At 42.8% G+C, this 51,764-nt stretch overlaps 1 protein-coding gene across 4 annotated transcripts; it reads left to right on the top strand.

Annotated features, from left to right (window-relative positions):
• The first annotated feature begins 1,065 nt into the window (after window positions 1-1,065).
• LRRC63 (leucine rich repeat containing 63) lies at window positions 1,066-33,995 on the top strand. Of its 4 annotated transcripts, none has more exons than XM_066593292.1 (11): window positions 1,066-1,134; window positions 2,453-2,520; window positions 7,206-7,331; window positions 10,997-11,482; window positions 14,014-14,067; window positions 14,800-14,951; window positions 16,088-16,186; window positions 20,103-20,239; window positions 22,545-22,628; window positions 30,404-30,643; window positions 33,258-33,995. In XM_066593292.1, the coding sequence occupies exons 3-11, from the start codon at window positions 7,208-7,210 to the stop codon at window positions 33,439-33,441; spliced, it is 1,560 nt and encodes a 519-aa protein (XP_066449389.1). In that variant the 5' UTR covers window positions 1,066-1,134; window positions 2,453-2,520; window positions 7,206-7,207; the 3' UTR covers window positions 33,442-33,995. The 4 variants fall into 4 exon arrangements, with proteins under 4 accessions (XP_066449389.1, XP_066449411.1, XP_066449400.1 ...); XM_066593314.1 differs by having other exon boundaries at window positions 14,803-14,951; XM_066593303.1 differs by having other exon boundaries at window positions 2,453-2,516.
• Window positions 33,996-51,764: the final 17,769 nt, after the last annotated feature.

Below are 51,764 nucleotides of genomic sequence, written 5' to 3' on the forward strand. Positions count from 1 at the left end.
ATGCACACATGCGTGTAGGCACTGCGTGTAGATACGCATGAGAAATAGATCGCAGTATGTTGTATTTCTCGGCTATGTTGTCCATATGCTATACATTACGTATGGGTGGCGACTCATACGCAACCCCGCTAAGAAGAAAAATTACAGTCACACTGCGCATGTCTGTGTGCATGAGGTACGCGAGCATGCGCTGTACACTTGCTGCCCATATACGGCCTCTGACATCTCTATGATGGCAGAACCGGGATCACAAACACCGGTAAAATGCAATATTTTACCGATACGCCCCGGGTCACGAGGCCTCAGTAAATCTGCAGTCAATGCAGCTGTAATACACTTATCGGAAATCGAAAAGTTTGACTTGGAACAGAACTGCAAATCAAAGAGGAGGGTCACGCTGGCTTCTCCCCGCCCACAGCATGCTGACTGACAGCTTTCTCCCTATACACAAGCAGGGCAAGGGCTGTCAGTCTTTATGCTGCGGGTGGGGAGAAGCCACATTCAAAGTCAAACTTTAAAGTGTGTTTATTGTGAAATGACACGGGAGCAATGTGCATATGTGTCCTGGGCTCATGCCGCCCGCGGTTTGGCCAGCGGTGACAGCTTCTCTTCAAGAATTGTGACTTTTTTTTTTTTACATTGCAAAATTTGTGGAATGTCACTCCAGTAGCTGAGAGGCAAACTAATGATATTAATATTTAACGATACAACCGTGTGAACTCTGATACATTTGTCATTATTTCAATTGAAAAGGGTTAAAACTTAAAAAGCATGAAAACTGGAATCAAAAACCACCAAGGCCAAAATTGGTTTGGGTATTATGAAGTGGTCTTCTCATGTTGTACCACAATATGTACTAGAGTATTGGAAGCAGCATCTTGTTATTCAGTGTATGAAAGTGTCCCTACGCCGACTGTAACGTTACAGGCTGTGAGACGCCCCTGACTGTACAGGGCGCTACTCGTTCCTCCTGCCACTGACTCAATCAGCGAGGACCTTGTTGCGCATGCGTGCTGGGGAGTCACCGAGTTCGTTGTCAGGGCTGGTTGCTATGGACACAGCGGAGCCGCTCTGAATCTATGGAACGTCGGGACTGCAGGTCTACGGAGCGGTCATGTGACCCCAGCGCTGCGGGTGAGATATAAACTATTAGTACATAGCGACGGCCCCGATATAGTAGTAGTACGTACTTAGTTATAGGCTGCATTTTCTGTATATTGTCACACAATGGAGCAGAAGTGGCTTACACTTTAATAGAACTTCTGCCTTCAGCAGTTAGTATGGAGTCCAGGTGTCCTTTATGTGTCACTATAAACCACTATTTCATAGTTGTAGATATTTCTGGGAAAGTTTGATTAAAATAAATATGATTCTAATTACGGCTGCAGCGAACTTTGTTCTAAGGGAGAATTTACGCATAACATCAAAATACGCCACTAAATCCTCAACAATTTCGCAACCAAAAACGCAAGTGGAAATATGTTACGTGAAATTCTGTACGGAAATCCTCAGCATAATTCTACAGCTAATACACCACAAAATCTGCAACAATTAGGGCCCCTTCACACAAGCGTACGTGTATTTGCAGAATGAATGATGCTTTTTTGCGTGCATATGGCGTATTTTACTGTACTCGTTGCTCCCGCAAAGCATGTCCGTGCAAAGACGCACTGATTGAGAGGGCTAATTAGTCTTAATGAGTTCAAGATGAGTTCTTTTTCCAGCGGAATTATGCATTGTTTCAGGCATCTCCCTGTGTATAGCGCACACATTTGTGCAGTCCCCATTGACTTTTATGGGGACCTTTCGTGTGCAAATACACAGAAAAGTAGAGAATACTGTTTGCGTTTTTTTTGCACGCGACCAAAATACAAGCACAACATATGGAAATTGAAATAAATAGGTTCTATTCTCTGCATATTGCGTGCGCAAATTTTGCACATGCAAATACACCCGTGTGAAGCCAATTGTTGTTCAATTGTATCCGCAAGATAGTTAATCAATAGTAGATTAGTGAGGATCATCTGTTCTCCGGGCCAGCGCATTTGTGCACTGAGCTGATTTTTGCAGGAAGCACACAGCCCTGTTCCTACTACAGTGGCCTGGCTTGGTATTACAGACAAAGTTCCCATTGAAGTGAATGAGAACTTTGCCTGTAGTACCAAGCCTGGCCACTGCAATGAGAATGGAGCTGTCTGCTTCTTGCAAAAATTGTCTCAGTGTGTGAGCTCAATGGCCCAAGGAACAGCTGATCAGATTGGGTCCTATGTGGTGGAATCTCTCGAATATACTATTGGTGGCCTACCCTAGGGATAGACCATCAGTAGTTTACAACTGGACAACCCCTTTAAGCCTCATTTTTAGGGAAATCTGAACCTATAGAAACATTTCTAATATTTTGTTGGAAATCCTGCGCTGAGATATAACGTAACTCAGTATTTCTGTATTGTAGGAAAATCTATCAGATGACGTGACAAGTGCCAAGCTGTGAACAGAGAAGCCAAGTGACTATTTCAGTAGGTAATGCAGTTTATTATGCATTAGATACAGAGGACATAATATACATGAAATATATAATCGGCACCCCTGCATTCTTTTTCAAGGAAGGGCTTTACATATAAACTCTTCCCTGAAAAAGAAACATTTTTGTGTAAAAAAAAACAAGAAAAAAACAACTTACCTCTCCGCCGCTGCCGTGACCCCCACGGGCATGAAGAACACATCTGCCGCATGCGGCAGATGTTTCCTTCACGCCCGCTAGTTAAAAGAATTCCCTGCTGCTACATCTGCCACACCTGTGGCAGATGCAGAAGAGGAATTCTTCAATTCTCAACCGCGGCTGTCACACATGACAGCTGCAGTAGAGAATCCTGCTCCCCCCCCCCCTCCCTCATTGGATATCAGGGAAGGGCTTTAAACATAAGCCCTTCCCTGAAAATCCAAAAAATGTTGAGTAAAAAAGAAAAAGCATACTCACCTCCCCTCAGCTGCCGGGGCTCTGCCGCGACTTCTGGAGCTGTCCCTGGCTCAGTAGTTCTGAGGTATCAGCAGGCGGTGAGTATTTTTTTTTGTCTTGTACACTATTTTAAATGGCTTTTCAGGGAAGGGCTTTATTAGCCCCCCCCCCCCCCCCCCCCCCCCCGAAAAGCCATTGATGGCTGCCGGGGCTCAGCGGTGACTTCTGCCTCTGTAGCGCTGCGAGACCCGCACAGAAATAGAGCATGCCGCGCTTTGTTTTCTGCATGTGATTTCACGCGGACAAATCACGGCCGTCTGCATAGGATTGCGTATTGTAATGCAATCCTATGCAGGCGTGCACGGGCGGAAATTCTGCGGGAAATCCCACCGCAGAATTTCTGCCCGTGTGCAGGGGGCCTTAAACACATGAATGCTCACTGAAGTGAGGTATTTACATATGCAGATCGATGTGGATATAAGTAGACAGATACTTTGCTACTAAATACTGTTTGTCCATATATTCTTGCTGAACATTCTACACCTCCTACCTCCCCACACCCACATCCCCCTTCAGGCCTGAATTAAACTGCAGATCAGCAACTGTTCATTTCCTTTCCAGCTATTATTAGTGCATTATGAAATGTAATGTATGCATACCACAATAGGAAAACATTTAGCAGCTTGAAGACCCTCCCCTTCCCAACACAACCCAATCTATTCACCTGCTCAGTGGCTGAAATGTCTTCTGGTTTAGGAAAGAGATTGCTTTTGTTACTTGGTTGTTAAGAATTGCATTTCAGTTGATCGTGGGGTATAAAGCTCCATTGACACGAAACAATGTTTAGCATTCATTTTCCATCAGTACAACTGTCAAGGAGTAGCTTCCCTATACCGGTAGGTAACAATATCATTGCCTTGTGGTGGCCTTCTTAGGTGCAAACCCCCAGGCACTGCAAATGTGTTGCTACTACCCTGTTTCCCTGAAAATAAGACATAGCATGATTTTCCAGAATTTTTGAGGATGCAAAATGATTTTTCAGGCTTTTGGAGGATGCTTGAAAAATAAGCCCTACTCCAAAATTAAGCCCTACTAACAGTTAAAGGGGTTGTCCCGCGCCGAAACGGGTTTTTTTTTTTTTCAACCCCCCCCCCCCGTTCGGCGCGAGACAACCCCGATGCAGGGGCGTAAAAAAAAAAACCGCTCGGCGCTTACCTTAATCCCCGCGCTCCGGTGACTTCTATACTTATCGGTGAAGATGGCCGCCGGGATCCTCTTCCTCCGTGGACCGCAGCTCTTCTGTGCGGTCCATTGCCGATTCCAGCCTCCTGATTGGCTGGAATCGGCACGTGACGGGGCGGAGCTACACGGAGCCGGCATTCTGCATGAGCGGCCCCATTGAAGACAGGAGAAGACCCGGACTGCGCAAGCGCGGCTAATTTGGCCATCGGAGGCCGAAAATTAGTCGGCACCATGGAGACGAGGACGCCAGCAACAGAGCAGGTAAGTATAAAACTTTTGATAACTTCTGTATGGCTCATAATTAATGCACAATGTACATTACAAAGTGCATTATTATGGCCATACAGAAGTGTATAGACCCACTTGCTGCCGCGGGACAACCCCTTTAATTTAAAAAGTCAAAATAGTGTCCAGGCAGCTATACATGTAAGGGTGCATTCCCACGAACGGATATCGGCTCGGTTTTCACGCCGAGCCAATATACGTCGTCCTCATCTGCAGGGGGGGGGGGGGGGGATGGAAGAGCCAGGAGCAGGAACTGAGCTCCCGTCCCCTCTCTGCCTCCTCTCCACCCTTCTGCACTATTTGCAATGGGGAGAGGAGGAAGGGGCGGGGCTAATTCTTGGAACTTATCCCCACCCCCGTCCCACCTCCTTTCATTGCAAACAGTGCAGAGGGGCGGAGAGGAGGCAGAGAGGGGGCCGGAGCTCAGTTCCTGCTCCTGGCTCTTCCATCCTCCCCCCCCCCTGCAGATGAGGACGACGTATATCGGCTCGGCGTGAAAACCAAGCCGACATACGTTCGTGGGAATGCAGCCTAAAAAAGTTAAACCTTTTTGAACAAAAATTAATATAAGACACTGTCTTATTTTCGGGGAAACACGGTAGCAGCGTTTACATATACTGATGGGGCAGCTAACAAATATGTTCTTTATGTCGGCATTTATGTTTGGTCTTTCGTGTGCATCTACACTGGACAATTGTTGTTACAATTATCCAAAACATGACAAATTGGAACGGCATGTAGATGAACAGGAAAGAGGTGATCTTGAAAGTTAAACAAATCCTGCAAGGAAAACTAGTTAAGTTGAATTCGTGATTAATAATAAGGCTGGGTTCACATGGGGCGTATTCCCGCCGGAAATCCCACGGTTTGCCGGCAGCAAAAACTGCGAGATTTCCGCCGGGAGAACCGCTGCGGAAAAACCCGCGGCGGCTTTGAAGCGGCCCGGCCACTCGCTCTTCCGCTGCGGCCGGCGCTCCCATAGAGGAGAGCGCGGCCGCGGTGGAAAGAAAAGATAAATAGACATGCTGCATCTTCTGAAGCCGCGGCTGCGGTTGCCGCAGCCGCTGTTCCAGCCTGACTTACCGCAGCGGATTGGCCATCCCGTGTGGACGAGATTTCTGAGAAATCTCGACCACATGGCTGGCTAATCCCGAGATTAGCGGCCGCAGGCGGATTTGCCGCGGCAAAATTCCGCGCGGAATTTCCGCAGCAAATCCGCCCTGTGTGAACCCAGCCTAAACTTTAACATATGTGTTAACTTTTTTCTTGTTTATCTAGGTAAACATGTTAAATCACATTTTAGAATGTAGGATATGCCTTTCTGAGTATGCACCTCTTTTTTAATGAAATGACTTGTCACAGTTCCATCCTGTTCCACTTCCCTAGATTAAAAACCACGAATAGAGGAGTTTTCAAAAGAAATTGAATAAATGGAGGAAATGGCATAAAATAATAAAAGAACAAATACTTACCTGATAAATCTGCTGCTGAGATTGTTGTTTTTTGTTGTTATCTTGCTCTAGCTGATCACATGCAATAAGGCCACACTACTGCTGCAGCCAATCACTGGCCTCAGCAGCCTTGTGCCGAACACTATTGAGGTGTGCGATTGGCTGCAGCAGTTACGTGGTCATACGGGCAGGTCATCACTGCAAAAGGTAAACAAGGACCATCAGGAACCACTGGAGTGGAGGCACTGGAGCTGCAGTAGATTTATCCGTGTATAGGTGCTGTTAGGTCTCCCTCACACAGGCACCTTTTTCAGCGATTAATGCGGTGTTTTTAGTGCTGTGCTAATCGCGGTATAATGCTCCTGTTTTGTTTTTTTATGGAGCCTCTTAGACAGCAGCTCATTTTCGGCTCTTTCTAGCGTCGCGATTTTCGAGCGGAGTCTCTTCTATTTTTTAATTTTAGCGCACCTCATCCATTATGAGGTTTGCTAAACTCCGCTGTAAAAGTAAAGTCACGCAAAGTGCCATGATTGTGTGAGGGTGGTCTTATTTTATGTCATTTAACCTATTAAGTCAATTTTCTTGCAATCTGAGAAGATCCTTTTGAGGAGGATCTATCATGTCCTCATCCCTGAGGACGCGGCTGTATAGCCTTGCAGCTGTGACCCTGCTGACCCAACAATGTGTTTTCTGCATTCATACTCACCTCCCATACCCCCATACAGCCTCCTCTTAGATTCTGCTCCTGTTGTTGTGAATGTGTCAAGTGGGTGGTCCCCATCACTTACTTTCAATGGGTGACATCAGTCTTGATTAACACAGTGGTGTTGGTCATCTACTTAATACATTCCAAGTGGCAGAAGTATTAACAAAAGACATCACTAGAGTCAGCATGGCCAGGGCTGCAAGGCTGTGCAGCCAGCTGCTGACTGAGGACATCATGACAAGTCCTCTAGAAGTAGCTGCTCATTGCCATTAATACAGAGATGGGATTTTGACAAGTATGTGAATGCTATAGTGCAGTGATGGCGAACATTTTAGAGACCAAGTGCCCAAACTGCAACCCAAAACCCACTTATTTATTGCAAAGTGCCAACATGTCAGTGTAATAGTGACATCCCACAGCGGCCCCAATGTAATAGTGATATCCCACAGCGACCCCAATGTAATAGTGATATCCGACAGCAGCCCCAGTGTAATAGTGACATCCCACATGCCATAAACACATGAGTATGAAACTACTAAAACCAATTGCATTTCCTTCTCTTTAGTAATGGAGCTTCCATGTCTGCCACTGAAAAGTATGTTGGAACCACCAAAACTCTTGCGTAGACCTCTTCCTCCAAAAATCCTCCCTATACTCAGTGGAAAACGGCCAAACTCAGGCCATGAAACAGGTAACATCTGAATTGTGGTCACAGTTCACCCCAATATGCCTTTGCCCCTATGCCACACACAGGAGTGTAACTATTATTTATGGAGTGTCACTCGGGTATATACGAGCAGTTGCCATATTGCTTCTGGAGGTCTTTTGCTTAATTGGGGAAAGCAGGCATGGTGGAATCAAATTTGCAGTGGATGTTCCTGCTTAACCAAATAAATGCAGTCATCATTTACCCATCACCCAGCTCCTTTTCTCAATCAATAATATATGAGGAGCGTCTCTAGTCCAATGAGGAAAAGATGAGGATGTAGGAGCTCTGGGTCCACAAGAATAGCCTTTTTATATTTCCGTCGACATAAGTGTGCGAGGGCTCATTTTTTGCAGGACGTCCTGTAGTTTGCATTGGTATCATTTTGGAATACTTACGACTTTTTGATTGCTTTTTATTGCATTTTTTTCTTGGAGATAGGGTGACCAAAACAGTGCATTTCTGGCGTTCTTTATTTTTTTCTGGCGAGATTCATCGTGTGGGGTAAATAATGTGTTACTTTGATAGATTGGACTTTTTCGGACTCAGCAATACCAAATATGTATTTTTGTTTTATAATTTAGATTCTTTTATTATAAATATGGCAAAACATTTTTTTTATTTTTTGTTTTTTAATAATTAGTAAGACTTTATTGATCTTATTTTTACTTTATTTTTTTTTCCCAGAGGGGACAACACATTGCGATGCTTAGGTCACTCCTGCAGTATGATGTAATGCCATAGCATGACACCCGCACAGCTCCCTGTGATCTCATTGCAGGGGGCCGTATGGGATCCCCGAACATCGTTTGGGGGATTTAAAGGGTTAAAAGCTCCGATACAGCAATTGAAGGGTAACATCTTCGATGAGCTATTGGTGCTGTTGACGCCGAGTGTTGGCGTAAGAAACAGCCGGCAGCTATGATGTATGGAGGGAGATCACCGCGCCATCTCCCTTCATACACACCCTGCAGTTGCAGGATGTATCAACACTATAGACTGGTCACTAAGCGGTTAAGGAGTATTTATTTCTACTTTTTTGCTCATTTTCTAATTGCTACAGATACCTGTGTTTATTTCCACACAGTTTTTCCAGTTGCATAAATATGTAGCTGTGAAATTAATAAAAAACACCCAAACATTTCCAATGCCAAGAGTAGTTGTGAAGGAAATTCCAGTAATAGGCCGGCTTCCCACGGCCATGATGGGCTCCGCGGCGGAGCCCGTCAAGGCGCCCCCCAGAGACCCCAATACTTACCTCCGAATCCGGAGTCTTCCGTCCCGCATGACGCTTCGACGCGCATGTGCAATAGAGCGCATGACGCGCTGCAGCGTCATGTGATGCGCTGGCCGCGTCATATGACGCGCCGGCCGCGTCATATGACGTGGCTGGCGATGGGCGGGGAAGCGGTTTCACGCTATCTGTGCTACAGCGGAAGATAGCGTGACGGACGGCTTCCATTGACCGCAATGGAAGCCGTCCGTGCTTACACCCGCGGCAAATAGAGCATGCTGCGGGTGAGGACGGGTGATTTCATGGTGCGGAATTCCGCGATGGAATTCCGCACCATGAACATTGAGCTATTAGGTTTAGAGATGAGCGAATATACTCATTTCGAGTAATTACTCGATCGAGCACCGCGATTTTCGAGTACTTCCGTACTCGGGTGAAAAGATTCGGGGGGCGGGGGGAGGCGCGGCGGAGCGGGGGTAGCAGCGGGGAACAGGGGGGATCCCTCTCTCCCTCTCCCCCCACTCCCCGCTGCAACCCCCCACTAACCCACGGCGCCCCCCAAATCTTTTTGCCCGAGTACGGAAGTACTCGAAAATCGCGGCACTCGGGCGAAAAAGGGGCGTGGCCGAGTAGGTTCCCTCATCTCTAATTAGGTTCAATAGAACCTAATAGCTGCGAGCAACGCGGCAGATTTTCGCCGCGTATTACATGGCGGAAATCCGTCTGTGGAAAGGATCGCATAGAATAAGCATACATTCAAAGCTAAAAAGTAAAAGATACATAAAGTCTGTGTTTGTTTTATTCAGGAGTTCCACCTTTTTACACACAAGAAAATCAATCAAAGATCTTTTCAGTGCAAAGATCAAATCATGAAAGCAGTATAGGCAACTATGTTGTGGAAAAGATGGACCTTCTCACTGAAAGTATTTATGTGCTTAATGTATGTGCTTACAGATCTTTTTATAAAGGACTTTGTCATTGGATGAACTCAGCAGGGCTGGCTGCATAGCTCCACAGTCGCTGCCCCGTTGACTCCGCCAAGGTTATTTTGCCCTTATACCCACTTCTCTTCACCTGGACAGGCTCTTCTTAGGTCTGGTTCCCAGTGCTCTCAATGTGTGAAGTGAGCAGTCCCTACTGCTCACTCTGCGTGGTTGACATCAGACCATCAATCAAGTCTAATGTCACCTATAAAGTGTGAGTAGTGAGGACTACCTAGTTGACATTGCCATTGCTGGGAGCTGGACCCAAAAGAGCTCTCCTGGGCAAAGGAAAGTAAGTATGAAGGAAGAAAATGGGAATAGAGTCAACATTGCAGCAGCTTCAGTGCCACGAAGCCTGCCCTGATGACTTCATCCAGTGACAGGTCCCCTTTAAATTACAAATGACTCCCAATGAACCCAACAAACCTCTAAAGACTGTTGATCCAAAAGCAGAATGTCTATATGTATGGTTGGCTTTCTTATGACCTGGCTATAGCAAAAGTAAGTGTCATTTCTTTTCCTGAGCTAGTGGATGGAGACTAACTGTCTTCCAAACACTACACACATAGTGTATGGATATCTGCTTCTCTCTATAGTACACCCTCTGCATCATAATGGACTTTATACAACAGTACTGAGCAGTGTAGATGTCAATTCTGCACTGGGGTGAGATAAAACACTTTCTACAACCTGCAGCCACGTCTCTGTGTGAGTCTCTCTTTTGCCAGCAGCATTTTCTTCCTCCTATCCTCTGTATAGCCTTCTGTTCTGGTGACCCAGCATATGGACTTCTGTGTACAGATTTGATTAATGATCACTGCAGGAGGCAGCGGGGAGGAGGGGAGGAGCTCGATAGGTGGAGAAAGTAGCATTTTTCTGTAATACTATGTTTAAAAGTTTCTTATTTTCAATTGTACTATTATGAAAAAATAAAAAGTTTAGTTACTCTTTATATTGCAATTTTTATTACAGTTAAAAGGGCATCTGTCACACGTAAAGTGATAGACTCTCTGATTCCAGCAGTGTATCATTTCTATGTGAATATTGTGTAGTCTTATGAAATGTACAGTTCAGCAGTTGCAGTGTATTCATGAGCTATGAGCTCTACAGGTCCCAGTTGAAGGCTCTTTTCCTATTACTGTACATAGGGAAAAAACTGTCAATCAGCAGGTTGTTACTGCAAATAGTAGTATACAAAGTTATCATCCATCCCTAAGTGTTGTGTTTGTATCTATGATTACAATGATGGGGAGCGAAATAATTTAAGACCTCCTGTGCATGAAATAATTTAAGACCTCCTGTGCATGACCTCCAGAATGCAACATGCATAAACGAAGAATGAACATAGGAAATGAATGAGTTTATTCATCTACTGAAATACACATGTAGCAATATGTAACAACTACACAATCACTTGGGTTTTTACTTCACAGATTGGATCGTTGACCAGGAAGCCCCTACACCGGCTGCGAGTAGATTACATAGTGATGATTACGCATTACACTGGAACGACGTGAGCATATTGAGCCGTAACCAGGGACCACACAAGTATGCTATCTCCGAGCAAACACAAGATTTACAGTTAATGCACAGCGGACCTGCAGACTTCCCATCAAAGAGGCGCCACAAACAGCGAGTAGTAAATGTTCTGTCAAATGAGAATGAAAATCCTCGCTACCAACTTCTGCCTCCAGAATTTGCCTTTAATGACATATTTGCAAAATCAGCTCATCATGCAGGAAATGTAACTGATTTGTTAAGGAGGCAAACAGTCTCTAAATTGCCCTACAGAATCATAGAAGACAACATTGCTAGGTTACAGCAAAAAACCCAAGAAAAGGTTCACAGCGTGATATTGTCATCTCATAAGCTACCTGAGATATCACACCGAATCCCACCACGGCTGCAGCTTAATCTCGGTAATGAGTTATGTGAAGTCTATGCTTTATATAAACAATACCGTATTATCTTTGCGATATGTTGAGTGTTTTAATTGATCTGCGCTTGCAACATGTATATTTCCCCTGACCTTTCAGGAATTCAAGCATCTGAGCTCGCGTATTGCCATTGTTAGACGATATCCACTAGAGGATACTGATCATTTATGTCTGAGAGAAGTTTAATGTTTCACATATTATACATTTTTGCTGTTAAGAGTGAAAATCTGTGAGACATCCTGCCAGCTGCGCTTCATCAGCCGGCCGCCTGAATCGCTGTAAAACAATGGGTGTTAGGGCTCATTCACACGGGCGTAAATAGGCTGCGTATTACCCGTGTATTTTCTATGTGCATTACATGCAGTGATGAATTCCCATTGGGACACAATGTGGCTTATTTATTTACTAGTCATTCTAAAAGTTAGACAGTCTAAGGCTGGGTTCCCACAGGATTGAAATCCTGCGGAATGACCGCACGGAAAAACCTCAAGATTTTCGCTGGAGAAATGCAAGGCCGTGGGTCTTGGAGCGGCTTTGCCCGCCTGCATTCTGCGGCAGCCATCTATTCCCGTAGAGAGGAGAGAGGCCGCCACGGAAACGGGGAAAGAATTGACATAGCGCATGTTTGAATTCTGCACGGCATGTCAATTTCAGCACGGCTTTGCCGCAACCGAATGGCTGCAGTGTGTGGACGAGATTTTTCCAAATCTAGTCTACTTAGCTGGTTTATCCCAGGATAAAAAGTCGCGGGTGGAAATTCCGTGCAGAAAGTCTGCACCAAAATTCTGCGGCTCTTACGTCCCATGTGAACCCAGCCTTAAAATGCATCAGATTTATCATAGTAAGACCTCCTGCACACGGCAGGTCCGGATTCAGACAGCGGAATCACGCACGGAATCCAGCCCTGCCCACGGCCCCTGCGTATCTGCACTTTTCTTCTTTTTCTGTACTGCGGATGGGCCAGACATTGCGCCGGTGCACGTGTGCAGTACAGATTTCCCACGCCGTCACTAGGCGATGACATTGGAATTGACATTCCTTAATGACCGCGGATCAGATTCTGCAGCATATATCATCCTGTGGGGAGGAGCCCAAACTACGCTGAATGATAAATCTGTTGAATTTTAAGACTAATTTAAGTTTAGACCACCTATTAGTTGGCTTCGTTTATGCCAACAATTGCGCCAATTTTTTAGGTCAATTTAGTTTTACAGTAATAAGGTTATTATCCAAGTAAACGCTGAGCAAATGTGTAGTTTAGACCCTTTCAACCCTCATGCTCCTTATTCCATTGGCAAATTTCTCTGGAACTGAAGATTTGGATGTGTACAGAAGTTTGGTTATTAGGGATGTGTTTCCGTGACTTTATTATTTTTTTTAGATTTTTCTAAAAGTAAATTACAGAACTTCTTTTAGCTGTTACCTGCCTATACCAGGATGCTTATCTCGGTTGGCCTGAGAGAGCCAAAGTCCTTTGCAGATTAACCCTTTCCAATCCACTGTCTGACCTCTGAAGACATTATGATTTAGGGCTGTACAGCTCCGATGTTGGAAGACGTCCGTCGGGGTTCTCTTACTGTATATTGCCAGCCTCTCTGCTGTCGCAGCCTATCCAACATGTCACCTCATGCAGTACTGGCTTTAGCCAGCATATAGTGCTGTTGTATGACAGCAGAAAAAAGTGAGCCCCCTAGGAAAACCAGGATGCAAATTGGATTGGAAAGAGTTAAAGGGAATCTGGGATGTACTTTATGCTGTCTTCACTGCCAACCAGGATATATGGGCAAGGCTACTAGGTCTTAAAAACCACTGCACTTTACCCCACAAGTGACAGACTGCTGTAATCAGCATGCCTGTCACTATGCTGCCCACATTGAGGGCAGCATAAAGTTTATGAGAGGTTTCCTTTAAGCTTCTATTTTTATGCCAGAAATAAACATGTGAGGCATATCATGATATAATGAAAATTATTTAGTACTATGTGGGTTTAACACCATTTACATAAATAACATGAGAGTATTATTAACTACATTTCAGTAGGTAAGTAGGTGTAAGTGACATACCTTGCAGTATGTTTAGTGGCCATAGGAAGATGATTGTGTAGACATGCCAATGTCAACATCTAGTGCAAGAAAGAGAAGAAAGCACCTTTTGATTCTTTTGTATGAATTCATTTTTCTGTCTCCACAACTGCAAATGTAAGTATATTACTCTAAATCAGTATATATTATAATAGTTATGTTAGATTTTGAAGCTTAGGTTTCTTTTGCACTTTGCTCTAGCATCCGGCATAGGCTCCATCTCAGCTTTCTCTCTTCTACATAGAAACCATGGAACTGGAATGAAAGCGTAGGAGTCAATACGTTGTAGAATTCCCACATACAGATTAGTACTAAGAAAAGCCCTTGCTTGTGAATACAATAAGCGCAGTCTTTAAATAGAGCTCCACATTTTACTAGAATATGTGCTCTGTCCTACATGCAAAGTGATCTGCACGGATTTCTATTTCACAGAACAGCAGCGGGCAATGTTAAAGGAGGAAGAAGGCATCAACACACAAACTACAAGTAAGTAGCCTGCCAAAGCCTTATGTGGAGCAGAGTGTCAAGGCAGTAAAATGCAGTCCTAAGCTCTTGCTCATGATCTGAGGATTGTGAGTTCAATCCCTGCATGGTTCAGGTTGCTGACTCATCCTTCCAGGGTCAATAAAATGAGTACCCAGCTTGGTAGGGGGTAATAAAAAAATTACCTGAATGTGCTGCGGAATACGTTGGCACAAATAACAAGATGTATTATTATTTAATACAGTCATGCTAGATTGGAGTGAAGAGAACATTGGAAAGCGGATCAAACTAAGTATCAAATAATGCTGATCTCACCGTTTTTGGTACAACTACAACCAGGGAGAGAAGGAACAGCACATTGTTAGTTCCATGCAGCAATTGAAGACCAGCTAGGAAACATGCTGGTTTTGCACATCGTAAAGCAATACAATTTTACATCACTGCATACAGTAGTGGCTTTTACATCTTTCAGTTTATTTGTAGTAAGCAGCTGTTTGGTAGTGCTTAATCTAGTACATCTGGGATGATTTAGTGATCCTGCATTGAGCAGGGGGTTGGACCTGATGACCCTGGAGGTCCCTTCCAACTCTACCATTCTATGATTCAGACGACACAGAGGGATATCTTCACAACGGATATTCATCATTGAAAATCTATAACTCTTGATCATTCATCACTTGCTATTCAAGTACCTCAGTGAGATTACTCATTTAACTTGTGTCTGGTTTATTTTGGTAGGAGAAGATTCTATTCATCAACTCTTGAAATCACAGAAGTTGCAAAATTCTCAAACATTATATGACGAGCAGCGTAAAATCATAGAAACGCACTGTGACCTTGCAATACTGGAGTGCCTTGGAAATGGAGGAAATGCCTTAAGTCTAAAGGTAAGAAGTCTTGTATGCTAAGCTCTTAAGACAAAGGAATGTTAAAGTTGTTATCTGGGACCTAAATATTGGGGACCTATCCATAGCTGACTGATGCTGTTAGATCCCTACCGATCTGATACTGATGAGCTATGTAAGGGTGCGTTCACATGTTGCGGAAACGTTGCGGAAAAAACGCAGTGGAAACGTTTACTATTAAAGTGAATGGAACTAAAGCAAACCCTCTTTACGTGTGGAAGAAAATAAATCCTGCAGCTTTAGAAGGCCACTTTCACACATGCGTTTTTTTTTTTTATGGTTCACATGCGTTTTTTACAGCGTTTAGTGCAGCGTTTGCTCTTCGGACGAGCATTTGAGCGTGGCATTTTTACAGACGCCGTGTGAGAGCAGCCTTTCTCTAACCTGCGGTTTTGCTGAAGAACAGCTACAGAAATTCCGCAACAAATCTGCAGCATTTCTGCAATGTGTGAATGCACAACTTAACTAGGCCACTACAATGAGAACAGCGCTGTCTGCTTCTGGCAGAAATCAGCCTGAGTGCAACTGCCCAACAAATAGCTGATTGGAGGGGGTCCAAAAGAGCGAAACCTTGCCAATCTATTATTGGTAGTCTATTGCGTTGCAATTTCTTGTAAAGCCATTTCTCTTTCCTTGCTTGATTTTATCCTGATTCTGGTGACAAATGTCTTGTAGCACTACTGCCTATGTAAGCACAGCCTACAAGAGGATCAGGGAAGTTACAGCTTAATTTTTTTTCTCTGACTTCCAGCACTATTTAGTTGTTTTTTTTTAAGATCTGCCATATAGCATTACTAGTCATTCAATGGCTGCTTAAGTTAAAAGAATGCTGCTGTGTATATTAAGAGCCAGATTCCATTAGGATAACCCTTGCCCATATGCACCATTAATATTGTTAATAAAGTGTGGAGGGGGTGGGCTGGTGAGACTATTCCTGACCTTGTGGGGTCATTTGAAGGGTCTTTTAAACACTAGTAATGCCATTTGGCCTGTGGCACAGAACAAATTAAGATGTGGAGCATTTTAAATTTGGCAATTTTTTTCTCAACAGCTGCAGTAATACACAGTACAGTGTTATTAAATATTTTACCATCTAAAAACACGTATTTCTCTTTTAGGCATACTTTATATCCAAGCTTCCTGATTTGACACCTTTGTATAATTCTTTATGTTACCTCAACCTTTCCTTTAATGAGTTCTGGCAATTCCCTACAGAGGTAAGTTGAAGTTTTCCTATAAATGATGTATGCAGCCCTGGCTTAAGAATAACAGTAGATATGTCCCTTTTAAATCAATACTCTAAAACACAAACCTCCTCTAAACCTCTAAGGTGGGGTTCACACGGAGCGGACCCTCCGCACGGAAATCCTGCTGCATTTGCAGTAGCAGCAAAGTGGACGAGATTTTGAAAATCCCGTCCACAAGCTGCGGAAATAACCAGCACAAAACCCATGCGGACATTGACTTGAAGCATAAAAATTCCAATCCACGATATGTCAATTTTATCACCTTTTCCACTGTGGAATTTGCAATGAAACCACTTCAAAACCTGCACCTAAGGCTGGCTCAACACGGGTGGGAAAATCGCATGATTTTACCAGCTGCGATAGTCTGTAAAAAACAGAATATGAAATCAATGATTTACAATTAGAGATGAGCGAGTATACTCGCTAAGGCACATTACTCGAGCGAGTAGTGCCTTAGCCGAGTATCTCCCCGCTCGTCTCTAAAGATTCGGGGGCCGGCGCGGGTGACAGGTGAGTTGCGGCGGGGGAGAGAGGGAGAGAGAGATCTCCGTTCCTCCCAGCTCACCCCCGCCGCTCCCCGCCCCCCGAATCTTTAGAGACTAGCGGGAAGATATTCGGCTAAGGCACTACTCGCTCGAGTAATGTGCCTTAGCGAGTATACTCGCTCATCTGTATTTACAATGGTTTCCTTCCCATCTGCAATGTTTTCACTGATGCGATATTGAGGGGATAAAAAACGTGGCATGCTCTATCTTTCTGCGATGTGCAATTTTTTTTTTATATTCCTCTGAAGGCTTCTTATCGCATCGCAAAATTGTGTGAATTTGTTGCCCGATTTTATCGCGGTGGCAGCGATGCGATAATATTCTCCAAAGAAAGCATGGCTGACGCTCACAAATTGAAGTGAATAAAGATGCAATTTTGCCGCGATTTTCTATCACCCATGTAAAGCCAGTCTAAGGATGTATTCACACAGGTGAGCATCACACATGAGTTTCGGGTGATAGCGATATGGATGGAACTGGTGCGTGTTAACAATACATTAATGTCAATGTGTTTCTTAACTTGAGCGATTTTACTGTGACAGCAATGCTGCAAGATGGAAAAATCTCTGCATGTCCTATTTTTGGGTGATTACTCATAAGGAATCGCCCTTTATTTCCTATGAGATCTTTTATTTATTTTTTTCGCTGTCAACAGATCAGTCATGATCTTGAACATTTTTAAATGCACTTTCATTTGCAAACGCGCATGACTTCCATCGCAAATCAATGTCAAAATCGGCATGTTACATATGTGGATTTTGGTGCTGATTTTGCCACATATAAACATATAAAAATGCAAGCATGAGCTTTGCTTTAATTCTTAGACTACCTACATACGGCTGAGCGCGATATCCTGCGACAAACTCAGACAGCTATTGCTGCTCACCAGCGTGCATTTTCAAGCCGATGCAAGGCGATTTTCTGTCAGAATTGCCTCCCATCACTTCAGTGCGATGTGTTTTAGTACTCCGATTGAAAACAAGCGGCAAAGCTTTCTGAGGAACGCGAAGACGTAAGATATGCATTGCGGCACGGGAAAACATTGCTTGTGTATATGCCCCCATTCAAAAGAATGGGGCTTATATTTGTGCGAGATTTGTGCGTCTTGCAATGCACAAACATTGTGCAAGTTTCACAGCTGTGTGAAAGCGACCTAAGGGCTCTTTCACATGTGCGTATATCAGCCGCCATTTTTACAGCCGGATGATATATGCCACGTTGAAAGGTGTGAAAACTCGTGAAGGGGCGCATAAATCTAATGTTTCTGTGCCCGTTCAGACGGCATGGGCCCCGGTGCATATACACTGAGGCCGCCATACCATTGCCCCTTCCCATTCCCTTCCCCCCTCCTCCCATTGCTGGCTGCGGACAAGGGGTGGGAGCTTAGCTCCGCCCACTCCCATTGCAATCAGCCGGAGGGGAGGAGAGAAGAGGGAGGGAATTTAGCAGTCACACTGCTAAACTCCCTCTCACCTCCCTTCTCCGGCCGCTGTCATGAGCTCCCATAGGAGCCCATGCAGCGGCCGACATATTCTGGCCCAAAAGATAGCTCCAGGACTATCTTTTGCGCCTGACGTAAAAACGCCCGGTGCGTTTACATCGCGGGAATACGGCCATGTGATCTGATGCATTGGAATCCAATGCATCAGATCACAACATATATCAGCTGACCGTGAAAACGGTGGGCCGATATACGCTCGTGGGAACAAAGACTGAGGGTGTTATTACACAGGCATTAGCAGCTGTGGGTAATTCTCGCGATTTGCTACTATATGTTGAGAGGCACCTAGACCTGTTCCAAATTGCAAGTCCAGGTGTAGCCTGGCAATTAGTTGGTAAATTGTGAGTGTTACCTGTAACAACTGATGCTCATGTAACAGCACCCTAAGGGCGCGGTCACACGAGCGTAGGCGTATTTATGTTCGCACGTGCGCAGCGTTTAATCGCCGGAAAGAACGTTTTTCGGCGATCATGACCAGAGCTAGAAAGCGTATTATCGTTTGTTCCTACTTTGCAAACTATCTTTTCGGCCATTGAATATGCGTTGGCACGTATTTCGGTCGCGTATGTTCCGTCTTTTTTTCGGGTTGCCGTTTTTACGCGCCGTAAAATCGCCCGTGCGAACGAATACATTGGAAACCAACGCCTCAGATGGTCACGTTTATACGATTGGGCGCAAAAACGCGCCGTTTATGCGCTCGTGTGAACGCACCCTTAGGCCTCATGTCCACGGGGAAAATCGGGCCCGCTACGGATTCTACATGTAGAATCTGCAGCGGGTCCCTCCTGCCCCGCGGACATGAGCGCTGAAAATAAGAATAAATGAGAATAAACTCACCTCCCATCCGCTCCGTTTCTTCTCTGCGTCGCGGCCGGATCTTCTTTCTTCGGCCGGCGGATGAATTCGTCACGCCGGCGGCACGTCGCCGGCACGTCGTTGACGTGCCGCGCGCATGCACCGGGCACATCCGCCGAGCGAAGCAAGGGAGATGCGGCCGTAAGAGAAGAGAAGACCTTCCCGGCCTGCTGCGGGTGAGTAAATGCTTTTAAATTCCTATTTTAGGTCTCCCGCGGATCCGGACGGCTTCCATAGGCTTCAATAGAAGCCCGCGGGAGCCGTCCCCGCGGGAGACCCGCATGAAAATGGAGCATGGTCCAGATTTTTTCATGCTCCATTTTTTTAAAAATCACTTTTATTGACGATCCGCGGGTATTTATGTACCCGCGGGTGGTCAATGCATCCCTATGGGGTGCGGATCCGCGCGTGGGAGAAGAGTTAAAATCCGCTGCGGATTTTAATTCTTATTTTCCCCGTGGACATGAGCCCTAAGGGTATGGTCACAGAAAATCCACAGCATTTATACTACAAGCCAAGCTGATGAGATTTAACAAATTTCGTCCACATGGTACAGAAAACCTCATTGCAGAAACCGCAGCAGAGTTGCCATAGGCTGTAGATTTTAAATCCGTAGCAAGTCAGTTGTTTGCTATGGATTTGAGCGCAAATTTGGCCACATTGGATTTTCGGAAGCAAATATGACGAATGTAGACATACTTACAGGGTGCCAGCACACGCAGTGTTTCTTCATCATGAAATGCAGCTGGAGCTCCGGCTACATTTTGCCATGGAGAAACATTGCAAGTACTGTCACCCTACGGTAGTGTTCCCACACAGCAAAAACCCCTCGCAGCAGAAACCCTTCCGAGCCACAACAGTCAATAGCCGTATGATCTTGGCAGCCACGGCTGGTTAGAATTTCAGCCGCAAGTGGTTTTCTTCTGGATGATACTGCAGCCTTATCATTTCTAATGAGTTGGTTTACTGACTTCATGTATTTCAGGTGTACAATCTTGAACAGCTGGAATCGCTTAAACTTAGAAACAATCCAATCAAGGAGATCCCATATGGTATCCACAAGCTGAAGAGGCTCAGAACCTTTATTGTATCATTCTGCTCATTGTCCTCTCTTCCCACTGGGTAGGATTCTCAGAACACTGTAAAATACCTAAATATATGCAGTATAGTTATTGTAGCAAACAAGTTATACTTATTGTAGTAGTGCAGTACACAGAAGGGCCTGTAGAGGGCTGCAGACAGGACTTCTGCTGCTAGGGTTAACACCAAGGGGTGGAGCAGGAACCAGATAAAAGCCAGTTCCTGCCAAAAGCAAGAGGGAGAGGACCAGCGCAGAAGAGCTGAGGCGCTGAAGGCTGGTGGGCGGTGGCCTAGCAAAGGCCAGAGTCCGACAGGGACGACAACCCTGGACTCACACCCAAGTTGAGAGAGATGTTGGCTGAGAGAGAGCCAGATTCGTGGAGCTGGAAGGGCTGCTAGGCCAGGGTCTAGTGCATACCAGGAGTTTGACAGGGAAGATGACCCTAAACTTTACACCCAGGTGGGGTGCTTATATCAACTGTTTTTGTGATTGCGGTGATGATGAATTAACTCTGGTGGGTGCCAGATAGAAATGAGCGAGTATACTTGCTAAGGGCAATTGCTCGAGCGAGTATTGCCCTTAGCGAGTACCTGCCTGCTCGAGACAAAAGGTTCGGGTGCTGGCGCGGGTGAGTAGTGGCAGTCAGCAGGGGGGAGCGGGGAGGAGGGAGGGAGAGAGAGATCTCCCCTCCGTTCTTCCCCGCTCTCCCGCGCAGTGTTTTTATAATTTTTTTTTTATAATTTTTTTACTTTTTTTTTTTTTACTTTTTTTTTTTTGTCCCTTTAGGGGACTTCCACAGGGACCCATCAGGACCCCCTGATCACATTCCGGGGGTCCGATGGTGACAGCCCTTTACATGCTGCAGTCACATAGACTGCAGCATGTAAAGGGTTAACGCAGCAGAGATCGGAGGTTTTCTCTGATCTTTGCTGTAAGAGCTGGTACCTAGCTGTCCTCTGACAGCCAAGCACCAGCTCTCCCTGCCACAGAGACCATCAATGGTCTCTATGGCAACCTGTAAACAAAGCAGGAGACTTAGAAGCAGGAGATTGCCAGCAAATCGGCAATATCTTCTGCTGGTTTTTCAAAGCCCTTGCTTTGTTCTCTGTGGGTCTGTGCAGGCAGAGCACACTGTCACAGCTTGTGGCATTGTGCTCTGCAGCTCCCATAGTGATACATAGCCCGGAAATCTTCCGGGCTATATCACTATCGGCAGTGGAGCTCGTCCCGGAAAATTTCCGGGCGTGCCACTCAAGGGGTTAATCTTTTGTTTCCAAACCCATACCATCGGGTAGAAAGGAAAAGACGAAGGAAAAGAGATACAAAACCTACAGGTTTCATTACAAGTACTGTCCTAATCGATTGTGCTTCACCCACAGTTTACGGATCTTTTCATGTACAGTGAAAGCTCATAAAGACCATCTCGAAAGACAACCCCCTTATCCAGACAAGATTTCCTGTGACAGATTTTCAGTCCCAATATATATTATGCATAATTGTTATCTTATTTGAGAAGACCAGCCCCTAGAAGACCTCTTTTCAGTGTAGTTTTCGGTCAAAGAGGTTCCACTTTAATTTATTACTGTATGTTCTTTATTGTCATACACTGCTTTATTGAAATTTCTATTACACTACACTGCTTTTATTCTTTATTTGTAGCATCTGATTTTTTTTTTTTGGCTATTAGTAATTTTGCATGAAGTAATATGTAGACGAGAGCCAAAATTTAGCCTTTTTTGTCTCACCCCTTCAATGCTGCCCATAATACATACTATGTGACCAGCTATCTCTGCATTACAGCAGTGGCTGTGGCTGATTGTTACGGATCACACCCAGAGTGAATTTGAAGTTTCTTTTCATGACATAATATATGTGTATAACATGTAACCAGTAACCCTTGTAAGGCTGGGTTCACATGTTGTAGTATTGCATAGTTGCCAACAAAGTCCACATGTACCTTGCAGCAGTCACAACACTGGGGATTCCTTACTGGCTGTGGTTCCCGCCGCGAAAATCAGTTCTTTGCAAGGGGTGTTGGAAACAAAACCGAGGTTGTCCAGCCTGATCACCCTGGTGGCTGCATTTTGAAAGCAGTTGTTTGTGATGAGACAGTTTCTTTAAACATCATGTTTGTAATGAAGAGGTATTATAAGACTGTGTATGAAATTCAGTTCACATCAGGTCGCCATGAGCAGCTGTAAGCTCAGTGCAATACATGGTTTAATCCATATACTGCATAGTAACACTGGAATTTAAAAAAAAGTCTTTTCATATAACACATCAGTGTGCCATCATGGAGCATTTCTTGTCTTTCTCATTGACAAGCTTTATCTTTGCTTTCTCTAGGCTGTTTCTACTGCCATATCTGCAAGTGCTGGATGTGTCCTATAATGATATTACTTCAATTCCAAATGACATATCCAATCTCAGGTAATAATAAATCATTTTTGTTATACTTGCATAAAAGCCATTCAAACTTCCCTGCGGATTTGTTTCCTTATATTGCTGAGGCTTTACAGAACCCTCGTTAGATAACTACATTGTGCTTGAAATTGTATTAGAGCTGATAATGCATCGAGGGACATGTACGGTATAAACTGTACTGCAAACACAAAAACCAGGTCGACTTTGGCAATCAGTCATATACCTGCTTATATATCGTAGCCTTCCATTGCAACTGTTATTACTTGCATTGTTTTTGATAGGTAGTGTTAAACTACCAATGCACTACACCTGCTCTCTGATTAGCCAGTGCTGATCACATGATCAGCACTGACCAATCAAAGTGCCTCAGACTACCAATTAGTTAATTGAAAGATTGCGGAAGCCATTTTAGATGACTGATAACATAGCTTGGAACCATGGGATCGGAGGAACAACAGCACAGAAGATCAAAAAGACCAATAGCAAGTAAAATAACTCCCCTCTTCTAGTCCCAGGACAAGTATTGTCCTAGGACTGAAGGCCACTTTAAATTGTATGTCTGAATGTGTGTATTTTAATTAATGGCAATACATAATTTAGCAAATTCTTATACACACTTAATTCTGAGTTATGTAACAGCTCTGAGCAACAATGATCATGATTGGCCCAACAGAGGCTCCAGCCTTATAGACATTGTCACTCACTATAAAGTCATATTTCCTGGAAAAATGGCTCAACAGGATGCTAAAAATTGAAATACGTCGTGCAATTAAATACTCAGATTATATTGTAATAAAATATTAATTGTGGTAGATATCGTTTAAATATGTATAAATCTTGCCTGAGTGAACAAAAGCCAATCTGCCTGTTGCCTTCACGCTGGCGCTGTGTCATATTGTTTTGTCTAAAAGCCAGGCAGTGCTAAGAATCCTTGATTCGTTGAGAACTTCTTTGGAATTGACATGGTCTCCAAACTGGACATTCACCAGTCTTCATTAACCTTTAAATGGGAGCAAATGTCTAACTTTGAAATAAGTACAATTTATTTTCCAACTGTCTTAATTGGGATTTTGAGTATAGAGAAAATGCTCGATTTACTCCTCCGGGAACCACGTCTTTGTTAAAGAGGTAATGGCAGCTCTTTTGACTTGTCCGTTTTAGTAAATCCTTTTATTCGATTTAAAGTAACATTTTTTTAAATGCTGGATCATACTGTTCAGGTGGTAATTATCCTGTAAATGTATCACTAAATTAACAAGTAGTTGTTAGGGTGCATCTCCAAGGGCATAACTAGCGTACTATGAGCCCTGTGTCAATTTTGGACACCGCTCCACACACAAACTCACTTTCAGGTTATTTTAGCACAGGGCGACTGTCGTCAGAAAAATCAGAGTGAATTCAAATTATAGTCATTCAGTGTTAACATGGCCACCGACAGGGTGAAGAGCGATAAGCTGCTAGTCATTTCGTCTTAGCTTACCAAAAAAAGTAGTCACTGGCTGATCAAAAGCCGTCTGGTGTAAAATCACAGTCGTTTGTATATAAGTGACTTGTAAACTAATTTGCATGGATAAGCCCTGATAGGCAGTGTGATACAGTGACGTCACTGATGTCCGAAGTGGTCCGCTTGTACGGACCGCAAGCGTTAAGCAGCCCTCAGCTTGCTTTTGAAGTGAGTGCCAGGGCACCAATTGCACTCTGCTCCACCGTTTTCTTCAACTGGATCTCCGTCCTGGGGACACAGATGCAATTAAAAGTGGCGCTTACCTGGGAATTTAAGCAGCCCCTCTTCAACTCTAGGCCTGGTTGCAGTCGCACCCCCTATGACCATGATTGTTACTCTACAGTGTGTCAGTATAATCTGAACAGAGTATATATGGGCGTGTATCATTTACAAGGAGTGGTAGCATCCAATTATCAGTAAATTTATATAGAGGATCCACACAATGCCAACTCCTAAGAATTGTTCTTTTATAGGGTACGCAAGTATTTACCAAAACAGACATGTTTGAGAACTGCCAGGTCTTTTTTAACTGAATGCGGATTCTACTCACCAACATCATACATCTTGTAAGCAACATTGTCTACACATTTCTACTCATTCTGGTTTCCATTACCCTGGTGGCTTTTATTTCCTATTTAGAAGGCTGTGCTCAATATGTCATGTCAATGTATCACATAACAGTGTTATTATGTACTTTTTTTCTTCAACTACTAATTAAGCTATTCAGTTACTTCAGTCTAGACCTTAAGCCGCTATTGTCAGGCTTTGTAACGTCCAGTAAAGAGTTAACAGTTTTGCTAAACCGTGCAGATAACATGCACGTTTTGTAAAATGTGTCAAAGCAAATAGTTCTGTCATTGAGTAGAAAAAGAACAGCCTGTACCTGGCTGATAAAGCAAATCGGAAACAAGCATACTGTACATGGCATCTACATCATCAGTGATGCAGGTGAATAGCATGGTACTCATACTAGATGGGACAAAAATTCTGTAAATCCAACATTTATGAAGAATAGTCACAAACTAGAATTCTCACCGTAGATCGCTGCACCAAAACCATTTGCCAATCATAAGGCTGCTTTTACACACAATATTTTTAGGAAAAATGCCACTTTTCTGTGGCCTCTTTCCCCTTCTTTTTTTCCTTTTTTAGTATTAAAAATTCTGCAGGTACGCTGTTGATCAGTAGAGAATTGACATATACACTACAGTGGGTCATATTTACTATTAAAAATGACAGTTTTTTTGCTGTTCATAGTGAGCCATAAAACTGTCTTACATCCTTTGTCCCACCTTTGCTATGTGTTTTTCACACTTTTTCCAATGCATCAGAAAAACGGGCATGGCTTTGTGAAAAAGAGCGTGGCATTTTTTACATTGGTTTCTCTATAGGACATGAAAAACGTCAGAAAAAAATGGATGTTGAAAATGTGTGAATGAAAAAACGCCAACTATAAAACACTTGTAAAAACTGCGTGTATGAGTTATATGTTCTTTTTTCCATGCATTTTTGGGTAAATAAAAACAGCCAAAATACGTGTGAAGAAAGCCTAAAGAAATGTCACTGTATATTGTAACATTTGAAATTGTACCCTTTACAAGCCCGAGTATTCTAATAAGCCATACTATATTCTGTTTATGGAAGTGCGGGGCAGTGGTAAAGAGCTCCCTGCATGCTAGTTATAGGAAAGGTCCCACCTCAACTCATGTTTGAAGAACAGCTGTAAAAAAGTCAGATGTGCGGAGTGTTTTAGGGGAGGCATAAAATTACCAAACTGATAAGGAATCCAGGAGGCTGAGTTCTACCACTTTATTCTTTCATTTCTCATTGGAAACAAGCAAAACAAAAATATAGTTGAATATCACATAGAATATACTGCATGGGGATCGAACACTTGCTGACCAATTCCCTGACAGATAGGTGGATATGTGTGGTTCCTAACAAGGTACTTAGTTAAGAGGTCTTGCTAGCAAAAACAGATTGTTCAAACATTAAAACAGTTATATCTGCTCAAACCATATCAACCAGTTTTGGGAAAATCCTGTTATGCAAATCGGCGTTGCAGCATAATGAAACTGGACACACAATGCAGCATATGTGGTTCAATTCAGAAATGTCTTCTTCATCATTGAAATATATCAGATATATGAAAAATGTGGTTGGAAGCTGACTAGATTATTGTTATTGGTCCATGCTCAGCACGTATTGTACCAGATCACTTCTGCGTATACAGGAGAAGCAGTCAATTATAAATTCACTCAAAAATAAAATATACTATCAAGAGTTTTCTAATTGACTATATATAAACAGAGATTGGGACATAAGCCATTTGGTTCTTTTTATTTAGAAAATTACATCTACAGGAGATACAACAGATTACATCAGTTTCCAAGGCAGTTCCTGTTCTGACCACATGCCTTCCCAGCAAAAAATGTTTGGTTTGCATATAAAACAGCTGATCATAAATGCATGTTTTCTTTTTGTATTTAAAAATGTGTTGCACCACTAATCCCTGGGCAGTGAACCTCCATGAATGAGGGCACCATGCCTTCAATGTATCTGCTTGGTCTTCTGATCTTAGAAGGGTACTGCTCTCTCCTGGTTTTCCTTCTACCTCTCTGACCACTACTACAGTGTATCATTTGCTAATTCTGTTTCTCCGCCTCCACCCTTCACTGTTGGGGTTCCTCAGGGTTCGGTCCTAGGTCTCCTCCTTTTTTTCGTCTACACAGCCTATGTTGAACAAACAATCAGCACATTTGGTTTTCAGTACTATCTAATGACACCGAATTATACACCTCTTCCCGAGAGATCAACCCTGCGCTACTACTAAATACAATTGATTGTCTATCCGCTGTCTCTAACATCATGTCTTCTCTCTGTTAGAAACTGAATCTTTCTAAAACTGAACTTGTGTTTCCACCATCTTTTAATCTACCTATACCTTGATATGGCCATTTTGTGATGCCACCATAACTCCTGGGCAGCATGCCCACTGTCATATTTGACCCTGAGCTTTCCTTCACTCCCTATACTCAGTCACTTACCCATTAATGTCCTCCAAACCATTTCCAGAATTCACCCTTTTCTTACTGTGAAAACTGCAAAAACTCTTATTGTTGCCCTGATCCATTCTTATCTTGACTACCATAACTTACTATTGATCAGACTTTCCCACACTAAACTCGCCAGTCTATTCTGAACACAGCAGTCAGGCTCAACCTTTTATCCAACCTCTTTATTGATGGCTCCAGCCTGTCCCATTCATTGTACTGGCTGCCTGTCCACTATAGAATACAATTTAAGCGCTTCACTCTCATCCATAAAAGGTCTTATTTCTGTCTACCACCCTACCCAAGCTCTCCATCCTGCTAAAAACCTTAAAATAAGTTCCGCCGTAGTGCAAACATCAGACTCCCATTTCCAAGACTCTTCTTCAGCTGTTCTAGTTCTTTGGAATGTGCTATCCTAGGCAATGAGGTTAATTCCTTACACCCATAATTTGAACAATGCCCTAAAAACACATCTCTTTAGGAATGCCTATTACATCCCCTAATCTAAAGCCCCATTTACACTGATAGATGATTACTCAAAAGTCGCTCAAACGATAGTTTAGGTGACAGTTTTGAGCGATCATCTTTGCATACTTTATTGTAGCTAACTAGCTACTATGGAATATGCAGGTGGAGCGGGACACTGTTGTGGCCACTAATAGAACAATACAGCTGCTTTGCATATGCAAACAGCTGTAGTGTTCTTCACTCTGAATGCCAGTGTCCCTGCTGTGAATTCACAGCAGGACACAGGCACAGAGAATCTTATCAGCACAGCCAGCTGATAACAGCCTGCTCCACTGATAAAAGCTGATTGCTCAGTTCTAGCACGCTAGAATTCAGCGATCAGCAACTTGGGCACGAAAACTGCACGATGTCACTGCATCTAGACAGAACGAGAATCGCTCAAAAGACTGCTTTGAGCGATTTTTGAGCGATTCTCGTTGTGTCTAAAAGAGTCTTAACTCTTACCCATTATCCTTATTCTATCATCTCCATCTGAATCTGAGCACAGTATTACCCACATCGCATATGTCCTAATGCACTTCATAATTGTATGTATGTAAATACTGGCTGCTGACTGTCTTTTACAGCTTTATGTATACTACCCTATTTATATAAGAGGGCTGGGCCATTGTACAAAACAAACACTTGTCCGCCATGTGTCACTCCTATTTCCCCAAATTATAAGCTCTTGTGAACAGGGCCCTCACTCTTACGGACTTTTCACATGTGAAGAATATTTCTACAACATGCACCTGAAGACGCAGAAAATTCTGCACCAAATCTGCATGTATACATGCTGGTTATGGTGCATTAGCAGATTAAGCTGTGTCTTTAGGTGTGTCTTTGCGTGCGTATTGTGGAAGTTTTCTGCATGTGTGAAAGGTCCTTTAGAGCTCCTTCACATCGGAGTATTTGCACGCAATACGCAGAGAATAGAACTCATTGAGATCAATATGTTTGTTCTCATTTCCCGATTTTGCGCACACATTTCTTGGGAAGTGTTTACACTGGGGTGGGGTGGGGTAGGGGAGTAGGACAATTGCTGTGATAGAGGGGAAGGAAGTATAGACAGGGACCAGGGACTAAGTAATGAGAATGGGGGTGGAGCAGTGGGAGGGGTTAGTACAGTTAGAACTGTATACTTTATATAAGAAATAACCAAAAACCTCTAAACTGTATGGTGATTACTGCTAGTAGTCTGACCAATAAGGTTGACAAGATGGAATAATAATGTCTGAGGAAAACTATGGCATACTGGAAATAAAAGAGACCTGGTTGGACTAAAGCAGTGACTGGGCAGTTAGTTACCTTACAGGGTTACAGTCTGTTCAGAAGGGAATATAAAATCTGAAAATGGGGAGAGGTTTGTCTTTATGTAAAATCATGTTTAAAGCCCACATGGAGGAGATTTCTATAGGCCATCAAATATAACAGAAGCCATTGAAAATGTATTACCAATGCAAATAGATGAAGTAGCAAGTCACAATGAGGCAATTATTATGGGGAACTTTAACTATCCAAATATAAACTGGGAAGCTAAAACTTGCAGATCTCGTAAAGGTAACAAGTTTCTGTTAATAACTAAAAATAATTGCCTTACCCAACTTCTACAGGACCCAACTAGACGGATGGGTATTTTGGACTTAATATTTACTAACAGACCTGACTGAATAAAAGGGGTGAACACTGGCGGGAACCTTTGAAATAGTGACCATAATATAATACATTTCCACTTGTTTGTGACTAGGGAGTTTTATCAGGGAGCTAAGAAAATACTAAACTTTATGAAGGCAACGTTTGATCAGCTCAGAGATGCCTTTAACCTTATTGACTGGGACAATGTCCTCAAAAATAAGAGTACAGACAATAAATTGGAAATGTTTAAAAACATCTTAAATACTTACTGTGAGCCATTTATGCCTTACAGGAATAAAAGGATTAGGAAGTGGAGTAAACCAATGTTGCTCAAGATGTAAAAGGGGCAATAAGCAGTAAAAAAAGCGGTTAAACTACTAAAATCAAGAAGGCAGGAAAGAAGCACTAAAAACCTATAAAGAAAAAAAAATACATTATGTAAAAAGCTGATAAAAGCCACAAAAGGTGAAGATACAGAAACTTATTGCCAAAGAGAGTAAAACTAACCCTAAACTGTTTTTCAATTATATCATTAGTAAAAAAAAAGATTAATAATGAAAAGCGTTTGCCCTTTAATAAATAATCTAGGAAAAGTTGTAGAGAGTGATGAAGAGAAAGCAAATCTATTAAATAGTTTTTTCTCCAATGTATTCACAGCGGAAAAGGAAATGTCAGATGAGAGACAAAAGGATAAGGTAAACTGAGCTTGCCACTCTACAATCTCCGCAGTCACATTGAAAGTGAATGGAGCATTAGTGTGCTTGCGTGCCCAGCTTTCAATTCAGTCTTTGCCTCACTGCGGGGGTAGCAGTAATCTAGCTGTGAAGAGGACGCAGGACCCTTTTTTTCTCGAGATCTATGGCGGTCTTGACAGTCTGTATCCTGTGGATACTGGATAACTTGTAAGCTTGGTACAACTCCTTTAAATGTAGATTATTAAAACAAAAACACCAAAAATTTTCTTAAATATTTTTACCATAAAATTTGATTTATACAATAGGTCATTTACTGATGGCACAATTCCTTTAAATAGTACTTGTGGAACATATACAGTATAAGAGGAATAATCTGTATGTTTTTAGGGTATTGGAATTCCTGAACGTGGAAGGAAATAGTTTGCCTGCCCTACCCTGTGCAGCACTGAAACTGAAGTTAAAACACCTACGTGTGGGGAATAATCAGATGCACCCTCTGTTCTGGAGAGAAAACACCCACATTCAACCACAACGTTTACTGGACTTAGCAGCCATGTCCTTTGCAAAAAACGAGTCGTTTTGCCATTTCTCAGCTATTCCTGGGGAAGTGAAACACATACTACAAAAGTAAGTCCTTCCATGTTCTGAGTCTGTAAACACAATTCCATATTAGGATACATAAACTACAAAGTACATGTCTAACACTTTATGGATAATGTGCAACTTGTACCTCTCTATATAAGTCTATTATGAGAACACAACAAATGCAGTATAGATGTTAACACACATATACACATAATATAGAAACAGGAAGTTACAATAGAAACAATGAATAGGCAGATTAAATAATCAACAAGTAAAGTGAATGTTAAAGCAGCCGCCATGTCTCTGGACAAAATTTTGGCCATAGTCTGGAGAGAGGTGTTATATTACCTTATTGGTCTTCTGCACCGTAGATCCGTCGGTTCTGGATTCTATTTTCACTCCTCCAAGATGACTGCAATCTTCTGACTACCTGATCCACACTGCGCATCAGTAGCGACATGTGACAAAAAAACAAGTCAGCGCTTCCAAAAAACAAATTAAATTCAAAGGTGCACATAAGCCATGGCTGCGACAAGTACAGTAACAGAAACACATGCTTTAGCACACATTTAAAATGAATAAAATTGCACAACTGTCATTTAGGACGGGGTCACACAAACGTATTTGCATTGCATAACTTGCAGGAAATGTAGTCAAAGTACATTGATTTTCATTGTTCACACTTATATTTATTGCGTATGTTACGCATGTAAAAGAGATTGCAGCATGGTCTATTTTACCACCTATTACATGCATAAGAGCCCTATTGTTCTCTATAGGGTGCATTTGAAATGCAGTGCATACGCATATGTGTGGTGTTTTTTACGAAATGAGGAGTTTAAAAAAAAAATAAAAAAATGAAGCCATTGCAGGATAGCGTGCATAAAATACGCTGTACATGCGCATATGTACACAAGTAAAGATGCGACAATGCGCAGTGATAGGCTATTTCATACGCTGGTAAAATGCTGCACTTTTTTTTTTTACGCAGTATATTACCATATGATAGTGTGACCGCAGCCTTATACTAACTGCATAAAAATGTAAGAATCTTAGCACAGATTGTGATGAAAATATGTGGACCCAGCGCCTCATGCTGGCAAACTTTATTAGATGGGTACCTAACTTTGGACAAAACACCTTTTTTTGGACAAATGGGAGTATGTAACCAGGTATCCTGATTTCCCAGAGTTCATTCAGAGGTCATTGGTCCAAAGAGAGGTGTCTTTTAAAGTTGGGTACCCATCCAACAAGGTTCGTCTGAACGTCGCGGATGGGACCACGTATTTTGATCAAAATGCACTAAGAACCTTACATTTTTATATGGTTAATACAAATGACAGCTGTGCAATTTTATTCAGATCTTAATTGTGTATGTGTGCTGAAGCATGTCTTTGTTACAGTGCATCAGTAGTGTGTTAGAGTCAAGACTACCGATGCACTACAACTGCAAACTGATTGAACAATGCTGTTCAGATGAGCAGCATTGACCAATCAGACAGCACCGTGGAGTGCCTCAGAATACAGATGCACACAGTGCATTAGCAAGTTTGAAGACTGAGACAGTCGCCTTAAATAAGTTAAGATGGGGCCCTAGACCAACGGATACGCGAGACATCAGCACAGAAGAGCAATGCCAGGTAATATCACAACATAACACACCCTCTCTGTTTGTCCCAAAATAAGAGGTCACTTTGAATAATTAAGGTCTTTGAGTTTTGTACTAGTAAAGGTCCATTTACATGGGACGATTGTCGGGCAAATGATGCCCGACACTCGTCCCTGTGTTTCCTCGGCCGCTGAACAGCTGATGTTTAAACTGAGCGATGAGCTCATCGCTAATCTTTTATGCTGTATAAGCGATGAGCTCGTCGCTCAGTTTAAACAGCGGCCGCTGTGTTATCTCAATGGAGAGCGGCGGGGAAACGAGAGAAGAGAAATCTCCTGCACTGCCCCGCCCGCTTGCTGGCCGCTCCGTGAGCGAGCCAGCACCAGTAGCTCCCGTGTGACAGCACAGGAGTGCCAAAAAACACAGGGACGAGTGTCAGGCATCGTTTGGCCGACATTCGTCCTGTGTAAAAGGACCTTTAGTCAATTAGGCCTGCATCAAAAAACAGAATTATGAATGTATATTTTGTAGCCCTGGGTATACACATTATATAGCTATTGGATGATTCTCATTCTGTGTGCCAAAGGGTACATGTTTATTTCAATAAAGAGCGGAGAATGTCTGAACAAAGGTTTGGGTATGTTGACAGCCAACATCTGCCACCAGGGGACAGTTGGGAGACCTCCATATGCAATATCAACCTGTCTTGTTGAATTTTGTGGGTTTGGCTAGCTTCAGGCTAGGGCTACATGACAAATTGTGGTAAAATTGTAGCACTGCTTCAATAGTTATATATGGGAAACAGGGGCATGTAACTACTGTGAAAAGTTTTATCTATAGAGTGTGAGCAATGTTGTAATTTTTCAGGCAACTAAATGTAGCTGTGTAGCTCCATCCTCCATTTTATATATAGAGCTAGTCTTTCCTTTATACTTTACAGCTTTTACTATTCACTTCTGGCTTTGATGCAGTTTTAGATATCCTGACATTAGTGTGTTTTAGGTCTTACAACCTCTAAGTTTTAATGATATTTCTTTTTCTGTCCAGTTTGACTGTCTGCGATTGCTGTCGAGGTATCTTGTCAGGGAAAGGACTTCGCTTTATTCGACCTTGTGAGAAAATCTTTGGGATCCGCAAGCTGCCATTTATGTTTCACGCCTGCTCACCCTCTTGTTACAAAAGTTTTATGTGCCAAACAGCGTCGCTTACTCATCATCTCTATGAAAGTTAATGCAATTCCTTATAGCTGTAAATGAGCAATACATTATCATTACAATCATAGGGTAACTATTGTAAAGCCATACGAATCATGGATGAAGATCATTACTTAATGGGGTTGTCCCAAGATTTAAACATCCCATAAATAAATGTCTGATCAGTGGTGGACCAACCACTGTGACCCCCACAACCACTAGAACAGGGGGCTTGTGTCCTCTTATATGTCCTACTTACTTTTCTTACCCAATACATTTGTATCATAATAGTTGGACAAACCACTGGTGAAATAAAACATCTCAGCTGTTATCTAACAACAGAGTGCATGTGTTACGCAAATGGAGAGAGCAAAATGGAAGTGTCTTCTTACTACAGTCCCGGTAGGCAAGACGATAAAGCAAGAAAGGATTCAGAAAAATGATCCAAACTATTTTGGATTGCCCTATTGATGCAAATAGATGTTCAGTTCAAGTGTATTACATTAACTAACGTACAATTAGGAATTTGAAGATCTGTTTAATAAAGCTTACGATTGACTTTACATAGAATCATTCATTAGACATTTAAATTCTACAGAAATCAATTAAGAAATCCATTACTTCTAAATATAATGATTTTTTATGCTTGATTAAACTTTGGTCTTTCATTCAATCTGTGTTGCTTAGACACAAAATATTGCAGAAAAAAATATTTCACATGTTGACTCCCTTGCTCATATTCAGGAAAAGGTATCATCATTGCTGGCCTTAGTTATGTGTAAACCATGTGGTCACACAAGGTGCCGGCCACTAGCATGTACTGGTGGCACCATGCAGACGTAGATTGTGGGCATTCGCCCCCCTTAGGTCTGCCTGGCCTGATGATCTTATCCCACACAATAGTGCCATTTGCAGCTACATGAATCATCCTTCTCCTGGCTCTGTCAACCTCCCATCTGTTGTTCTGGGGTGCCAATGTCAGCCCTTTTGTGCCCCTGCAACACAATCACTTAGTTCTGCTACTATATGTATGCTCTAACCTTGGTTCTAGGGCTGTATTTATGTTATGAGCTATCTATGCACTGAGGTTGGTTTGTGCACCAAAATCTATGTGCATTGAAGTGAATGAATTCTGCATTGAAAATCAATGGTACTTTTGCAAGAAATAGGGCATGCTGCGAATTCAAAAATGCACACCCTGACTCTTCTGCTGCAGACTTGTTTTCCATTGTAAGTGAATGCTGTACTATACATTGCTTCAGAATTTCTGTCAGCTGCAAAATGAGGCCACAGTGTTGTCATGCAGCAAAGACAGCATAGGATGCTCGGCTGCATAGCTAGAGGTATGACTAGTAGAAAGAGGGAGATTGTGATCCAGCTCTATAGAGCTCTGGTGAGGCCACATCTGGAATACTGTGTTCAGTTCTGGAGACCTCATCTACTGGAAGACACTGATAAAAACAACAGAGTACAAAAATGGGCTAAAAAAATGGTAGAAGGTCTCAAGATAAGAACTAAACTTATCAGGAAAATCTTAAAGAACTTAATTTGTATAGGCTGAAGGAAAGAAGGGAGAGGAGGAACATGATCGAAACCTTTAAATATGTTAAATATATCAATACATGTCAGGAGGGAATTGTTTTTCAGGAACTGTAACAGGGTTAGCGTACGGGATTACAGTCCCCCTAGGTAGCCGGTATTTTTGGCACCTCCAGAACAAAGATCACTGCAGTCGACCTGGCCACAAACCGTTTTATTTTCTATTCAAGCAGTAAAAGAAAACAGTACAAGGTAAAAGCTTAGCCTGTCCAACCACGTAGTATACATACATTTTCTAACTATCAGAGCTGAGCTTAATGCGCAACATGCAAACCAAAATTGCACAATAGCAGCTTTACTAACAGCTTCCCAGGAGCAGACAGAGCCTTCAGCTTGTGAGCTTTCGGTTCTTTAAAAGCACATTTTAGCTTTTACATCAATTAGCAACAGTCACATCTAATACCTGGAGTGGCTAAATGAAGAATGGACCCAAACATGGAATGGACATAAAAACAAAGGAGAAAAATAAGTCTAGCACTCAGGTGAAGGACTTGAATATGATAGAAATAGCTAATCAAGGGGGATGGATACTGGCCTATATTCACTCCCCCAATCCGAAGGCATCCATAGTAGCATAGTATGTAAGGCTGAATGCAGACAATGTCCATCTAGTTCAGCCTGTTTCAACTCATTTTTTTAAATCATTTATTATTAGCATTGAGGAATATTTTGTTGTCCTCCACCAAGCCAAGACTGCAAAGGCTCATAGGTGTCAGAATGATAGATACCCCCACAAATGACCCCATTTAAAAAAAAAAAAAATACCCCTTAATATATTCACTGAGGTGTTTTATGAGTATTTTGCAGTATAATTGCAATTATATCTACACTTCTTTATTCTACTGTTAAGGTTATTGTCTGTAAATCTGTTCCTGACGGTCAAAATCTGAGCTGAATTTTCCAATATAGTGCAGATATCGCAGAACTGGACAGGCTGTGACTTTGTATTGTGACTCTTAGGAATTAGTCTCACTCGGATTGCTGTATTTCCTCCATAAGACAGAAGATGGCGACACTTCCAGGAAGACACTTTACAACCCGACTTCTTAAATGTCTGCTAGTTTCACTAATTCTCAGCAACAGTATTCTGGTATATAAAATAAATCCTGACCGCCTGGCACTCACTATACATCAATATTTCCCTCACGAACAAAGCCTAATGCATGAACATAACACATTAGCATTATCAAAAGTAAAGTCTTTTGCCAACACTTTCTGGCAGTACGGAGGTTTTCACCCACAAATACAGACTGGGTGGAGAAGACCTCTTCTTATACCAAACTCCCTGAGGTGCAACTTAATAAATCAGTAGAAGCACCAAATATATCTTCGAGCCCTCTAGTGGCCAAATCTATTACTATTTTACCACAGTATGTTGAACCTGTTTTCAAGTTAAAGTTCTTTTACACGGAGCAATTAACGAACGAGTGGCTTGCTTTCAAACAAAGTCCATCTAGATGTGCAGATAATCGTTTAACTTTTTTCTTAAGTGCAGTGTGTGGAGCACCAATGGGTGCCAAATTTTCACTGTCACTTAAAAATGTATGCGTTTCATGGTGGAAAAAGAATGATGTTTTGTCATTTAATATTTAGTATCTCCGTCACATACAATGGTATGGTCGTTTCATAGATGACACATTGATTGTATGGGACGGAGATACTACAAACATATCAGAATTTGTTGCATTTCTTAATAATAATTACAGTAATCTGAAATGTACTGGTAATTTTGATAAAAGCATGAGTAATTTCCTAGATGTCACTCTGATTGGGGATGTGATACTGGGGAAAGTGACCGCACTTAATAGCAAGGAAATCACCTGTAATACTATTCTTCATGCCACTAGTAATCACCCACAACACACAATTAAAGCTATATTGGTAGAAGACTTAAACTTGTGTGTACAGATGATGAAATTCATAAAAATCATGAAAAATTAGCTTTAGAGAGATTGGTTACATGTGGCTAGTCTCTTCATAGAGCCAAAGATATAATCCAAAATAAAAACAGAAGTTCATTATTACAAGTAGAAGATAAATGTAAAAGTCAAAAAACTAAGACATCAGCGATGACTTTTTCTACACAATACAGTAATAAATACAAGGAAGTTGTTGGATTGGTTTAAAAAAAATTGCTATATCTTATCAAGATGACATATTAGCTAGGTTATAAACAATGGATATTAATTTGTAATTAAAAGGGGCAGGACTTTGGGGGATGTTTTATCACACAGTACATTTACTAGTGAAGCAATGAGTGAAACATGGTTACATCTTATAAGTAATTATCGGTGTGGACAGAGTAGATGCAATAATAAAAACAAAGGTTTGGTACGGTGTTAGCCAGTAGAGTCAAATGTGATTGTTCTCAGTGAGAGAAACCACGTAATCCTGTTGATATGATACCTTTTAATGGCTAACAAAAATACATGATGTTATAGCGAGCTTGCGAACCTCTCGGGCTCTTTGTCATGCTAAAATGGAATAGATTTGAAGAGGCATGAATATTTATACACACTTATAACATACATACTTATGACAAGGCACAGACATGGATGGGATTGGTTTGCACTTAAAAAGAATACTACAACAGAAAACAAACTTTTTTGACTAGACACTGATAAGGGAGTGGAAGTTTTATGGTCACTGAATTACTGTTGGGGGGTCGTCATGCCAGGAATGCTGCAAGAGGTACACAAACATTTTTAACTAGACACTGATAAGGGAGTGAAAGTTTTATGGTCCCTAAATTACTGTTGGGGGGGGGGGGGAGGTCGTCAGGCTAGAAATGCTACAGGAGGTACACTGACATTTTTAGCTAAACACTGATAAGGGAGTGAAAGTTTATGGTCCCTGAATTACTGTTGATGGGGGTTTTCACCAGGCCAGCAGTCTTATCTGTGCTATAGATGTCTCATACCTGCCATTCACCCATAAATAATTTAAGCCACTGTTCAGCGTCTCAAAAGTTATCATCAATTTATATTCCCAAATTCTTCTATGGTTTTGTGACTTGAAACCACCCTTCAATATCAAAACTCTCATATCTCCTATGTTATGTCCATGGTTAGAAAAGTGCTTGGCCACAGATAATTCTCTCTTTCTGTGATTAATTGTATGACGATGAGATCTCATCCTGGCTTTCAGTTTTTGCCCTGTTTCTCCGACATAAAGGCCCCCAACAGCACATTTACTGCACATGATCAGGTACACAACATTGGACGTGGAACAGGTGAATGTCCCCAAGATCTTATAGTCCTGCTGTGTGTTGGGGATCTGTATTCTGTCCGTGGTCAGTACATGTGAGCAGGTCATGATAACATGCTCCCTGGCCTACTGACTGCAATTCTTGCCAGGCACCATCAACTGCCCTTGCAGTCATACCGATTCTGCCATCACACGGCTAAATGTCTGACCATTGTCTGTGTATAGTATCCCTTACTCTCCACACCGTGCACATTTCCAGCCCCTTTACCTTCTGTATCACCCCATTATTTGTAGTATGTAAGCTCGTTGGAGCAGGACCCTCACCCCTATGGTTTCCATCAACTGATTACTATGTAACCATGGTTCTGTAATTTTTGTACTTTTGTCTTTCTGTATTCCCCCTCTTTGTAAGAGCTGCAAAATATGTTGGCGCTATACAAATAAAGATTATTATTAGGTCTTGCAGTCCCTTACATTGCAGGGAAAAGTTCCTTTTTGTGTGTCAGAGGGCAACGCACTCCTGATTACAAAGTTCCTCAAATTTGGAGGTTGCCTGTAACACAGAAGGGGAGGGTCCAGAAATATGGTTTTCAGGCGGTCATCCTTGTGTAGGGTATGATGGAGTTTCTTTGCAGTTTTCCTTATTATCTCTAGTTGCAGATTGTAGGTCACTACTAGAGGCACAAGGTTGTTTCTTTCTTTCTCCTTGTATTGGAGTTGATTTCTGGGTATCCTGGTGGCTCTGGTGATTAGTTTATCAATTGAGGTGGGATGGTTGCCCTCATTTAAAAATATCCTTTTAAGATGGTATAGATGTTCCTCTCTGTCTGTTGGGTTGGAGCAGATCTGGTTTTATCTGATGGCCGGGCTGTAGACAATGGACTTTTTGATGTGTTTAGGGTGGAAACAGTCCCATCTGAGGTATGTGAGCCGATCAATCGGTTTTTGATATAGGGATGTCTGTATTGAGTTGTTTGAAATCTTTATGGTGGTGTCCAAAAAGTTGATTTCGGTATACAAGTAGCTTAATGTGAGGCTTATGGTGGGGTGGACTGCAATGAATTTCTCATGGAATTTTATTAATTCTTGTTCGGTGTTGGTCCAGATGATTATGATGTCATCAATGTAGCGGAAGTAGGCCAATGGCTTGCTGGAGCATGAGGCCAGAAAGTCACTCTCCGGTTTTGCCATGAAGAGGTTTGCATATTGTGGTGTAATTTTACTGCCCATAGCGGTCCAGTTAGTTGCAGGAATATCTCTTTGCCAAAGGAGAAATAATTGTGTGTGAGGATGAATCTTGTGAGTTGTAACACAGATTCAGAGGCAACTCCATTGGCCTCAAGGTGCACCTGGCAGGCGCTCAGTCCATCTTCGTGTGGGATGTTGGAGCATAAGGACTCCACATCCATAGTGGCCAGGATAGCGCCATTGGGGAGGGGACCTACGCTTGACAGTGCAGTAGGTCCATGGTGTCTTGCAAGTAGCTGGTTGTGTTTCTGGTGAGTAGATGGAAGACATGTAAATACACACGTAGCACGGAGAAATGTAAAAATTATGATCGATCATGTTCTTATAATACTCAAACAAACCACGTAAACAAGTATTCACTATCACAGTAAATTTATTTGATCGAATGTGTTGCATGTAATCTGAAATATGTTGGATGTGCAATAAGAAGGTTAAAACACATTACTTCAGAACATATTGCAGATATAAATAGTTTGGAAGATAGGACTGAAGCAGCAAACACTTTTTGAATGCACGTAATTCTAATATGATCTTGTTTAGATACTATGATATTGAAAGGATCACTTACCCTACACGATATGTATTTGGACTAAATTACCGATTTTCTATAATATTATATATTTATATGTTAGGGTTATAGTTTATGGTGGATGCTAATGTTACATAATTATCTTTAACATTTCTGATTGGTTAAGATTTCTTTTAGGTCGTTTTCACAAAGCCGAGAAAATCGTGCGACATTTATGCATTGCGAGGCGCACAAATCTGCCCCAAATCACAAATAGGCGCACAAATCTGCCCCAAATCACAAATAGGTGCACAAAGCTGCCCTTGACCGTATCAACCCAGAGGTATCCTAGAAGGCAAGGTCATGAAACAGACTTATTGTAGGCATGTGATAAGAGCAAATGCACTGGAAAAAAAGAGATGCTACTTGGAATGGTTAGTGGTAAAAGGAAACAGGTAAGACAAGACACACATTAACTGGACACCATCAAGGAAGACACAGGAATCATTATCAGGCAATTGAAAACAGCCATAGAGAATAGGGAAGCATGGAAAGAACTGGCCCACAGACGATCAAACAGTCTGGCACGACTAAACAGATAGAATTGAATATATGTCCTGGGGACTCCACACTTTTGGGGGGCCTCTTCCCTCTGTAATAGGGGTTTAGTTATTCTATCTAACTAAGAATAGGGGATCATTAGGATAGGCCATCCATATTAGATCGGTGAGGGTTGCACCCTGCTTATCAGTTGTTTGAAGAGGCTGAAGTTTTCCAACAAGGATCATATCCCTTTCATTGTTTACCAGGCACTTTTAGTGGCAGTTGTGTAACTCTGTCCCATTTAAGCGCATAGAACTGAGCTGCAATATCAGCCACAGCCACTACTAAAAGTCTAGAAATGTGCCTGGTAAGCAATGAAGGGACAACACACGCCACTTGTCTGGAGGACTGCAGCCCCTCTAAACAGTTTATCCATGAGGGTCTAAGAGTCAGACCCCCATCAACTTTAAAATGGATGGAATAACAGAAGTATAGGCAATCAATTTTAAAGTTCTGGACAAGCTTTTTTAGGGTAGATTTGAAAAACAGGGATTGGCAATTTTGTCAAACCCCACAATGTAGCAATGTATCCAGGGGCGTAACTATAGAGGATGCAGGGGTTGTGGTTGCACCCGGGCGCAGGAGCCTTAGGGGGCCCATAAGTCATCTCTTCTCCATATAGGGAGCCCAGTACTATGAGTAAAGCATTATAGTTGGGGGCCCTGTTACAGGTTTTGCATGGGGGCCCAGAAGCTTCAAGTTACGCCTTTGAATGTATCTACATGTACCATTACCAATTAAACTGTTGCACTAATACCTTTCTTCTAGCTCTTCTTATAGTAACTTCAGTATTGTATCTCCTCTATGAAATATGTCAATTATTTACTTAGTTTCAGTCAACGCTATTTGTGGCTTACAACTGTGTAACGGAATTGCTTAATCCCTACCCGACACATGCTGTACATGTACAGCAGAGTGGGCCAGTAGTTCCCACATCACGTCGTACATGCATGGGGCTGATTACCAGGCAGCTCAGAAGCTGAGCCCCCTGTAACCGTGGCGGGATCTCAGCTGTATCTAAGAGCTACGGTCCAGCTACAACCAGGGTTGAGTATATAGACAGTGGCATCAAGAGGGTGTAGAGAGGGGGCTCCCTCCTTCACCTCATGGCACTTCTGTAATCCGATCATGGGTTTCCGACTGTTAACATACCCCCCCAAAAATGTCCAAGACAGGACTGCAGAGATCATTAAAAATTGTTTATTGAGAACTACATATATAATAAAAGCATAACAGAACATGAAGAAAATGCAGCATCAATATATAGGAAAATACATCACCGCAGGTCACACATATAAGAAGTTCCCAAAGAAAATCATGTTCATATTAACGTACAATAGGCGCAACCAAGCTCAAGGTCATGCATGTAATAAGGTGTTACCATATAACTGAGGATCTGGAAATCCCTGCGCCCCGACGCACGCGTTTCACTCTTAGCTCCGCCCAGGGGGCAAGGATTGTAATACTATGTCTGGTATAAATAGCACTCTGTCTCCCTAACTCACTTATCCCACACCTGTCTGGTTGTTTTGTGATAGGTCCAGGTGATAAATCATTCCTCCCCTCAATCACATAAATGTCAGCAGGAGGGGGGAAAAGTCACTGTGTCCATCAACCAACTTTATTAAAAGAAAGACAGCAGCAAAGTGCATTAGAAATTCTAAGCAAGTCTGTGATGATGTAATCACTCCCTGCAGTCGCATAGATGCAAGCAGGGAGAGGGAGGACATCCCTCAGAAATTATCAACAGGCTTTGTTTTAAAGGGGTTGTCCCGCGCCGAAACGGTTTTTTTTTTTTTTCAATAGCCCCCCGTTCGGCGCGAGACAAACCCGATGCAGGGATAAAAAAAAAAAACGGGTAGTACTTACCCGAATCCCCGCGCTCCGGTGACTTCTTACTTACCTTGTGAAGATGGCCACCGGGATCTTCACCCTCGGTGGACCGCAGGTCTTCTGTGCGGTCCATTGCCGATTCCAGCCTCCTGATTGGCTGGAATCGGCACACGTGACGGGGCGGAGCTACGAGGAGCCGCTCTCTGGCACGAGCGGCCCCATTCAGAAGGGAGAAGACCGGACTGCGCAAGCGCGTCTAATCGGGCAATTAGACGCTGAAGATTAGACGGCACCATGGAGACGGGGACGCTAGCAACGGAACAGGTAAGTGAATAACTTCTGTATGGCTCATAATTAATGCACAATGTACATTACAAAGTGCATTAATATGGCCATACAGAAGTGTATAACCCCACTTTGTTTCGCGGGACAACCCCTTTAACCCCTTGAGTGGCGGGTTTCCTACCACCCTGTCGTGCCCACCAGGGCAGGTTTTTTAAAATGGTCTAATCATTGAATTTCAACTAATTTTGCAGTTGCGTCTCAAGAGCCATAACTTTTTCATTTTTCCATTGACATGGCCATATAAGGGCTTGTTTTTTGCAGGACAAGTTGTGATTTTTTAAACAGGTCTTTATATATATAGATAGACAAATTCTAAAAAATACAAAAACCCAACTCTAACAATTCGTCTCTTGAAAACACAATAAAAAACGATCAAAAATGTTGTATGCACCCCTAAAAATGTGAGTTTATCCTGCAAAAAGCAAGCTCTCACACAGCATTGTGGATAAAAAATTATGGTTCTCTGAATATGGGAGACCCAAAAATCCACAAGGTGCTCCTTCATTTCTGAGGCCTGTGTTTGAGTCATGTTACACACAAGGGCCAGAGGTGGGATATTTCTAAAAACTGAAGATTTAGGGTAATAAACATTAAGTTTTATTTATCTGCTCTCTTCTGTTACAGGAAAAATATTGAAATCTAAAATCTGCAAGAAAAATGAAATTTCCAAAATGTATCTTCCACTTTGCTTTAGTTCCCGTGAAACACCTAAAACGTTAGCAGAATTTATAAATGCAGTTTTTAAAATGGGGTGATTTATTAAAGGGGTGGTCTCGCGAAAGCAAGTGGGTCTATACACTTCTGTATGGCCATATTAATGCACTTTGTAATATACATCGTGCATTAAATATGAGCCATACAGAAGTTATTCACTTACCTGCTCCGTTGCTAGCGTCCCCGTCGCCATGGTTCCGTCTAATTTCGGTGTCTTCTTGCCTTTTTAGACGCGCTTGCGCAGATCCGTCTTCTCCCTTCTTCTCCCTTCGGCTCCGCTCGGCAGTATCGGCATTTTGGCTCCGCCCCCTTGTACGCATCATCGCGTAGCTCCGCCCCATGACATGTGCCGCTTCCAGCCTCCTGATTGGCTGGAATCGGCACATGACGGGGGCGGAGCTACGCGATGACGCGAAAAAGGGGCGGAGCCAAAACGCCGATGCTTCCAAGACCAGCCGAAGGGAGAAGATGCATCTGCGCAAGCGCGTCTAAAAAAGCAAGAAGACACCGAAGTTAGACGGAACCATGGCAACGGGGACGCTAGCAACGGAGCAGGTAAGTGAATAACTTCTGTATGGCTCATATTTAATGCACGATGTATATTACAAAGTGCATTAATATGGCCATACAGAAGTGTATAGACCCACTTGCTTTCGCGAGACCACCCCTTTAAGGTTTGCAATATATAAGCCTCTCTAAATTACCTCAGAGCTGAACTGGTCTCTTAAAAAAATAGATTTTGGACAGATATTTGTTTTAGCATTCAAAGCCCCATAACTAACTTTTTAATTCGAAGCATGCAGTTTTTTTTTTGCATGATAAGTTGTACTCTTCCTTTGTGTCATTATGGCATACATATGTGATATTATGCAACTTTTACTTATGTTTGGTGGGGACAGGGCGAAAGCACAGTTCTGCCACTGCGATTTGTGATTTTTGCTTTTTACAGTATTCATTGAACATAACTTTTTGCTGTGGGTTTGGTCCGCTGATGAGGAAAGAAAAATTATATGGATTTCTTTTTTGTTTTTCCCCTTTGGAATAATAGAACATCTTTTTCGTAAAAGCATTTGTTATGGTTATCGCTGCATTTAAAGTCCATAACATTTTTTTAAATTTTACATTAGACAGAGGAGTCAGTCAATGTAAAAGTGTGCACCTCAAAATTTTGAGAACATGGAGAGTCGTGCTGACCGTGCACACTTGTAGAGCTGATGCTTTGTGTCGAATAATCCAAAAGGTGCCTGCTGCCTGGGTGAAAGGAGTTGGTTTGGGGCCTCTTTCGGATTACAATGAACATGATGCAACAGGATATAAATGACTTAAGACCACTAGCCAGTGTCTTGGACCATCTGGAATCAAAGACTGTATCGGAATGACAGAAGGAAGAGGTTTCTGCCAAGTAGTGTCTCAATGCATAGAGTAAATCCAATTTGTAAAGCGAGCATTCCATCCGATGTAAAGATGAGGGATAGAGCAATGGAAAGACTCTTTCATGTGGAAGGCCAACAGGACCTTTTGTAGGAAAGAGGAAATGGGAGGCAGCACCACCTTGTTATGATGAATGATAGTGAATGGGGGCTTGGAGGATGAAGATGTCAGTTTGGGCACCGTCAGAATGGAGATGATGGCCAGTAAAAAGCCACCTTTCAACACAGAAGGTGACCAAAAATTAAGCGCGTAGTCTTGAAAGGGTGAGATTGTAATGTGCCCACCCTCATGAGCCACTACTTCAGAAAGGTTCAAAAAGCAGACTTCAAAGCCAAGGGATGTTCGAAAAGAATGGACAATGCAGATACCTGTCCCTTAAGGATCATGCCTATGTCTAGGTTTTTCTGGAGGAAAGACAGGAGTCAGAAAAGAGAGAAACGCAAAGGTGAAATTATCTCAGTTGAAAAGGCCTTCCAAAGACGTTGGTATATCCATGAGGAAGGTGGTTTCTTAGTTTTCAGCACAGTTTTAATGACTCGTTCTGCAAATGCTCAAGCTATTACTACTGCATTTAAACAACGTCTAGAATGTGGACTGCTGCCAAAACTTGCACCCATTTCAGAATGCTAGCCTTCTCTGCCTTGTTGATTGATGTAGGCAACTGCCGTTGCATTGTCCGTTTGCACTTGGACTGGGCGACCCCTCACCCCGGGATTGAAATGCTGTAAAAATACAAACAGGTCTGAGTTCTAGGACATTTATGGAAAGAAGAGATTCCAGGGCAGTTTATTCCCCTTAAACAGTGAGATTCTACATTACTTCCCCACCTCCCACAGCCCAATAGACGGCCGTCTGTCATGATCATCCAGTGGAGGGTAAAGAAGGAGCATTAGAGTCAACTGTAGTGAGTCCAGCCACCATGGAAAAGAGTGATGAACTGACAGGGGCAGGCAGATACAGAGAACCAGCAATGCGGCTGATATGTTTTAATGAGACAGAATAGCCTGTTGGAAAAGGCAAGTGTGAAACTGTGCTTTTACAAAGGAGCAATGATCGTTCAGTGAATAGAGGCAGAGCAGGCCGGGGATCGCTTCTAGCCAACCACTCTGCCTCCATTCACAGTAAACAGGCAGTCATTCATAAATGCAGGATTGTCTTTTGATTTTTAGGGCTATGCCAACTGAACAACAAATAGTTTGCAAACAAATTATCGTTCAGACTTGCACACTCCAGCAAGAATTTGAACAATAATAATTCTGTGTAAAAGGGCCCATAGAGAGCACAAAGAGGCTTAGACAGGCCACATGGAAATTTGGTGTTACAGTGTGAACGTGCAAAATGATTCGCCCTGGTGGCTCCGTCTGGAGCATTCACCTATACGATCAGATCTGATGTAATAGCTGCTGAATAGGGTCCACTGACTTGACTGCATTTCGGACTAGAGAAGGAGTAATTTGTAAGGGAGTTGTCAGGCAGAGCTTACCCAACCACACGCTGGCCCAAAAGTACAGAGGAGACTGTGAGGTTGTTTAGATAGAATGAAACCAGAGGCTGCAGTGGCTGCTGTTGGGGAGGAGAGAGCAGAACCTTGGTCATAGGGCTGCTGTGTTGGGAGAAAAACCTGAGCATGGGAGCAGAAAGAGGAAGCTGGGGTGGGTCTTGATGCTGGCCGATGATTGCAGCCAAAGTAGAGTGTGAAGGGCTGTGATTAGAGGAGAAAGGAAGTCCTCCCCCTCCCAAGTCCGATTGGCTAGAAGCATGGTGGTCCACGTCCAGAAAATGCAGTCCGAGTAGAGTCAAAGTTGGGGGTCTAAATTTGGTGTGCAGCCTGGCAGAACATAGCACAACTGCTGCACTACCTGAGCTGCCGAAGAGAGTGCAGGAGTGTGTCAGCCCCCTCATGAGTTCCTACCGGGCTATTGGCTGGCTCTTCTATAGCAAAGGAGAAATGCAATGCTGCAGAGGCAGTTAAGAGATATGCCTGAAGAGGGAGTGCAAATAGACGTGTGGTATGTCACCCAGTGTTCCAACAGACAGAAAAAAAAAACGGAATGTGGTGGTAGAAGCGGGAAAAGGGACGCAGACATCACCCCAGTGATATCCATTCTATTGGATGCCTCAATGTACTAGACTGGCCTCAATGAGAGACTGCTCAGTGCAGGTGCATCTCCCCACACTGTACGCTGGACTAAAGAGGGGATGAATACTTACCTCATCCAGGGGATACTTGCCTCTCTTCATAAAGGCTGAAGGGGTCAGAGGTTCCAGAAAGGTTTCCTCCTAAGCTCACCTGCCTGTTAGGGACAGAGGCATTGTTCAGTTGGAAACTGCCCAATCACAGAAGTGAGTAAAAGAAATGAAAAAGGAGGGTGGAGCAAGACCCAGTGAGGGTGGTGGAATATTTATGGAGTACAAAGAGCTTTCAATGATTGAGTATTTTGAATGGTGGAGGTGCTGCCAACCAGATGACGCTCCACCAGTGTGGGCGTGAGTGTAGCGAAAAGGATGTGAAAAGAACTGGTATAGAGGCGCAACCCTCTAAGCTACTAGAAGATGTAGATCAAAGTCCAATGTGTGATGGTGAAAGCACTTCTTTTTTATTATCTTTTCACAAATTAAAAACCAGCAATAGAATACGCGTTTCGGGGAAGAACCCCTTCGTCAGTTCGGCTGGATAGGACAACAGGATGCCTGGGGGTGACACGACTCCAAAGATGTATTGGATGTGTCGGAGGTCCTGTGTGCAGGAGGGCAGGGGAGAAAAAAAAAAAAAAAGCACTTTTTTTCCTCCCCTGCCCTCCTGCACACAGGACCTCCGACACATCCAATACATCTTTGGAGTCGTGTCACCCCCAGGCATCCTGTTGTCCTATCCAGCCGAACTGACGAAGGGGTTCTTCCCCGAAACGCGTATTCTATTTCTGGTTTTTAATTTGTGAAAAACTAATAAAAAAAAGAAGTGCTTTCACCATCACACATTGGACTTTGATCTACATCTTCTAGTAGCTTAGAGGGTTGCGCCTCCATACCAGTTCTTTTCACATCCTTTTCGCAATCACAGAAGTAACACTTCTGGCCTACCTCCACTACATTGATGACATCATAATTAGAGATGAGCGAACGTACTCGTCGACGCCCCTTTTTCGCCCGACTACCGCGATTTTCGAGTGCTTCCGTACTCGGGCGAAAAAATTCGGCGGGTGCTGTGGGTGAGTGGGGGGTTGCAGCGGGGAGTGGGGGGGAAAGGGAGAGAGAGAGGGCTCCCCCCTGTTCCCCGCTGCTACCCCCCGCGCCGCCACGCCTCCCCCCGCCCCCTGGATCTTTTCACCCGAGTACTGAAGTACTCAAAAATCGCGGTGCTCGATCGAGTAATTACTCGAAACGAGTACGTTCGCTCATATCTAATCATAATCATCTGGACCAACACAAAACAAGAATACAATTTCATGAGAGATTCAATGCACTCCCACCATAAACCAGACATTAAGTTACTCGTGTACCAAAATCAACTTTTTGGACACCACCATAAAAATTTTAAACAACTCAATACAGACATCCCTATACCGAAAACGATTGATCGTCCCACATACCTCAGATGGGACAGTTCCCATCCTAAGCACATCAAGAAGTCCATCATCTACAGCCAGGCCATCAGATTCAACCGGATCTGCTCCAACCCAAGAGACAGAGAGGAACATCTATACCATCTTAAAAGGACAATTTTTAAATCAGGGCTACCATCCCACCTCAATTGATGACCAAATGACCAGAGCCACCAGGATACCCAGAAATCAACTACTCCGATACAAGGAGAAAGAAAGGAACAATTGTGTGCCTCTTGTAGTGACCTACAATCCGCAACTAGAGATACTAAGGAAAACAGCAAAGAAACTCCACCATACCCTACACAAGGATGACCATCTGAAAACCATATTCCTGTACCCTCCGCTTCTGTGTTACAGGCAACTTCTATATTTGAGGAACCTTACAATCAGGAGTGCATTGCCCTCTGACACACAAAAAGCAACCTATCCCTGTAATGTAAGGAGCTGCAAGACCCGCTCCCATATACTGACCACGGTTAGGATACAAATCCCAACACACAGCAGGACTAAGATCCCGGGGGCATTCACATGTTCCACGTCCAATGTGGTGTACCTGTTCCTGTGAAATAAATATCCTGTTTGGGGGCCTTCATGTTGGGGAAACAGTACAAAAACTGAAAGAGGATAAGATCTCATCGCCATACAAATAAACAGTGGAAGACAGAATTACCTGTGGCCGAGCACTTTTCTAACCATGGACATGACATAGGAGATCTGAGAGTTATGATATTGAAGGGTGGTTTTAAGTCACAAAGCCATAGAAGAATTTGGAATGATAAATTTATAACAACTTTTGACATGTTCAATAGAGGGATAAATTATTTGCAATGATTTATGCGTGAATAGGAGGTATGAGACATCCATAGCACAGATAAGACTGCAGGCCTTCCCATAGTAATTCAGGGACCATAAACCTTCATTCCCTTATCAGTGTCTAGTTAAGAATGTTTGTGTACCTGTTGCAGTATTCCTGGCCTGGCGACGCCCCAGCAGTAATTCAGGAACCATAAAAGTTTCTCTCTTAGCAGTGCCTAGTTAAAAGGAATACTGCAACAGAGACCTAACCATTTTTAAGTGCAAACCAATCACATCCATGTCTGTGCCATGTCATAAGTACATACAAATATTCATTTCTCTTCGGATCTATTCCATTTTGGCCTGAAGAACACGAGAGGTTCGCAAGCTCGTTATAACATTATGTATTTTTTGTTAGCCATTAAAAGGTATCATATCTATACGTTTCCGTGTTTTCTCTTGCTGGGAACAATCACAGAAGTAACACTGTAGCTGAGGGGTTACAGCTGAGTTAATGCTAGTCTGTGTCTCTTTCTTTTGCAAACAGGTTCTTCCTCGGTAGGGAAACATTGTGATCTAGGGCCAACCCTGTACTCCTGACCCTAAAAGAGGGCAAAAAAAAAAAATTTAACAAGCAAGATGTGGTACTCAGGGAGGTCTGCCTCCTACAGTCACAAAGCTAAAACAAAAAAAACAAGCTTCTTATCTGCAGAAAAAACAAACACTTTTTTTTTGCTTAGTGTCTGGATCCTTATGTCAGCAACTAGGTCTAAGATCTTTGCCATTTTCCCTAATAGATGAGAAAACAGAATGGTTTTGCAAGTTACCACAGACAATTCCTCTCCTTATCCTTCCTGACCAATTCTTCTCTAGTACTGTGTTTTGCTAGTTCTGCTGTCACTACTGGTAAGCATGAGGAGGTACAAGGAGCCCAATCAGGTTGCACAGATAGTCGTGCTCTTCCAGGATGGCACAGCCATACTTGTCATCACTAAGTTTGCTGTGGCTACCAGCACAGGCTCAAGAGCATGCAGCAGATGACCAGACATGAATAGTTACACATGGAGAACTGGAACCTCTACAGAGTCATAGAAGAGCATCAATTCAGCATCAGGACCGGGATCTGCACCTTTGTGCAAGGACGACCACTGTCATGGCCCTACAAAATAAACCTCCAGTGGGCTACAGGTCTGTATATTTCTGAACAAACTGAGAAAAAGGCTTCATAAGAGTAACTTGCGACTTGTGCTAACAGTCCAACACCATGCAGCTCAATAGGTATTGACCAAAGAACACCAAAATTGGCAGGGCTGCAACTGGCACCCCATTCTCAATCACAGATAATAGCAGGTTTCAAAATGAGAACACTGACAGTCTTTCAACAACATTGTGAGCGTTATGCTGTCTGCAATATTACCCAGGATGGCTAGTTTCTGAGCAAAGTGTTTCATTCCACTTACATTGCTCAAAATTAATGGATCAGAGTTGGATGGGACCTCCACGGGCATCCCATTGCTTCTAGTCTTTCCTTGTGCAGATGAGAATAGGGCTGATCCCTATGCACTGACAGCTGTTCAGATATTTGTAGACTACTATTAAGTCTCCTCAGTGGCCTTTTTTGCAAACGAAACATTCCCAGATCCTGTAACCTTTCTTCATAAGACATGGTTTGCAGACGGCTCACCATCTTGGTACCTCTTCTCTGAGCTTGCTCCAGTTTGTCTGTCTTTTAACCCCTTAAATGACACAGCCCAATATTTTAAAAGGGCATCCTTTTAGAATTTAAAATTCCCCGGGGTCTCCTCCCCTTTGTGACATCATGCGTCCCTGGACGCGGCATGAGGGTCACATGTTTACGCCATGCATGATGACATATACTGCTGGAGTTTCCTCCTCTGCAAATGTCTACGCCCTCAACACAGCGTCTCACCCCAGGTAGGGGATGTTACACTGCGTTGCACGTAGGTCACGTTCAGCAGCACGTGATCTCACACGTCATCCTCCCATGTCGCTCTCAAGCACCTTTTGAAAGATAAAGTTGTCAGCAAGAATGGATAAGGTGTTGGACCTATTACTTTCACGTGAGAGAAATCCCCACCAAAATGTCTGGATAGTTAAAATCTCCCATGCTCACCATATCGTACTTTTTTGAGAACTTGGGCATCTGATGTAGAAAAAGTTCATCCATCTCTTCTGCTTGTCCAGGCAGCCTATAGTAAATGCCTACAATGGTGTTCTTTCTGTCCTCTCATTGTATTCTTACCCAGTTTCTATAGAACTACCATTCTTGGAAGCTTGAATCTATGGAGATGCATGCTTTCCTAACATACAATGCAACACCTCCTCCCCTTTTATTAGGTCTGTTTCTTATACTTGTAACCTTCAAGCCTTTTATTCCAATCATGGGTATTATTCGAGCAAGTTTACATAATGCGTAGGACATTTCTCTTCCCGTGGGAGCTTTAATTCTCCT

The sequence above is a fragment of the Eleutherodactylus coqui genome, chromosome 1 (genome assembly GCF_035609145.1).
Source record: "Eleutherodactylus coqui strain aEleCoq1 chromosome 1, aEleCoq1.hap1, whole genome shotgun sequence".
NCBI classification, from domain to species: domain Eukaryota; kingdom Metazoa; phylum Chordata; class Amphibia; order Anura; family Eleutherodactylidae; genus Eleutherodactylus; species Eleutherodactylus coqui.

What these genes read in the sequence shown, in the direction of transcription:
- LRRC63 (XM_066593292.1), top strand. Translation starts at nt 7,208, where the DNA reads ATGGAGCTTCCATGTCTGCCACTGAAAAGTATGTTGGAACCACCAAAA. An exon ending in CATCAACACACAAACTACAA is followed by an intron (nt 14,068 to 14,799) that starts GTAAGTAGCCTG and finishes GGTTTATTTTGG; the next exon opens with TAGGAGAAGATTCTATTCAT. An exon ending in AATGACATATCCAATCTCAG is followed by an intron (nt 22,629 to 30,403) that starts GTAATAATAAAT and finishes GTATGTTTTTAG; the next exon opens with GGTATTGGAATTCCTGAACG.